We start from the raw sequence: 72089 nt of genomic DNA, 5'->3' as shown, positions 1-72089 counted from the left end.
CCCATCGGCCACCGTGAGCCTCACCTGTTTTCCCTGCGGTATGGTAGGCGTTAAACTTGCCTGTCCCACAGCCCTAAACAACTTTAACACTTTTAACTCCCTTCTCCGCCCCCCAGCACCTCCACCCTCTCCTCTCATCTCAGCTGAGGACTTCACCAAATACTTTATACAAAAGACCGTCAACATCAGAGAAAGCTTCAGTGCACAGTCCCCACAGACCCTCTACAGAACTGCTCGGTCCTCTTCTCCCAAAACCCATGTCTCCACCATTACAGAAGAAAAACTCTCCACTCCACTCTCTAGATCACATCTCACCACCTGTGCACTTGACCCAATCCCATCCCACCTCATTCCTAACCTTACCACAGTGTTTATTCCAGCTCTAACTCCTCCTTTCAACCTATCAATAACCTCTGGTGTCTTCCCCTCTGGTTTTAAACATGCTACCATTACACCCATCCTCAAAAAGCCTTCTCTAGACCCATCTTCTTTGTCCAGTTCTCGTCCCATATCATTTCTTCCATATGCCTCAAAGCTACTTGAACATTTCCATTCTGAACGGTGCTCTCACCTCTCCTCCTGCTTCCTCTTTGACCGGCTACAATCTGGCTTCCGACCCCACCACTTGACTGAAACTGCCCTTACCAAAGTCACCAATGACCTACTAACAGCCAAAACCAAAAAACATTACTCTGTCCTCCTCCTTGACCTGTCCTCTGTGTTTAACACTGTTGACTACTCCCTTCTGTTACAAACTGTCTTATCTCTTGGCAGCACGGACCTCCTCATCTCACTCCCTCTCTGTTGGTGTCCTGCAAGGCTCTGTCCTAGGACCCCTGCTCTTCTCTATCTACACCTTCGGCCTGGGACATCTCAGAGAGTCCCATGGCTTTCAGGGTCACTTTTATGCTGACAACACACAAATCTACCTCTCTGGTCCAGACATCACCACCTTACTATCCAGAAATCGCAGGCAGGGCTCTCTCTACTTCTGCACCAGTTTGTAACTCGTCATGTTCATGCTTATTGCAATTGTCTGTCTTATGTATGTGCACCGCTCCTCATATGTACAGCTCCATGGAATGAATGGCGCTATAATAACATAGTCACATAGTACATAAGGCCGAAAAAAGCCCTCTGTCCATCCAGTTCTGCCTGTCATCCTGCAAGTTGATCCAGAGAAAGGCAAAAAAAAACTGTGAGGTAGAAGCCAATTTTCCTCACTTTAGGGGAAAACAATTCCTTCCCGACTCCAATCAGACATCAGAATAACTCCCTGGATCAACGACCCCTCTCTAGTAGCTATAGCCTGTAATATTATTACACTCCAGAAATACATCCAGGCCTCTCCTGAACTCCTTTATTGTACTCACCATCACCACCTCCTCAGGCAGAGAGCTCCATAGTCTCACTGCTCTTACCGTAAAGAGTCCATAGTCTCACTGCTCTTACAGTAAAGAGTCCATAGTCTCACTGCTCTTACCGTAAAGAGCCCATAGTCTCACTGCTCTTACCGTAAAGAGTCCATAGTCTCACTGCTCTTACAGTAAACAGTCCATAGTCTCACTGCTCTTACAGTACAGAGTCCATAGTCTCACTGCTCTTACAGTAAGGAGTCCATAGTCTCACTGCTCTTACAGTAAAGAGTTCCATAGTCTCACTGCTCTTACAGTAAAGAGTCCATAGTCTCACTGCTCTTACAGTACAGAGTCCATAGTCTCACTGCTCTTACAGTACAGAGTCCATAGTCTCACTGCTCTTACCGTAAAAAGTCCATAGTCTCACTGCTCTTACAGTAAATAATCCATAGTCTCACTGCTCTTACAGTATAGAATTCATAGTCTCACTGCTCTTACAGTAAAGAGTCCATAGTCTCACTGTTCTTACAGTAAATAGTCCATAGTCTCACTGCTCTTACAGTAAAGAGTCCATAGTCTCACTGCTCTTACCGTAAATAGTCCATAGTCTCACTGCTCTTACAGTAAATAGTCCATAGTCTCACTGCTCTTACAGTAAAGAGTCCATAGTCTCACTGCTCTCACAGTAAAGAGTCCATAGTCTCACTGCTCTTACAGTATAGAGTCCATAGTCTCACTGCTCTTACAGTATAGAGTCCATAGTCTCACTGCTCTTACAGTAAAGAGTCCATAGTCTCACTGCTCTTACAGTAGAGTCCATAGTCTCACTGCTCTTACAGTAGAGTCCATAGTCTCACTGCTCTTACAGTAAAGAGTCCATAGTCTCACTGCTCTTACAGTAAAGAGTCCATAGTGTCACTGCTCTTACAGTAAAGAGTCCATAGTCTCACTGCTCTTACCGTAAAGAGTCCATAGTGTCACTGCTCTTACCGTAAAGAGTCCATAGTGTCACTGCTCTTACCGTAAAGAGTCCATAGTCTCACTGCTCTTACCGTAAAGAGTCCACAGTCTCACTACTCTTACAGTAAAGAGTCCATAGTCTCACTGCTCTTACAGTATAGAGTCCATAGTCTCACTGCTCTTACCGTAAAGAGTCCATAGTCTCACTGCTCTTACAGTAAAGAGTCCATAGTCTCACTGCTCTTACAGTAAAGAGTCCATAGTCTCACTGCTCTCACAGTAAAGAGTCCATAGTCTCACTGCTCTTACAGTAAAGAGTCCATAGTCTCACTGCTCTTACAGTATAGAGTCCATAGTCTCACTGCTCTTACAGTAAAGAGTCCATAGTCTCACTGCTCTTACAGTAAAGAGTCCATAGTCTCACTGCTCTTACAGTAAAGAGTCCATAGTCTCACTGCTCTTACAGTAAAGAGTCCATAGTCTCACTGCTCTTACCGTAAAGAGTCCATAGTCTCACTGCTCTTACAGTAAAGAGTCCATAGTCTCACTGCTCTTACAGTAAAGAGTCCATAGTCTCACTGCTCTTACCGTAAAGAGTCCATAGTGTCACTGCTCTTACCGTAAAGAGTCCATATTCTCACTGCTCTTACCGTAAAGAGTCCATAGTCTCACCGCTCTTACAGTAAAGAGTCCATAGTCTCACTGCTCTTACAGTAAAGAATCCTCTTCTATGTTTGTGTACAAACCTTCTTTCCTCCAGGCGCAGAGGATGTCCCCTCGTCACAGTCCTGGGGATAAATAGATGATGGGAGTGATCTCTGTACTGACCCCTGATATATTTATACATACAGTTGTGTCATCGCTAGCGCTGCTTTTTTTCGCATAACGTTACTACTGAAGCGTGAGTTCTCATCCTTCGCTATGAACGAAACCACTGTAACTGCAATACACAACAAAGCCAGTAGATGGCAGTGTTAACCTAAACTAGGTAATTACACTACACAATACACCATGCCTAATCCTCCTCTGCAACCTTACCGGCTACCCTCATCCCTGCACTTTCCCCTATAATTATTTTAAAGGAAAGGGGTGAAAGGGTTAATGTGCAGTCGGACTGGAGGTCGGGGTTAGGGCCTGTCAATAACTTTCCGCTGTAACAATTAACACTGTAAAGGTAATAATTCTCTGCTGTGGCAATTCCAGCAGCCTGCATCTATATACTGTATCTCCACTATACTGTGTGTCCATACATCTCCACTGTGACAGCAGCATACTGTATATGTTCACATCTCTGCTATAGCAGTTATGTCAGCATGTATTTATAAATCTCTGCACTTCAAGGGGTTAAAGAGCCATATACCTTTTTATTTATGCCTATTTTACACTTGAAATGAAATCTGGACCTTTTATCTGCTCATTGTAATTGGGATAATGAGGAATAACACACACCGGCCGTGGAACAGCTGAGAAGACAATTGTCCCATTACTTTGGGTCCCTTAACAAGTGGGAGGCACAGATGCAAACTGCTGTAATTCCTGCACCGTTCACCTGATGTGGATGTAAATACCTCAGATTACAGCTGACAGTCTGCAGGTAAAGCCAACAGTCTGCAGGTAAAGCCGACAGTCTGCAGGTAAGGCCAACAGTCTGCAGGTAAGGCCAACAGTCTGCAGGTAAAGCACATCTTGTTTGTTTCATTTCAAATCCATTGTGGTGGTGTATAGAGCCAAACATGTTAGAATTGTATCTATGTCCCAATATTTATGGACCTGACTGTATATATACACTACAGTGGACAGTATACTGTATATATACTACAGAGGACAGTATACTGTATATATACTACAGAGGACAGTATACTGTATATATACTACAGAGGACAGTATACTGTGTATATATACACTACAGAGGACAGTATACTGTATATATACTACACAGGACAGTACACTGTATATATACTACAGAGGACAGTACACTGTGTGTATATATATATATATATATACTACAGTGGACAGTATACTGTATATATATATGTACTACAGAGGCCAGTATACTGTATATATACTACAGAGGACAGTATACTGTATATACACTACAGAGGACAGTACACTGTATATATACTACAGAGGACAGTACACTGTGTATATACTACAGAGGACAGTACACTGTATATATACTACAGAGGACAGTATACTGTATATATATGTACTACAGAGGACAGTATACTGTATATATACTACAGAGGACAGTATATATATACACACTATACTGTCCTCTGTAGTATATGTATACATTATACTGTCCTCTGTAGTATATATACAGTGTACTGTCTTCTGTAGTATATACAGGGAGTGCAGAATTATTAGGCAAGTTGTATTTTTGAGGATTCATTTTATTATTGAACAACAACCATGTTCTCAATGAACCCAAAAAACTCATTAATATCAAAGCTGAATGTTTTTGGAAGTAGTTTTTAGTTTGTTTTTAGTTTTAGCTATTTTAGGGGGATATCTGTGTGTGCAGGTGACTATTACTGTGCATAATTATTAGGCAACTTAACAAAAAACAAATATATACCTATTTCAATTATTTATTTTTACCAGTGAAACCAATATAACATCTCAACATTCACAAATATACATTTCTGACATTCAAAAACAAAACAAAAACAAATCAGTGACCAATATAGCCACCTTTCTTTGCAAGGACACTCAAAAGCCTGCCATCCATGGATTCTGTCAGTGTTTTGATCTGTTCACCATCAACATTGCGTGCAGCAGCAACCACAGCCTCCCAGACACTGTTCAGAGAGGTGGACTGTTTTCCCTCCTTGTAAATCTCACATTTGATGATGGACCACAGGTTCTCAATGGGGTTCAGATCAGGTGAACAAGGAGGCCATGTCATTAGATTTTCTTCTTTTATACCCTTTCTTGCCAGCCACGCTGTGGAGTACTTGGACGCGTGTGATGGAGCATTGTCCTGCATGAAAATCATGTTTTTCTTACCTTGCAGACTTCTTCCTGTACCACTGCTTGAAGAAGGTGTCTTCCAGAAACTGGCAGTAGGACTGGGAGTTGAGCTTGACTCCATCCTCAACCCAAAAAGGCCCCACAAGCTCATCTTTGATGATACCAGCCCAAACCAGTACTCCACCTCCACCTTGCTGGCGTCTGAGTCGGACTGGAGCTCTCTGCCCTTTACCAATCCAGCCACGGGCCCATCCATCTGGCCCATCAAGACTCACTCTCATTTCATCAGTCCATAAAACCTTAGAAAAATCAGTCTTGAGATATTTCTTGGCCCAGTCTTGACGTTTCAGCTTGTGTGTCTTGTTCAGTGGTGGTCGTCTTTCAGCCTTTCTTACCTTGGCCATGTCTCTGAGTATTGCACACCTTGTGCTTTTGGGCACTCCAGTGATGTTGCAGCTCTGAAATGTGGCCAAACTGGTGGCAAGTGGCATCTTGGCAGCTGCACACTTGACTTTTCTCAGTTCATGGGCAGTTATTTTGCGCCTTGGTTTTTCCACACGCTTCTTGCGACCCTGTTGACTATTTTGAATGAAACGCTTGATTGTTCGATGATCACGCTTCAGAAGCTTTGCAATTTTAAGAGTGCTGCATCCCTCTGCAAGATATCTCACTATTTGTGACTTTTCTGAGCCTGTCAAGTCCTTCTTTTGACCCATTTTGCCAAAGGAAAGGAAGTTGCCTAATAATTATGCACACCTGATATAGGGTGTTGATGTCATTAGACCACACCCCTTCTCATTACAGAGATGCACATCACCTAATATGCTTAATTGGTAGTAGGCTTTCGAGCCTATACAGCTTGGAGTAAGACAACATGCATAAAGAGGATGATGTGGTCAAAATACTCATTTGCCTAATAATTCTGCACTCCCTGTACAGTATACTGTCCTCTGTAGTATATGTATACATTATATTGTCCTCTGTAGTATATATACAGTATACTGTCCTCTGTAGTATATATATATATATATATATATACAGTATACTGTCCTCTGTAGTATATATACAGTATACTGTCCTCTGTAGTATATGTATACATTATACTGTCCTCTGTAGTATATATATATATATATATATATATATACACAGTATACTGTCCTGTGTAGTATATATACAGTATACTGTCCTCTGTAGTATATGTACGGTATACTGTCCTCTGTAGTATATATATACAGTATACTGTCCTCTGTAGTATATATACGGTATACTGTCCTCTGTAGTATATATACAGTATACTGTCCTCTGTAGTATATATATTATAGATATATATATATATATATACACACAGTATACTGTCCTCTGTAGTATATATAAATACAGTATACTGTCCTCTGTAGTATATGTATACATTATACTGTCCTCTGTAGTATATATACAGTGTACTGTCTTCTGTAGTATATATATATATATATATACACAGTACACTGTCCTCTGTAGTATATATATATACAGTATACTGTCCTCTGTAGAATATATACAGTATACTGTCCTCTGTATTATATATATATACAGTATACTGTCCTCTGTAATATATATACAGTGTATTGTCCTCTGTAGTATATATACAGTATACTGTTCTCTGTAATATATATACAGTTTATTGTCCTCTGTAGTATATATACAGTATACTGTCCTCTGTAGTATATATATATATATATATATATATACAGTATACTGTCCTCTGTAGTATATATACAGTATACTGTCCTCTGTAGTATATATACAGTATACTGTCCTCTGCATTATATATATATAGTATACTGTCCTCTGTAATATATATACAGTGTATTGTCCTTTGTAGTATATATATATATACAGTGTACTGTCCTCTGTAGTATATATATACAGTATACTGTCCTCTGTATTATATATATACAGTATACTGTCCTCTGTATTATATATATATACAGTATACTGTCCTCTGTAGTAAATGTATACAGTATACTGTCCTCTGTAGTATATATATACAGTATACTGTCCTCTGTATTATATATATATACAGTATACTGTCCTCTGTATTATATATATACAGTATACTGTCCTCTGTATTATATATATATACAGTATACTGTCCTCTGTAGTATATGTATACAGTATACTGTCCTCTGTAGTATATATACAGTATACTGTCCTCTGTAGTATATATATACAGTATACTGTCCTCTGTAGTATATATATGTATACTGTCCTCTGTATTATATATATATACAGTATACTGTCCTCTGTAGTATATGTATACAGTATACTGTCCTCTGTAGTATATATACAGTATACTGTCCTCTGTATTATATATACAGTATACTGTCCTCTGTAGTATATGTATACAGTATACTGTCCTCTGTAGTATATATACAGTATACTATCCTCTGTAGTATATATACAGTATACTGTCCTCTGTAGTATATGTATACAGTATACTGTCCTCTGTAGTATATATACAGTATACTATCCTCTGTAGTATATATACAGTATACTGTCCTCTGTATTATATATACAGTATACTGTCCTCTGTAGTATATACACAGTATACTGTCCTCTGTAGTATATATACGTATACTGTCCTCTGTATTATATATATATACAGTATACTGTCCTCTGTAGTATATGTATACAGTATACTGTCCTCTGTAGTATATATACAGTATACTGTCCTCTGTATTATATATACAGTATACTGTCCTCTGTAGTATATGTATACAGTATACTATCCTCTGTAGTATATATACAGTATACTGTCCTCTGTATTATATATACAGTATACTGTCCTCTGTAGTATATACACAGTATACTGTCCTCTGTAGTATATATACGTATACTGTCCTCTGTATTATATATATACAGTATACTGTCCTCTGTAGTATATGTATACAGTATACTGTCCTCTGTAGTATATATACAGTATACTGTCCTCTGTATTATATATACAGTATACTGTCCTCTGTAGTATATGTATACAGTATACTATCCTCTGTAGTATATATACAGTATACTGTCCTCTGTAGTATATATACAGTATACTACCCTCTGTAGTATATATACAGTATACTGTCCTCTGTAGTATATGTATACAGTATACTGTCCTCTGTAGTATATATACAGTATACTATCCTCTGTAGTATATATATAGTATACTGTCCTCTGTATTATATATACAGTATACTGTCCTCTGTAGTATATACACAGTATACTGTCCTCTGTAGTATATATACGTATACTGTCCTCTGTATTATATATATATATACAGTATACTGTCCTCTGTAGTATATGTATACAATATACTGTCCTCTGTAGTATATATACAGTATACTGTCCTCTGTAGTGTGTATATATATATATATATATATATATATATACACAGTATACTGTCCTCTGTAGTATATATACGTATACTGTCCTCTGTAGTATATGTATACAGTATACTGTCCTCTGTAGTATATATATACAGTATACTGTCCTCTGTAGTATATGTATACAGTATACTGTCCTCTGTAGTATATATACAGTATACTGTCCTCTGTAGTGTGTATATATATATATATATATATATACACAGTATACTGTCCTCTGTAGTATATATACGTATACTGTCCTCTGTAGTATATGTATACAGTATACTGTCCTCTGTAGTATATATATACAGTATACTGTCCTCTGTAGTATATGTATACAGTATACTATCCTCTGTAGTATATATACAGTATACTGTCCTCTGTATTATATATACAGTATACTGTCCTCTGTAGTATATGTATACAGTATACTATCCTCTGTAGTATATATACAGTATACTGTCCTCTGTATTATATATACAGTATACTGTCCTCTGTAGTATATGTATACAGTATACTGTCCTCTGTACAGGGGCGTACACAGAAATCACTGCGCCCCATAGCAAGAGTCTGAATTGGGCCCCCAACCCCGCCTACTACCCACTCCTGGCCCATCCCACCTCCTGGCTCCTCCCCTGCCACACCCCCATTTGCCAATAAAAAAATGTATGCATGTTCTACTGAAACCGTTAGAAACCTTTAGGTCCCTTTCACACGAGCGAGTTTTCCGCGCGGGTGCAATGTGTGACGTGAACGCATAGCACCCGCACTGAATCCTGACCCATTCATTTCAATGGGGCTGTGTAAATGAGCGTTTTTTTTCACGCATCACTTCTGCAATGCTTTGGTCCCTTTCACACGAGCGTGATTTCCGCGCGGGTGCAATGCGTGACGTGAACGCATAGCACCCGCACTGAATCCTGACCTATTTATTTCAATGGGTCTGTGTACATGAGCGTTGTTTTTCACGCATCAGTTCTGCATTGTGTGAAAATCGCAGCATGTTCTATATTCAGCGTTTTTTACGCAGCCCTGGCCCCATAGAAGTGAATGGGACGGCGTGAAAAACGCATTGCATCCGCAAGCAAGTGCGGGTGCGATGCGTTTTTCACGGATGGTTGCTAGGAGACGTTGTTTGTAAACTTTCAGTTTTTTATCACGCGCGTGAAAAACGCATCAAAACGCATTTCACCCGCGCGGAAAAAACTGAACAACTGAACGCAATCGCAGACAAAACTGACTGAACTTTCTTGCAAAATAGTGCGAGTTTCACTGAACGCATCCTGAACGCATCCGGCCCAAATCCGCAACGCCCGTGTGAACTCAGCCTAAGGCCTCTTTCACACGACAGTATGTCCATTTCAGTGTTTTGCGGTCCGTTTTTCACGGATCCGTTGTTCCGTTTTTTGCTTCCGTTGTGGTTCCGTTTCCGTTCCGTTGTTCCGTTCCGTTTTTCCGTATGGCAAATACAGTATACAGTAATTTCATATTAAAAATTGGGCTGGGCATAACATTTTCAATAGATGGTTCCGCAAAAAACGGAACGGATACGGAAGACATACGGATGCATTTCCGTATGCATTCCGTTTTTTTGCGGACCCATAGACTTTAATGGAGCCACGGAACGTGATTTGCGGCCAAATATAGGACATGTTCTATCTTTAAACGGAACGGAAAAACGGAAATACGGAAACGGAATGCACACGGAGTACATTCCGTTTTTTTTGCGGAACCATTGAAATGAATGGTTCCGTATACGGACCGTATACGGACCGCAAAAAACGGCCCGCAAAACGGAAAAAAAAAACGGTCGTGTGAACTCAGCCTAAGAAATAGGTGCTGAATTCAGGTGCCTATAGCGCTTTATAATCCATACTCTCTCTGTATGGGAGTAAGGATCTCCCTGGGGTGCAGTGAGCCATGTACAGCACACAGCACTGCTCCTGCCTGTCTGCTTTGGTAAAGTCGGGCATAAATGGGCGATGTCAGGCTTTAGCAGAGTGGGCACAGGGCGCCATATGTATGCGAGCACAACTGAACGAGTGCAGGGCAGGAGCCCGCATATATATCACTCCTCCTGCCTGTGCCCACTGCGGTAAAGCCTGACACAGCCCATTCCCCACATCTTAACCCCTTTGTTACCAGCGCCATTTTTTCATCACTTCTCTCACCCCAAAAAATGTAATAAAATGTGATTTCAAAAGTAACACACACCCCAAAATGGTATCAATAAAAACTACAGTTCATCCCGCAAAACATTAGCCCCCACACAGCTCAGTAGATCATATAACTATAAAAAAGTTATGGGGGTCAGAATATGGTGATGTAAAAAAGTAATATTTTTTTTTTATCAAAGTGTTAATGTATTTTTACACTATTTAGACATAAAAAAAAAACTATATATATATGTGGTATCATTGTAATCGTACTGACCCAGAGAATGAAGGGCACAGGTCAGTTTTGCCACAAAGGGAAAGCTGTAGGAACAAAACCCATGAAAAGGTGGAAAAATTGTGGGGTTTTCACACAAAAAAAAGTTATGGCTCAAGGAAGATAGGGAAGGAAAAAAAAAAAGCAAAAATGAAAAAACCTCTGGTATCCTAAGGGCAATCCTGCCCCCCAAATTGCCCAGGCACCGCATACAGTTAATACTTATGCCCAATGGGGGGGCGCAGACAATAGCAGGCTGCGTCGGAAATGAGCCTCCCTAGCGTCACCCGCGATGCTAGGGAGGCTCGTTCCCATTGTGGCCTGTTATTGGCTGCTCCCCCCTATGTTGCTGGATGTATTAATCTGCGTGACGGGAGGGAGGCAGTGGCGGCTGTGTGGGCATCAGGAGCAATGCGGGTGCTGGGGAATGAGGTAAGTAAGGTGCCCGGCCCGAGCATTTTGGGGGGCATTATATGGGTTGGATAACCCCTTTAACTCATTGCTGCTGATGCTAAGTGTGCACATAGCCACCAATCATATTCTCCCCCCACCCCTGCAAGGTGACTGATGTGCTGGGGGATCATAGAGGACTCAGGAGGACAGTGTGCTTCCACCCTCTTCTCCCCGGGGAGTGAGGGGGGAGGGGGGGGGGAGTAGGAGGAAAGCACACTGTCCTCCGGAGTCCTCTATGATCCTACAGGGCCCCCTTCCCCCCAAACCCCACTGCTCGCTGGTGCCCTCCCCCCATCAAGAATACCCATATCCAACCAATACCATATATGAGCTTTATATGAAGTCTGCTGCTGTCCTCTTACTGTGGCACACTTTTGTGTTCACTGACCAGTCCTTCAGTATGGGCCAGGGGTGGGGGGCACTCACTGGCTGATGACTGTCTTGAGGGCGGGCGGCAGATGGCGGGCAGCACGTGAGCGCAGAGGATAACTCTGCCACGCCGGGTGCACTCCTGTATTAGGGTGACCAGACGTCCGGTTTTTAGACTCCTGGTCCTCTGTCCGGCACAAGGCCAGGACGGACGGCCAGAAGTCCTCCTTTTTTGTGGTCATCAGCGACTCTAGACTCGACGAGTACGGAGCACTTTAAGGATCACTCGCATCACAGCGTAGAGTGCACCGACATCAGTCGCACGTCCGGCAGCGCCTGCATCGCGCCAGTCAATTCAGGTTTGTGCAGGCGCGGCCACGCAGGGAGTGGAGGAACAGACTTTGAGGAGCGCAGCTGCGCTAAGGTACTCGCTGGTCTGTGCTGTGGGCCGTCGGGGATTGCTCAAAGGGGGGAAGGGCAGGCGCTGGTAATTTTGAAAGGGGTAATAATACCTACTGTGTGGGTCCTGGGAACAGCTGAAGGGGAAGAAATAAAGAAGTGTGAAGAGGGGACTGAAAGGGGTTAAATACTGTGAATGAGGGACTGCTGAAAAGGGTTTATGTCACGGGTGTCAAACACAAGGCCCGCGGGCCGAATCCGGCCCGCCAGACCTGGTCATGTGGCCCGCGTAGCCGCCGCCGGCCGCCTGCCTTCACCTTTTATTATCACTACTACAAGCGCTCGCCGAGAGGAGGGAGGAGGAAGGAGGCAGGCTGGGAGGACGGGCGCTGGCAGTGTGAGTCATACGTCACGCGCCTGCGCCGCCCACTTTATGAATGAAGCAGGCGGCGTGGGCCCATGATGTATGACTCACGCTTCCAGCGTAAGTACAATTATACAGTGAGCGGGGCCCGTGTAGTAGAATAGTCACTGCACGTGCCCCGCTGTCATTATAAAAGCAGATGCCGGGTCATTCACTACTACAGGGACACTTATGGAGGGGATCTGTGGATGACACATAGCATAAGATGCTATATATGTGTCATCCAGAGATTCCCCCCCATAACAGTGTCATCCAGAGATCCCCCATAAGAGCCACCCACAGATCCCCCATAAGTGTCACCCACAGATCCCCCATAAGTGTCACCCACAGATCCCCCATAAGTGTCACCCACAGATCCCCCATAAGTGTCACCCACAGATCCCCCATAAGTGTCACCCACAGATCCCCCATAAGTGTCACCCACAGATCCCCCATAAGTGTCACCCACAGATTCCCCAAAAGTGCTTCACCCACAGATCCCCCATAACAGTGTGTCACCCACAGATCCCCCATAACAGTGTGTCACCCACAGATCCCCCATAACAGTGTGTCACCCACAGATCCCCCATAACAGTGTGTCACCCACAGATCCCCCATAACAGTGTGTCATCCACAGGTCCCTCATAACAGTGCGTCACCCACAGATCCCCCATAACAGTGTGTCATCCACAGGTCCCTCATAACAGTGCGTCACCCACAGATCCCCATAACAGTGCGTCACCCACAGATCCCCCATAACAGTGCGTCACCCACAGATCCCCCATAACAGTGCGTCACCCACAGATCCCCCATAACAGTGCGTCACCCACAGATCCCCCATAACAGTGCGTCACCCACAGATCCCCCATAACAGTGCGTCACCCACAGATCCCCCATAACAGTGCGTCACCCACAGATCCCCCATAACAGTGCGTCACCCACAGATCCCCCATAACAGTGCGTCACCCACAGATCCCCCATAACAGTGCGTCACCCACAGATCCCCCATAACAGTGCGTCACCCACAGATCCCCCATAACAGTGCGTCACCCACAGACCCCCTCATAACAGTGCGTCACCCACAGATCCCCCATAACAGTGCGTCACCCACAGATCCCCCATAACAGTGCGTCACCCACAGATCCCCCATAACAGTGCGTCACCCACAGATCCCCCATAACAGTGCGTCACCCACAGATCCCCCATAACAGTGCGTCACCCACAGATCCCCCATAACAGTGCGTCACCCACAGACCCCCTCATAACAGTGCGTCACCCACAGATCCCCCATAACAGTGCGTCACCCACAGATCCCCCATAACAGTGCGTCACCCACAGATCCCCCATAACAGTGCGTCACCCACAGATCCCCCATAACAGTGCGTCACCCACAGATCCCCCATAACAGTGTGTCATCCACAGGTCCCTCATAACAGTGCGTCACCCACAGATCCCCCATAACAGTGCGTCACCCACAGATCCCCCATAACAGTGTGTCATCCACAGATCCCCCATAACAGTGTGTCATCCACAGATCCCCCATAACAATGTGTCATCCACAGATCCCCCATAACAGTGCGTCACCCACAGATCCCCCATAACAGTGTGTCATCCACAGATCCCCCATAACAGTGTGTCATCCACAGATCCCCCCATAACAGTGTGTCATCCACAGATCCCCCATAACAGTGCGTCACCCACAGATCCCCCATAACAGTGTGTCATCCACAGATCCCCCATAACAGTGCGTCACCCACAGATCCCCCATAACAGTGTGTCATCCACAGATCCCCCATAACAGTGCGTCACCCACAGATCCCCCATAACAGTGTCCATCATCCACAGATCCCCCATAACAGTGCGTCACCCACAGATCCCCCATAACAGTGCCACCCACAGACCACAATTAGTTCAAAACCCACCAAAAGCACACCTTTTGGTTCAAAATATTTTTTTTCTTATTTTCCTCCTCAAAAACCTAGGTGTGCCTTATGGGCCGGTGCGTCTTATAGGGCGAAAAATACGGTAACCCTTACAGTTCTGGAATGTGTTGGATAACACTGACAGCATTATGTTAGTGTTATCTAATACATTCCAGAACTGTAAGGGTTACATAGCATCATAAATCAGTATAATGCTATGTGACCCCAGTCAGCGCTTGCAGGTCAAGCTTTCAGAGCAAGTTATTACTTACATTATTACAAAAAACAGTAATAATTGAATGCAGTGACAATAATTTATGATAATAAAGAGTGGACACATAGTCCTACAGATACAACCGGCCCTTTGAGGGTGACCAAACTGCTGATGCGGCCCCCGATGAATTTGAGTTTGACACCCCTGGTTTATGTGAAGGCCCTTCACACTTTCACAGTATTTATTAACCCCTTTCAGCAGTTCCCCATTCACAGTATTTATTAAGCCCTCTCATCCGCCCGTTTCCCGGCAGGCGCTGGAGGGGCGTGGCTTTGTAGAGATGGGCGTGGTTTGTGCGTTTTGGGGGCGTGGTCGGCGAGGTCCATGAAGCCAGTGGCCACGCTAGTCTCTATGTGTGCCTGGCTGAGCTGCTCCTGCTGCCTGATACACTGGCCAATCAGCAGCAGCAGGATCCTTGCCTGGGAGGGAGATGCAGCCCGAACAATGGGTGGGGTTGGAGCCGGAGGGAGAAGTTCGAGAACGCCGCCTGAAACTATGAATAAACTGTCACTGTCTTGTGCAGAATAGGGAGCGGAGCCTTCCATGCGCTCCGGGCCCCCCTGTGCCGTGGGCCCCATAGCAACAGCGTGGTTTGCCTATATTGGCAGTACGCCACTGCCTCTGTAGTATATATACAGTATACTATCCTCTATAGTATATATATACAGCATACTGTCCTCTGTAGTGTATATATATATACAGTATACTGTCCTCTGTAGTATATATACAGTATACTGTCCTCTGTAGTATATATACAGTATACTGTCCTCTGTGGTATATATACAGCATACTGTCCTCTGTGGTATATATACAGTATACTGTCCTCTGTAGTATATATACAGTATACTGTCCTCTGTAGTATATATACAGTATACTGTCCTCTGTGGTATATATACAGCATACTGTCCTCTGTGGTATATATACAGTATACTGTCCTCTGTAGTATATATACAGTATACTGTCCTCTGTAGTATATATACAGCATACTGTCCTCTGTGGTATATATACAGTATACTGTCCTCTGTAGTATATGTACAGTATACTGTCCTCTGTAGTATATATACAGTATACTGTCCTCTGTGGTATATATACAGCATACTGTCCTCTGTGGTATATATACAGTATACTGTCCTCTGTAGTGTATATATACAGTATACTGTCCTCTGTAGTATATATATATATACACAGTATACTGTCTTCTGTAGTATATATATACAGTATACTGTCCTCTGTAGTATATATACAGTATACTGTCCTCTGTAGTGTATATACAGCATACTGTCCTCTGTAGTGTATATATACAGTATACTGTCCTCTGTAGTGTATATATACAGTATACTGTCCTCTGTAGTATATATATAGTATAATGTCCTCTGTAGTATATATATATACAGTGTACTGTCCTCTGTAGTATATATACAGTACACTGTCCTCTGTAGTATATATACAGTATACTGTCCTCTGTAGTATATATATAGTATAATGTCCTCTGTAGTATATATACAGTACACTGTCCTCTGTAGTATATATACGGTATACTGTCCTCTGTAGTATATATACAGTATACTGTCCTCTGTAGTATATATACAGTATATTGTCCTCTGTAGTATATATACAGTATACTGTCCTCTGTAGTATATATACAGTATACTGTCCTCTGTAGTATATATACAGTATATTGTCCTCTGTAGTATATATACAGTATACTGTCCTCTGTAGTATATATACAGTATACTGTGCTCTGTAGTATATATATATACAGTATACTGTCCTCTGTAGTATATATACAGTATATTGTCCTCTGTAGTATATATACAGTATACTGTCCTCTGTAGTATATATACAGTATACAGTCCTCTGTAGTATATATATATACAGTATACTGTCCTCATCAGTGTTAATTACTTTACACAGTTTAGTGTCATCTGCAAAAATTGATACTTTACTATGCAAGCCTTCTACAAGATCATTAATAAATATATTGAAGAGAATAGGGCCCAATACTGACCCCTGAGGTACCCCACTAGTGACAGTGACCCCTCCAGTATTGACCCCTGAGGTACCCCACTAGTGACAGTGACCCCGTCCAGTACTGACCCCTGAGGTACCCCACTAGTGACAGTGACCCCTCCAGTACTGACCCCTGAGGTACCCCACTAGTGACAGTGACCCCTCCACCACTGACCCCTGAGGTACCCCACTAGTGACTGTGACCCCTCCAGTACTGACCCCTGAGGTACCCCACTAGTGACAGTGAGTGACCCCTCCAGTACTGACCCCTGAGGTACCCCACTAGTGACAGTGAGTGACCCCTCCAGTACTGACCCCTGAGGTACCCCACTAGTGACAGTGACCCCTCCAGTACTGACCCCTGAGGTACCCCACTAGTGACAGTGACCCCTCCAGTACTGACCCCTGAGGTACCCCACTAGTGACAGTGACCCCTCCAGTACTGACCCCTGAGGTACCCCACTAGTGACAGTGACCCCTCCAGTACTGACCCCTGAGGTACCCCACTAGTGACAGTGACCCCTCCAGTACTGACCCCTGAGGTACCCCACTAGTGACAGTGACCCCTCCAGTACTGACCCCTGAGGTACCCCACTAGTGACAGTGACCCCTCCAGTACTGACCCCTGAGGTACCCCACTAGTGACAGTGACCCCTCCAGTACTGACCCCTGAGGTACCCCACTAGTGACATGTGACCCCTCCAGTACTGACCCCTGAGGTACCCCACTAGTGACAGGTGACCCCTCCAGTACTGACCCCTGAGGTACCCCACTAGTGACAGTGACCCCTCCAGTACTGACCCCTGAGGTACCCCACTAGTGACAGTGACCCCTCCAGTACTGACCCCTGAGGTACCCCACTAGTGACAGTGACCCCTCCAGTACTGACCCCTGAGGTACCCCACTAGTGACAGTGACCCTCCAGTACTGACCCCTGAGGTACCCCACTAGTGACAGTGACCCCTCCAGTACTGACCCCTGAGGTACCCCACTAGTGACAGTGACCCCTCCAGTACTGACCCCTGAGGTACCCCACTAGTGACAGTGACCCCTCCAGTACTGACCCCTGAGGTACCCCACTAGTGACAGTGACCCCTCCAGTACTGACACCCTGAGGTACCCCACTAGTGACAGTGACCCCTCCAGTACTGACCCCTGAGGTACCCCACTAGTGACATGTGACCCCTCCAGTACTGACCCCTGAGGTACCCCACTAGTGACAGTGACCCCTCCAGTACTGACCCCTGAGGTACCCCACTAGTGACAGTGACCCCTCCAGTACTGACCCCTGAGGTACCCCACTAGTGACAGTGACCCTCCAGTACTGACCCTGAGGTACCCCACTAGTGACAGTGGACCCCTCCAGTACTGACCCCTGAGGTACCCCACTAGTGACAGTGACCCCTCCAGTACTGACCCCTGAGGTACCCCACTAGTGACAGTGACCCCTCCAGTACTGACCCCTGAGGTACCCCACTAGTGACAGTGACCCCTGGGGTACTCCACTAGTGACAGTGACCCCTCCAGTACTGACCCCTGATGGTACCCCACTAGTGACAGTGACCCCTCCAGTACTGACCCCGAGGTACCCCCTAGTGACAGTGACCCCTCCAGTACTGACCCCTGAGGTACCCCACTAGTGACAGTGACCCCTCCAGTACTGACCCCTGAGGGTACCCCACTAGTGACAGTGACCCCTCCAGTACTGACCCTGAGGTACCGCACTAGTGACAGTGACCCCTCCAGTACTGACCCCTGAGGTACCCCACTAGTGACAGTGACCCCTCCAGTACTGACCCCTGAGGTACCCCACTAGTGACAGTGACCCCTCCAGTACTGACCCCTGAGGTACCCCACTAGTGACAGTGACCCCTCCAGTACTGACCCCTGAGGTACCCCACTAGTGACAGTGACCCCTCCAGTACTGACCCCTGAGGTACCCCACTAGTGACAGTGACCCCTCCAGTACTGACCCCTGTAGGTACCCCACTAGTGACAGTGACCCCTCCAGTACTGACCCCTGAGGTACCCACTAGTGACAGTGACCCCTCCAAGTACTGACCCCTGAGGTACCTCACTAGTGACAGTGACCCCTCCAGTACTGACCCCTGAGGTACCCAACTAGTGACAGTGACCCCTCCAGTACTGACCCCTGAGGTACCCCACTAGTGACAGTGACCCTCCAGTACTGACCCCTGTAGGTACTCCACTAGTGACAGTGACCCCTCCAGTACTGACCCCTGGGTACCCCACTAGTGACAGTGACCCCTCCAGTACTGACCCCTGATGGTACCCCACTAGTGACAGTGACCCTCCAGTACTGACCCCTGAGGTATCCCACTAGTGACAGTGACCCCTCCAGTACTGACCCCTGAGGTACCCCACTAGTGACAGTGACCCCTCCAGTACTGACCCCTGATGGTACCCCACTAGTGACAGTGACCCCTCCAGTACTGACCCCTGAGGGTACCCCACTAGTGACAGTGACCCCTCCAGTACTGACCCCTGAGGTACCCACTAGTGACAGTGACCCCTCCAGTACTGACCCCTGAGGTACCCCACTAGTGACAGTGACCCCTCCAGTACTGACCCCTGAGGTACCCCACTAGTGACAGTGACCCCTCCAGTACTGACCCCTGAGGTACTCCACTAGTGACAGTGACCCATCCAGTACTGACCCCTGAGGTACCCCACTAGTGACAGTGACCCCTCCAGTACTGACCCCTGAGGTACCTCACTAGTGACAGTGACCCCTCCAGTACTGACCTCCTGAGGTACCCACACTAGTGACGTGGACCCCTCCAGTAATGACTAAAAAAAAAAAAAAAAAAAAAAACTGACACCCTGAGGTACCCACTAGTGACAGTGACCCCTCCATACGACCCCTGAGGTACTCCACTTAGTGACAGTGACCCCTCCAGTACTGACCCCTGAGGTTACCCCACTAGTGACAGTGACCCTCCATACTGACCCCTGAGGTACCCACTAGTGACAGTGACCCCTCCATTACTGACCCCTGAGGGTACCCACTAGTGACAGTGGACCCCTCCCCATCTGACCCCCTGAGGTACCCACTAGTGACAGTGACCCCTCCAGTACTGACCCCTGAGGTACCCCACTAGTGACAGTGACCCCTCCAGTACTGACCCCTGAGGTAACCCCACTAGTGACAGTGACCCCTCCAGTACTGACACCCTGAGGTACCCCACTAGTGACAGTGACCCCTCTCAGTACTGACCCCTGAGGTACCCCACTAGTGACAGTGACCCCTCCAGTACTGACCCCTGTGGTACCCACTAGTGACAGTGACCCCTCCAGTACTGACCCCGTGAGTACCCCACTAGTGACAGTGGACCCCTCCAGTACTGCCCCCTGAGGTACCCACTAGTGACAGTGACCCCTCCAGTACTGACCCTGAGGTACCCCACTAGTGACAGTGAACCCTCCAGTACTGACCCCTGGGGTACCCCACTAGTGACAGTGACCCCTCCAGTACTGACCCCTGAGGTACCCCACTAGTGACGTGACCCTCCAGTACTGATCCACCTGAGGTACCCCACTAGTGACAGTGACCCCTCCAGTACTGACCCCTGAGGTACCCCACTAGTGACAGTGACCCTCCAGTACTGACCCTGTGGTACCCACTAGTGACAGTGACCCCTCCAGTACTGACCCCTGAGGTACCCCACTAGTGACAGTGACCCCTCCAGTACTGACCCCTGAGGTACCCCACTAGTGACAGTGACCCCTCCAGTACTGACCCCTGAGGTACCCCACTAGTGACAGTGACCCCTCCAGTACTGACCCCTGAGGTACCCCACTAGTGACAGTGACCCCTCCAGTACTGACCCCTGAGGTACCCCACTAGTGACAGTGACCCCTCCAGTACTGACCCCTGAGGTACCCCACTAGTGACAGTGACCCCTCCAGTACTGACCCCTGAGGTACCCCACTAGTGACAGTGACCCCTCCAGTACTGACCCCTGAGGTACCCCACTAGTGACAGTGACCCCTCCAGTACTGACCCCTGAGGTACCCCACTAGTGACAGTGACCCCTCCAGTACTGACCCCTGAGGTACCCCACTAGTGACAGTGACCCCTCCAGTACTGACCCCTGAGGTACCCCACTAGTGACAGTGACCCCTCCAGTACTGACCCCTGAGGTACTCCACTAGTGACAGTGACCCCTCCAGTACTGGACCCCTGTGGTACCCACTAGTGACAGTGACCCCTCCAGTACTCACCCCTGAGGTACCCACTAGTGACAGTGACCCCTCCAGTACTGACCCCTGAGGTACTCCACTAGTGACCCCTCCAGTACTGACCCCTGAGATACCCACTAGTGACAGTGACCCCTCCAGTACTGACCCCTGAGGTACCCCACTAGTGACAGTGACCCCTCTAGTAAGACCCCTGAGGTACCCCACTAGTGACAGTGACCCCTCAAGTACTCACCCCTGAGGTACTCCACTAGTGACAGTGACCCCTCCAGTACTGACCCCTGAGGAACCTCACTAGTGACAGTGACCCCTCCAGTACTGACCCCTGAGGTACCCTACTAGTGACAGTGACCCCTCCATACTGACCCCTGAGGTACCCCACTAGTGACAGTGACCCCTCCACCACTGACCCCTGGGGTACCCCATTAGTGACAGTGACCCCTCCAGTACTGACCCCTGGGGTACCCCACTAGTGACAGTGACCCCTCCAGTACTGACCCCTGAGGTACCCCACTAGTGACAGTGACCCTCCAGTACTGACCCCTGAGGTACCCCACTAGTGACAGTGACCCCTCCAGTACTGACCCCTGAGGTACCCCACTAGTGACAGTGACCCCTCCAGTACTGACCCCTGAGGTACCCCACTAGTGACAGTGACCCCTCCAGTACTGACCCCTGAGGTACCCCACTAGTGACAGTGACCCTCCAGTACTGACCCCTGAGGTACCCCACTAGTGACAGTGACCCCTCCAGTACTGACCCCTGAGGTACCCCACTAGTGACAGTGACCCCTCCAGTACTGACCCCTGAGGTACCCCACTAGTGACAGTGACCCCTCCAGTACTGACCCCTGAGGTACCCCACTAGTGACAGTGACCCCTCCAGTACTGACCCCTGAGGTACCCCACTAGTGACAGTGACCCCTCCAGTACTGACCCCTGAGGTACCCCACTAGTGACAGTGACCCCTCCAGTACTGACCCCGGAGGTACTCCACTAGTGACAGTGACCGACCTGGGTACGCCCATTTAGTGACAGTGACCCTCCAGTACTGACCCCTGGGGTACCCACTAGTGACAGTGACCCCTCCAGTACTGAACCCCTGAGGTACCCCACTAGTGACAGTGACCCCTCCAAGTACTGACCCCTGAGGTACTCACTAGTGACAGTGACCCCTCCAGTACTGAACCCCTGAGGATACCCCACTAGTGACAGGTGACCCCTCAGTAACTGACCCCTGAGGTAACCCCACTATGACAGTGACCCCTACAGTACTGACCCCTGAGGTACCCCACTCATTGACAGTGACCCCTCCAGTACTGACCCCTGAGGTACCTCACTAGTGACAGTGACCTCTCGCAGTACTGACACCTGAGGTACCCTACTAGTGACAGTGACCCCTCCAGTACTGACCCCTTGAGGTACCCACTAGTGACAGTGACCCCTCCAGTACTGACCCCTGAGGTACCCCACTAGTGCCAGTGACCCCTCCAGTACTGACCCCTGAGGTACCCCACTAGTGACAGTGACCCCTCCAGTACTGACCCCTGAGGTACCCTCACTAGTGACAGTGACCCCTCCAGTACTGACCCCTGAGGTACCCCACTAGTGACAGTGACCCCTCCAGTACGGACCCCTGAGGTACCCCACTAGTGACAGTGACCCCTCCAGTACTGACCCCTGAGGTACCCACTAGTGACAGTGACCCCTCCAGTACTGACCCCTGAGGTACCCCACTAGTGACAGTGACCCTCCAGTACTGACCCCTGAGGTACCCCACTAGTGACAGTGACCCCTCCAGTACTGACCCCTGAGGTACCCACATAGTGACAGTGACCCTCCAGTACTGACCCCTGAGGGTACCCCACTAGTGACAGTGACCCCTCCAGTACTGACCCCTGAGGTACCCACTAGTGACAGTGACCCTCCAGTACTGACCCCTGAGGTACCTCCACTAGTGACAGTGACCCCTCCAGTACTGACCCCTGAGGTACCCCACTAGTGACAGTGACCCCTCCAGTACTGACCCCTGAGGTACCCCACTAGTGACAGTGACCCCTCCAGTACTGACCCCTGAGGTACCCTACTAGTGACAGTGACCCCTCCAGTACTGACCCCTGAGGTACCCTCACTAGTGACAGTGACCCCTCCAGTACTGACCCCTGAGGTACCCCACTAGTGACAGTGACCCCTCCAGTACTGACCCCTGAGGTACCCCACTAGTGACAGTGACCCCTCCAGTACTGACCCCTGAGGTACCCACTAGTGACCGTGACCCCTCCAGTACTGACCCCTGAGGTACCCCACTAGTGACAGTGACCCCTCCAGTACGACCCCTGAGGTACCCACTAGTGACAGTGACCCCTCCCAGTACTGACCCCTGAGGTACCCTACTAGTGACAGTGGACCCCTCCAGTACTGACCCCTGAGGTACCCACTAGTGACAGGACCCCTCCATACTGACCCCTGAGGTACCCCACTAGTGACAGTGACCCCTCCTATACTGACCCCTGAGGTTACCCCACTAGTGACAGTGACCCCTCAGTACTGACCCCTGAGGTACCCTACTAGTGACAGTGACCCTCCATATGACCCCTGAGGTACCCCACTAGTGACAGTGACCCCTCCATACTGACCCCTGAGGTACCCCACTAGTGACAGTGACCCCTCTATACTGACCCCTGAGGTACCCCACTAGTGACAGTGACCCCTCCAGTACTGACCCCTGAGGTACCCTACTAGTGACAGTGACCCCTCCATACTGACCCCTGAGGTACCCCACTAGTGACAGTGACCCCTCCATACTGACCCCTGAGGTACCCCACTAGTGACAGTGACCCCTCTATACTGACCCCTGAGGTACCCCACTAGTGACAGTGACCCATCGTTCATCGTTCATCGTCCATCCTCAGAAGTTAAGTGTTCTGTTTGGTGTATTTTGTATTCCCCCCACCTTTGTTGTTTACTAGGCCTCAGTGAGACACTAGTTCCTTCACCAGGGAAGGAGCAGGTAGTCTCTGCCCTGTCATTAACATTAGGGCATCCGAAGGCCACCAGGGTTTTCTAGGTTCCTGTGTATGGGCATCTCTACCATCGAGAGGTGCCCATACGGATAGGAGTTAGGGCCAGGAGAAGGGTTTTATAGGTGGTGACCCTTTTCCTTCCCTAGCGGTGAGGCCTAGTGTCTTTTCCCTTCCTTCTTGTTGTCTTTTGGTGTTCTCCCCTACTACATCCGTGACATTGTCGCACGAAATTTTGTTGCACCAATGTCGTGCAACAATTTTTAAAATGGTAGTTTATGGTGCACTGCAACATGCGACATGCTGCGACTGCGACAGTTGCAAAAAATCCATTTGAGATGGATTTTTCTGCGACTGTCGTGTCGCAGTCGCAGCATGTCGCATGTTGCTGTGCGACACCATAGACTACCATCATAAAAATTATCGCGCGACATTGGTGCAACAAATGTTGCAGTGTAGCTCTGCCCGATCTGTCGCGCGACAAATGTCATCGTGTAGACCTAGCCTAATATTTTTTCTAACATTTTGTTATCCTCACAATTTTTCACAATTTTCCCGAACTATGGCTCATTTATTGTGTGACAAAATCGTAAAAAAGTCACAGCCCATGCCAGACAGCCCCCTGGTGTACGTTTACACATATCCGGGTTGTCCGAGTTATTTTTTTAGTTCTTTGTATGTTTGTAACTAATGAAATGTGAAGGGTTTACAATTCACTTCCTTCATCTGCAGTGGCTCCTTTCTCAGATTTCACTAAGGGTCACATGACCTGTGATGTCAGCTTCTCTCTTTGCTCTAATTAAGTTTTGTGCACAAACCGGAGGAGCAGGTCTGTGTCTGTGCACTATAGGCCTGCACGATATATCGCCAAAGCAATCGCATCGCGATAATCGATGATTGCCATATGGCGATTTGGCTGACCCAAAAATGCTGCGATTACCTACAATGATACACCCGCCGCACAGCGCGGTCGGCGGGTGTATCAACAGAGGGAGGAGGGGCTGGGGACCGGTGCAGTCCCTGTATTCTATCGCACCGACCCCGCTCACTGTTGTACAATCTTATCTCACCTGCATTGTTAAAATATAATAATCATGTGTAATCCAGCTCTATTACTTACAGCTAAGTTCCGTAGTAGAGAGGAGGCAGGCCGGGCAGCGCATCACTCACTACGTCATGCATCTGCGCCGCCCACTTTATGAATGAAGCAGGCGGTGCGGGCGCGTGACGTATTGAGCGCCCGCCCGGCCTGCCTCCCTCCTCTCTGCTACGGAACTTAGCTGTAAGTAATACAGATGGATTACAAATGATTATTATATTTTAATTAACAATGCAGGTTAGATAAGATTATACAACAGTGAATGGGGCCGATGCATTAGAATACAGGGACTGCACCGATCCCCGCTGTCATTCCTAATCCAGATGCCGTCCCCCAGCTCCTGTATTGGAGGTCATTAACACTGCAGGGACACTGTTATTGGGGATATCTGTGGATGGCACATAGCATAAGATGTGTCATCCACAGATCCCCCCCCATAGCAGTGTCATCCACAGATCTCCCCCATAACAGTCCCATCCACAGATCTCCCCCATAAAAGAGCCATCCACAGCTCCCCCCCATAAAAGTGCCATCCACAGCTCCCCCCCATAAAAGTGCCATCCACAGCTCCCCCCCATAAAAGTGCCATCCACAGATCCCCCCCCATAACAGTGCCATCCACAGATCCCCCACATAACAGTGCCATCCACAGATCCACCCCATAACAGTGCCATCCACAGATCCCCCCCATAACAGTGCCATCCACAGATCCCCCCCATAACAGTGCCATCCACAGATCCCCCCCATAACAGTGCCATCCACAGATCCCCCCCCATAACAGTGCCATCCACAGATCCCCCCCATAACAGTGCCATCCACAGATCCCCCCCATAACAGTGCCATCCACAGATCCCCCCCATAACAGTGCCATCCACAGATCCCCCCCATAACAGTGCCATCCACAGATCCCCCCCATAACAGTGCCATCCACAGATCCCCCCCATAACAGTGCCATCCACAGATCCCCCCCATAACAGTGCCATCCACAGATCCCCCCCATAACAGTGCCATCCACAGATCCCCCCCATAACAGTGCCATCCACAGATCCCCCCCATAACAGTGCCATCCACAGATCCCCCACATAACAGTGCCATCCACAGATCCACCCCATAACAGTGCCATCCACAGATCCCCCCCATAACAGTGTCATCCACAGATCCCCCCCATAACAGTGCATCCACAGATCCCCCCCATAACAGTGCATCCACAGATCCCCCCCATAACAGTGCCATCAACAGATCCCCCCATAACAGTGCCATCCACAGATCCCCCCCCCATAACAGTGCCATCCACAGATCCCCCCCCCATAACAGTGCATCCACAGATCCCTCCCATAACAGTGCCATCAACAGATCCCCCCCATAACAGTGCCATCCACAGATCCCCCCCCATAACAGTGCCATCCACAGATCCCCTCCCCCATAACAGTGCCATCCACAGATCCCCCCCCCCCATAACAGTGCCATCCACAGATCCCCCCCCATAACAGTGCATCCACAGATCCCTCCCATAACAGTGCCATCCACAGATCCCCCCCCATAACAGTGCATCCACAGATCCCTCCCATAACAGTGCCATCAACAGATCCCCCCCATAACAGTGCCATCCACAGATCCCCCCCCCATAACAGTGCCATCCACAGATCCCCCCCATAACAGTGCCATCCACAGATCCCCCCCCATAACAGTGCCATCAACAGATCCCCCCCCATAACAGTGCCATCAACAGATCCCCCCCATAACAGTGCCATCCACAGATCCCCCCCATAACAGTACCATCCACAGATCCCCCCCATAACAGTACCATCCACAGCAAATAGACCTTTAGCACAAATCCCTTAAAATGTTGCATCACATATTATTATTGCAATTTTTAGGGCCCTAATCGCAATCACACAAATTTCCCATATCGTGCAGCCCTAGTGCACATCCCTGTGCAGGTCACGCCCCTCTGCGCTGGCTGCTGCCGTCTGCCCTCTCCCTGGAGTTTTCAGTAAAATGAAACTCTTACCATCAAATCCTGCCGATGCCGGTAATTTCTTTCTGCCGGTATTATTAATTGCCGTTTTTTTTCCTATATGACCTGTTACTGATGAGCGCTTCCATTGTGGGGCGCTTATTATTACAGCCGTTACCACCTCCCTACTTGTGTTAAGTAGAAAAAAAATAAAGAACTCACCTCCTCCATTTGCTCGTGCCGTGGTTAACACACACGCTGCTGACTAGATGTGTAAGGACCTGCGAAACGTCATTACGCTGGAACGCAGGTCCTGAGCTTCCAGTCAGCAGCGAGTGTTCACAGCGGCGCCATCAAATGGAGGAGAGGAGTGCTTTTTTGTAGAGAAGAGAAGGGGGCACTAATGGGGGCATTATTAATTCTGTGGGGCATTACTGTTACTGTGGGCACTAATAGGGGCATTACTATTACTGGTGGGCACTAAAGGGGGCAGTATTATTTCTGGGGGGTGCTAATGGGGACATTATTATCATTGGGGGTCACTAATAGGGACACTACTATTTCTGGGGAGCACTAATGGGGCATTACTATTACTGGTGGGCACGCATAGGGGCACTAATGGGGGGGGGGGCACTCAGAGATTGCTGTTATTGCAGGTAAATAAAGGGACAGAAATAAACCAGGGAAATTAGGAAATCTACAGTGTATATATTTAATTTTTTGCCTACAATTTGCTTAGCTTATGTATATGTTGCTGACCTTCCGATTTACAGTGCTATATTTTTTTTTTTAACATAACTTGGACAACCCCTTTAAAACTGACATAAAACAACCTTAAAGGGGTTTTCCCATCTGAGACAATGGGGGAATATCACTAGGATATGCCTCAATTGTCTAATAGGTGCTGGTCCCACCTCTGGGACCCACACCCGCACCAAGAACGGAGCCCTGAAAGTGGTAGAGGGTGCGTGCCGAGCCTAATCTCATCGTATACCGCCGCCCCCACCCATTTATTCTTAACTGTAAAGTAAACCTGAAATCCTGGCTGAATTTTTTAAGCAAACAGCAGAGAGTGCACACGGCTACATGGGTGGTGGGTGCTGTGGCTTTAGTGGGGACACTGTAGGTGTTATTTTGGGCCACTGCATGTCATGGGGTGCTCTGGTTATTTTGGGAAGGTTGTAATAGGCTGAGTTACATGTGTGGCCCTTGATCCTATTAGAAGACCATACCTCCCAACCGTCCCGGATCCGGTGGGGCTGTCCCAGATTGCAGTGGCTCTCCTGCGGTCCCGATACTATGCCCCGCTCTCAGGCAGATGTCCCTGCTTCCATAGGAAGCAAAGACAGTTGCCTGTAATGATGAAGCAGAGAGCCGTCGCTGGCATCGTCTCCCTGCTTCATCGTTCATCCCACATGCCGGCTCTTCACACCTCTTGTCTGTGGCAGTCAGACTCATCTTCTCCTCCATATGCAATGCTCGTACGTGCGACTAGGGTCCTTTTAGGATGTGATAAATGTAATTTTTCATGACGCCAATTGCCTTTCAGCAACGAAGGACTAGGTCCTCCTATGTAGAAGGTGATGGTGGAACCCAGGAGTAGGAATGCCAAAGTGGTGTAAGGGTTGCCTATAGAGTCCCTTTAGGTATTGTGGCTGTGCACTTGTCACAGTGCTCCTACCTGGATATCCTGGAACCTCAGGCGTTGCCGGGTGAAGCAGAGCAAATAGGGTGAATAGGTGGTGGAGACGATGATGAAAGAGATTGAGTCCAGACTTTGCATATAGTTCAACTGCAGCTTTACTTTGAATAAACGTTTCTTCAAACGGTTTACATACTTGGTATTGGTCTCCGGCAAGCTTTAGCATGAAAATGGCAGGCATCACTCTTGGCTCTGCTACATCTGCTACTCTTTGGCTCTGCTGTGCTGACAGGATGAAATAGGAACTTTTCCTTATGCTTTCTGCTTCTCTTTGTCTGACTCTGTCAAGGCACAGGGCTAATGAGACTTCGAGAAGTGGTCTCTCTGCTCCAGCAGAACTGGAGGTGTTCTGGCTGGTGTGGACACGTCCAGGAGGGACGCAGCACTGCAGACCTGCTCCCTTAGCAGAGGGTCAGCTTGCACTTAACTAACTGGAACTAATTGGTCCCCACCATTCCTGCAGGACATGGGACTCGCCCACTCCTCCACAGGGGGGTTTAGAATGGATTGGAAGGTTCAATTCTATTCTATCTACTGCTCTGCCATATTTACTGCCACCTGCTGGTGAACCAGGCACATTACATTTGAACATAAACAGATTGCATAACAGGAAATGCACAATATATGGGACCTAGAATAAATGTAAAAAATGACATTGAGATTACATACCCAGATAAAAACAGGGGGTAGAAGTGGTAATGCCACTCGGGGCGTTACATTCCCCCTTACTTAAGAGGCAAGCCCTCGGCTTGTGCTTAGGGTAAGAATATGCTCCATGGGTACCAAATAAAGTTGAGGTGCTGCATTAAACTATGTACTCTTACTAATTGATAAAACAACGGCTACCAAAAGGTCTCTGTCCATATGAGTAGGGTATACATTCACTGTTTTTCCTCGGAATGCATATGGAGTACCTTCCATTGTTTTTGCGGAGCCACTGAAGTGAATAGTTCCGCATACGGACCGCAAATGGAATACAAAAAAAACTGAATGGAAACGGAAAAAAAATATGGTGTGCAAGAGGGCTAAGGTGGTGTACAAGACCTTAGGTCATAAATTACCTTGTCAAAGCACAAGGTACCAATTAGGAGGGTGAGATACTGGTTTTCTCCCAAAACTCCCTTGAGGGTAAATTACTCCCTCTAAACACACATATAAGCAGTGGGTTACCCTTGGCATTGTTAGACTTGCTTGTAACGTATATTAACATACTCAGAGGCAGTCCATAATAACTCAGCAATATAATGCTATCTGACAAACGGTATAAAGTCCATATAAAAAGTGCCTTAGAGGTCACATTGCGGCACCTGCAAAAGAAATACACACAATGGGCTAAAGTGCTTAAACATTGCTGAAAAGGTAAAAAGTTAGTGCAAAAATATGACAATAGAAATCACAAAGAACTCAGGTATACTGTATGTTTGAGTCTATTCTTTGGGTGCAGGCTTGTAATGTTGCAAAACTGAAACATACGGTATAACGCAAAAAGTTATTTGTAATCCACATGAGGTAGCCAAACTGGTATTTGTAATGCATATGAGGTATGGTGTCAAACTGCATAGGATGATGAATGGCGTCCATGAAGTCCAGGCACATAAGGGCGGATGAAAAAAGAACAGTCAAAATATAACCACAAAACAAGTGGAAAGTTCCTCAAGATGTGTCCATGGCTTGGCTCCTATAGTCTCGTTAGCTAAACGCTAGTTTCAAAGAATTCCCGATAACGGCAGGTGTTCATGATTAGGTTCCTGCAGGCATTTCTTGAGCCAGTTGCGGTGTAATGAGTACCTTTATCTCATAAACTTCCGATGAGGAGACAACCACTACAGTATATGGCTCGCGATCCCAGCGACTATCCAGCTTGCTTACTGGGTGATTGTTTCTGAGCCAGACCTTGTCTCCTGGTTGTAAGGGCTCAGCATGTGCATGTAGATCAAAGTCCTGTTTTTGTTTTTGCTGGGCCTTCTCTATTTTAGAGTCCACTATTTCTCTGGCCTCCTCTACGCGCTTCTGATGCTCTTTGACCCACTCAGATTGGTGAAGGAGTGGTTCAGAGTCCGGCACAGGGATGTCGAGGGTGAGGTCTGCAAGTAAACGGCCCTGTCTTCCAAACATGAGGTGGTAAGGGGTGTACCCGGTGGAGCAATGAGCAGTGTTATGGTGGCTTCCATTTTTGGGTTTCCAAAATGACCAGACCTGTTATGGTACATGTCCATTACCATCTTAGCATCTCTTCGGGGCACCACTTTCTGATGGAGGCGCTCACAGGTGACTGGATCAAGCATTCTCCTAAAGAGTAGCTCTCTCTGTAGAAAGAACATTTTCCGTTGTCGCCAGAGGCGGACTAATTCCGAATTGGCTCTCTGTTGCCGAATTCTCTCCGGTACACGCCCACTGGAAAAATAATCCAACAGTTATCCGATGACTCTACTCTCTGATGGTAGTTTGAGCCAAAGCTCTTTCTCAACTGGAGGTGAGGGACCACAGGTATTTGGAGAACTAGTGGCTTTGGAGATCCGATGCTTAGTGTGTCGAGCTTCCTGTTGGGCAAATCGGAAGTAAAACATTGGCATCTCCACATCTTCCCACTCATCATCTTTAGAAATTAGTTCCTTCTGTGCAGGTAGTCTGGACAAGGCGTCAGCATTGTCATTAGTTTTTCCAGTCCGGTACTTAATGGTAAAACTGAAGTTCGCCAGTCTAGAGGCCCATCTTTGCTCTAGAGCAACCAGGTGCACAGTGTTCAAGTGAGCGAGTGGATTATTATCGGTGTAGACAGCGAAGGGTATGGCCGCCAGATAATCCTTAAACTTCTCAGTTACAGCCCATACCAAAGGCTAGGAATTCCAATTTGAAAGAGCTATAATTCTGGTCATTTCGCTCTGGTTCTCGTAAAGACCTGCTAGCGTAGGGGATGACTCTTTCAGTTCTGGCTTGTGTCTGAGATAGTATGGCTCCTAAACCTTTCTTGCTTGCATCAGTATAGAGGCAGAATGGCAGGCTATAGTCAGGGTAGTGTAGCTGGTCAGCTAAGACCTGTCCTAAGTTGCTAATATAGCTTATATGTTTTACAGCTAGACCTGCCAATAACCTTAATACAGTTCCTATGTTTGTGTGTTAAAGACAAAAGAAGAGTTATTTACAGTGACTTCATGTTTGGATGTCATATAACTGTTATATATGCCTTTAAGATTCATTATATGGATGTGAGGTAAGCTCAATGACACAGCAGCATAGAGTTAAACTGTTGTTGCTGGGCATGAGTCTTGACCAATCAGTCAGCCTCACATACAGCAGGAGTTTTGACCAATCACAGCCAGCCTCACACACAGCCTGTGTGGGAAATACCCCTAGCAGGAGCTGCTGGAATCAATACACCAGAGGAGAGAAGCTGAAAAGACATTCATTCCACTAAGAGCTGTGTTTTATGGAAGCACAGAGGCCAAAATAGGTGTTTAAAAAAGTTATATAATGTTCCTACTGTTAGAATAGAGATTAGAACTGTATACTGAACCAGTTATATGTGTTTACTTACAGTTCCACCAATTGCAAACTACAAAGTTCACAATCCAAATTCAGATTCCATATTGCAATCCAAATTGCATACAACTATACCAGATCATACTCAACCAATCTGCAAATAGTTACTGCTAACTGCATACTGCAAATTGCGACCAAATTCAGCAAGTAAACTATTAGTTAGACCTCAGATATACCTCTCAGAGAGATCATAAAGTGCTTAAATAACTTAAAGTGAGAGTACAGATACTAAAGAGATGGAACAGTTGAACCACCATCTTATGCATACCGCCATTTTGTGATACTTTATTCAACACGTGTTTTGTACATGGACTATCTGCTGCGGAGGCTGCAGTGTTATATATGAAGAAAAGTTGAAGTTAATAAAGAAGTTATTTCAAGCATTTGGTCTGCTCTTTAAACCTACTGTTTCCTCAGAACGGCACTAGAGGAATTACAGAGTAATAGACAGTCTGGTTAGACTAAAAAGTCAGCGATATCAAAATGCTTCTAATGCCACAGCGCAAAAGGCACTTTTGGGATGACCCTTCAAAGGCTCCTGGATAGGCTCCGCAATTTGAGCGAAGTGTGGGATAAATCTCCCATAGTAACTTGTAAATCCAAGAAAGCTCTTGACTTCTTTGACTGTCTTAGGAGCGGGCTAGCTTTGCACTGCAGTTATCTTATCGGGGTCCGGTTTCACGCCCTCCGCACTCACATATTCGAGGTATTTCACTTGGGGCTTCAGTAAGTGGCACTATGAAGGCTTTACTTTCAATCCATACTGGGTCAGAGTCTGAAAACTTCTGCCAAGTGCTGTAAATGCTCTTCGTAGGTCTTTGAGTAGACGATCACATCATTCAAGTACAGCAATACGGTCTCAAAGTTTTTGTGTCCTAGACATCTCTCCATGAGTCTCTGAAGTGTCCCAGGGGCGTTGCACAGCCCGAATGGCAGCCTTGAACAGACCCATTTGGGTAGGGAAAGCTGTTTTCTCTTTATATTCTGGCGCCATGGGGACTTGCCAATAGCCACTAGTTAGATCTAGGGTTGAGAAATAATCAGCAGATCCCAGAGCTGCTAGAGAGTCCTCAATTCATGGCAGGGGGTATGCATCCTTGAGCGTTATGTTGTTGATCTTGCGATAGTTCACACAGAAACGGATGGTCCCATCCTTCTTTTTTACCAGGACCAAAGGGACAGCCCAGGGGCTTTGACTATCCTGTATAACATAAGCTGTCTTTATACCGTGAACCATTTTCTTCACCTGCTGGTATAGGGCAGGAGGCACTGGCCTATATTTCTCTTTGATGGGAGGATGAGTGCCGGTTGGAATAGTGCGCTTTATTAAGGTAGTTTGACCATAGTCCAGGGGGTGTTTGCTGAAGACTTGGTGTTGTTCCTTCGCTAAGTCCAGCACACCTTTGATCTGTTTGGCAGAGGTTGTGGCATCTCCAATATGTAGTTCGGCCCACCAGGGTTGCTCAGGCAGGTCTTGGCCTGCATCTGCTGTTTGTTGAGATTGTTGTGCAGTAGGGGGATCTAGGACATCTTGCAGAGGGACATGATACAGACTTGCCACTGGATAGTACTTTTTTAATTTTGCGACCATCACTTAGATTGACCAAGCGTATGGGTACATTTCTGAGCGACAGTGCCCAAGCTCCTAGCGACTAGGACAAAGGGATGATCTTGTAGCTGCAGGAGTTCCACGAGGGCCGGGTAATCCTGACCTTGGACATGGATGCAAGTCCTGCACCATTTCAGGGTCTATGTTCCAGTCTGGAGTCTAATAGGCTGAGCATCCTTGATGTGGACACGGCAGATTTCACCCTGTCAGTTGCTGAATTTTTGTCGGGCGGCTATCAGCTGGATAGTCAGATTTATGACGCATTGAGTCACACAGGGTGCACTGAGTAATTCCCTGAGTGAATGAGGTTCTCATGCATAACGTGGAAGCCAAGGTGCTCCAAAGTAGTACAGCATAGTGAGGCATGATGCAGGTGGCTGCAGCTGCTGCTGGGAGATGACTGCAGTCCAAGTGGTTTCTATCTTCCCTTCCGGCAGGACATGGGACTCGCCCACTTCTCCACAGGGGGGTTTAGAATGGACTGGAAGGTTCCATTCTATTCTATCTACTGCTCTGCCATATTCGCTGCCACCTGCTGGTGAACCAGGTACATTACATTTGAACATAAATGCACAATACAGGTGAAACTCGAAAAAATTTGAATATCGTGCAAAAGTCCATTTATTTCAGTAATGCAAATTAAAAGGAATTGCATTAATGCAGCTTAAAATTAGAGTTTTGTGAAAAGGTTCAATATTCTAGGCTCAAAGTGTCACCCTCTAGTCAGCTAATTAATCCATACCCCCTGAGCAAAGGGGACCTGAGATTGTGACTTTGGGGTTTTATAAACTGTAAGCCATAATCATCCAAATTATAACAAATAAAAGCTTGAAATATCTCGCTTTGCCTGTAATGAGTCTCATGTGTTAGTTTAAACTTTTAAGTTGAATTACTGAAATAAATGAACTTTGCACAATATTCAAATTTTTTTTTTGTTTCACTTGTAGAAGGGACCTGGAATAAATGTATAAAATGACATTGAGGTTGCATACCCAGATAAAAACAGGGGGTAGGTGCGGTAATGCCACCCGGGGCGTTACACATAGCTGCTGCTGGGAACAAGGTGCTTTGTGAGCCACTTTTGAAAGTTGGCGGGTAGGAAAGACCCCACTTGAGCAGCTGGAAACAGACACATGACAGAAAACTTGATTCAGCTTTGCTTCATTGTTTGGTGGATACCAACACAACACAGAAGTATCTCCCCCCCCCCCCCCCCCGTCCCTCCCCCGCCCACCACCTATATAATTATTCTCAAATATCTCACAAAACATAATTAATGTAATCCAGCCAAAATGCAAAAACAGCAATCAGGCCACTGTTAAAATCCAGCGTTTATTACTTCATCTTATAATCCATTAGCTGAACGGAGAGCGAATCGGTCTACGCGTTTCGATGTAAAGTCTTAATCATGACCATAGTATGTTTACAGACTGACTGGTTTAACCCCTACTCCACAATCACCCCGTCCCTCAACAAGTGTCGCTAATTAATCACAAGATGGGAGTGAGGATTGTGGAGGAGCGGGGACATAACTTTATTTTGTACATACGCTAAAATACATCAAATCAAACATAAGCCGGCGTTGCAGGAACTATATTCATATTCAAAAATGAAATCCTATCCGCTAATCGTACCATTAGGGACTCTGCTATTTAAAGAAAAAATCCAACACTTCTCCCTAATGAAAAGTGACCTGCTGGTATCACCCCCTCAAACTGGTTTTGGAATTTTCTCAATCCCCATGACATCCAGCTCAGTAACGTCCCCCTTGTCTGGATAACATGGAGATTTTTACCAATTTGGTATTTGAGACATCAGAGAGATGTTTCCTAAATCTCATCTTGAGGCTTTTAGAAGGTCACCCTACATACTGGAGATCACATCTGTTACATGTAGCTAAATAAATAATATTACTGGTATTACAATTCATGTAGGATTTTACCTTCTAGGTGTCACCTGTGGCGCTAATAGACAATGCCCACTCTTAAATGTACAAACCTTTCATTTATTATGTCCACATTTCAAACGACCTGTAAGGTCCAACCAAGTAGACTTAGTAGCAAACTGCCATCTTCATACAAGACAGGGAGACATCTTTTAATAATACCTTGCACTTTCTCAAATTGCCAACTATATGTTGTCACGACTCTTACTTGATTTTGTTTTATTATAATTTTTTTTATTATGTTTGACATTTTAATTATATTTAAAGCCCAAATATGTAATAGCCCAAATTCATATCATTCTTAGGGCCCTTGCACACAACCATATTCCCTCCGGCTCTGAGACATGCGGTACGTGAGCGGGCCATATGTCCCAGAGCGGCATTGATCGTGTGCAGGGGAGCGCACAGCATCATAGGTTACTGCGATACTATGTACGTGGGGTCACCCGCGGGACTATTGTCCTACACTCATATGACCTTATAAGTGCAGGACGATGGCACCAGGGGCGGCCCGACGATCAATGCGCAAGATCAATGCCGCTCCGGGACATATGGACCGCATGTCTCGGAGGGCATACGGTCGTGTGCAAGGGCTCTTAGGATGTGATTTTCTTTAGGCGGTGGTACACAATGGTCTGTTTGGTGAGAATGATATTTGTGCGGAGTCCCCCGACACCTCCAGCAGTTTCCCAGAAGGATTTGTTTCTGGCACGCGGTTGGGTAGCAGAAGCTTTCCCATACGGCCTGTTTGATTTTTGACGGTAACATAGTAATGAAGCTTTCCCATGCGTCATAAATATGATGTGTGGTGCATCCTTGTAGGAGCTATTATAGAATGTGCTGTGTGTCTGTTGTATAAGGTGTGGTTTCTGCTGGATTGAAGGGTCATTCACCAAATGGCCTACTGCTCTGAAGCCTCCGGTCTATCCCAGCAGGGTGGAGTCGGGCAGGCCGGGCCTCTGCCAGCTACAAGATGAGCCAATGGACAATTCTCCTCATCATCCCGTCGTATCTAACGCCTCTGGGTGCCAGGTACTAACCTGAAAGAAGCATCGGCTCCCCCCTGCTAAACTGGATACCGGGGGAAGTGGATTCATTTTGGAGGGAGATTTGAAAAACAAAGATTTCAATATTCAATGCCCCCTCATTAATTCCCCCCAATGGAAGAAGTGGGATTTGGTTAGTCAATGACTGGGCCGACCGGAAACTGGAAACCAGTCCTGGTTGTGGGAGTCACAGCCGAGCTGACGGGTAGCCATTTCCTTCCCTTCTACCGGGGCAGTAAGTTCTTGTGTACTGTTTTTCTCCCATTTATTTTACTTTTTTTTTTGTACGTTATTTGTATTTTGTCTCATTTTACATCTGTTTTTGTAAGAACTGCACTATTCTTTGTGTATAAAATATTCCCTTTATAAGTTCGCCTTGTTGCTCTAAACAATCCATAGCCTGAACCTGTGATTGTTTGGGAGCAGAACGTATATACCTGGATTTTGCAACGTTTCCGGCTTACATCAAAGTCGGTGGTGGCAACTGGTGTTTGGGGTGTTGGATCTGTGTTTGGGGATGATCTACACTCACTTTGCGGTTTGAGTGTGTGGGTGTGCGCGGAGTGAGAGATTGGAGGTAGTCGGGCCCCTGGCAGACCCATCCCTGTTCGTGAGACGCGGGTTCGTACGTGACTCAATTTTTTAAAGAATTGCTTTGTGTTTTGTTCTTTGTGCAGCATGCTTTCAGCCCAATCCATTTATAGAAGGAAGGACATTTTACCTAGAAATAGGCGAAGGGGGGTGGGTTCAGATGTGTGTCATATTGATTTTGTGGCCGCCATCACGATGATATGTAGTGATTTACTGCTGCCTGGGGTAAAGTTGTATTCGCCGGGGTCTAGATATCTGAAAATGCCCTATATCAGGTCTGATGGTACAGAGTTGGTTAAGTGTTAAATATTGAGTCTTTACCTAAACTTGATGGCTTTGTGAAGAAAAGTAAAAAATAAATAAAAATTTGACCAAAAGATTCAAAAACACCAAAGCAGCAAACTGAAAATGAAATTAAAAAAAAGTCAAAACTTTTAGCCATAACTGGATTAGTAGTCAGGCTGGTGGACTATACCCTGTTCCAGTCTACACAGCAAAGCTGGAAAGTCAGAGGCAGAAAATCAGTTGCAAAAACATTTATGTGCACTATCCTGAATACTGTGTAAGATTGCCTTATCCAGTGGCGTAGCTATTAGTGAAGGGGAAGCAGCTTTTTCGGGGCCAATCAGGGCCACCATCAGGGCAGTACAGCTAATGCTGCTATATGGGGCCCTAGATAATCCAAAAGGGGCCCAGCCATATCTTGAAAGTGTTACAAGGGTTGGGCAGATCCACTGTACAATCCTGCAGTTCTCGCCTAATAAAAATAATCTTCCCTGACTGCTCTAGCAGAGGAGAAAGCCGGATCAGAGGCCCCTACCACCGGTCAGCTTGCAATGTGCTGAGGACATGGCGGTCCTGCCTCCCCCTGCTCCTGAAGGCTGTCCAGACCCTGCAGCTTACTGCTCATCAGTGTGAACGAACAGGAGGGGGAGGCTCCTGACACTGAACTGAACTCCATCTGCCTCCAGAAAAGGTAAGTGGAAATATCATCTGTATGTTTGTGTGTTTATGCATATTGCTCCCAGCCTGACACACATACATACTGTGGCGATGTGTACAGTAAAAGTCCTGGAAGGGGTGTATATCTCACCCAGGTTCCTCAACTGGGTGAGATAAGTAAAATCCAGGAGTATGGCGCTGACTTCAGCAAACATAGTTGCTTGAGCTATTTGTTTTGTTGGGTACAAGGGCTGGATTTTATTTGGACTGGGAAGGTAGGTTTAGTAGTGGGACCTTCCCAGTCCACCCCCTATTCCACGGCAGGTTTTCCACTAGCCTGAGATCATCGCAGGTGAGGCCTACTGTAATCAAGGAGGCATAAAACCAACCCTCTGTGTCAGTCTGAGAAGAGGAAACTTGGAAACCGGATCTGCTAAGGCTTGGAGCCTGAGATACTGTGGATAACCTGTGACTAGAGGTGAGTCAGGGAAAACTACTATGTATTAGAGCCCAGACGGGCAGGTGTTTATTTCATTTTGATGCTTATGTTTGTGTGGGTGCTGAAGTGCCACAATAAAGCACCAGCTTGGACATTAAATCCGGTTGTCCGCAAAGAACTCTGTTACCACGATCACTTACAATTAGTGGAGGATGCGGGCAATGTCCATGCTAAAAGAACACAACTTTGTTGCTAGGGGCAACGAAAATATTTTTTGGGGGTCACTAGTTGCTACAGGACTGTGTTACCATGGGTCTCATGGAGGTATATGTCAGGCTGTTGTGGCGGATAAAACAGCAGGAAGAGATGCCCACGCTGATTCGTTACACCCAAAGGGAGTTAATGCAGTTGGATGTAGAGCGGGAGGCTTTGAAGGCACAACTGCAGATGTCCCTGAAGAGGGGGTCTTCGATGCTGAGGGGACACTTTGTGAAAGTCCAGGGTTTCGGTGATGCGGCTGGAGAATCCGATGAACAGTCTTCAGAGTGTGTGACTCGCAGTCCGGAAAAAGACGGGATTCAAGGCCAAGGCGTTTCCCATAGCAACCACTACCCTAAGGAGTCTGCATGTGATAGTGGCACCAGGAACCAAGGGCTGGAGGTTCCTAAGACCCAGGAGAAGGATGATGACCTCGGGGAAGGTGTACCTGGACCACCCTCATCTCCCGGGAGAGCCGAACCTGTGACGTCAGTGGGTAAGAGCGCTCTTGTTATTGCTTGTGTAGCAGACAAAGTGAGCAGGGCTCTAGAGGTTGGGCGTGGACAAAAGACTGAGTCCCACGGGCTGTCTGGTCACGGTGAGGTCTTCCCACCAAGAAGACCGGGGATGTTCTAGTGCTGGAGGTGCCGTGAGTGGGGACACATTGCTGCCTATTGCCCTCTTACCTCAGAAGCCGTGAACTGTGGTGTGAGCCGGCAGCAGTTGCTATCTGTCAAGCCGGTAGGTGTTAAGACACCGGGACTGTTAAGAAAATGTGTGACATTGTGGTGGATGGCAGTCTAGTCCAAGCGTTGTTGGACTCAGGGAGCCAGGTGAGCCTGCTACATGCCAGCTTGGTAGCCGGGGACTATGTGCTGGACAAAATGTTAAGTGTGATGGACATACCTGGGGATAGCAAGGACTATCCTGTGGCTCTAACTGACTCCAGTGGGAACTGAGACTTATGAACTTGGTGTTGCAAAAACGCTTATGTCTGGTGTAATGTTGGGCCGTGATTTCCCCTTGTTCTGGGAATTGTGGGGAAATGGAGACACTTCTGCGGCAAGTGATGAAACTTCTGCAGAACTTGGGCCTATTCCTTTAAATGAAGGTGTGAAGGAGATGGCCATTGAAAACATTGGTGCAGAGAAGGTGCAAAGTAAATTATCAGTTATAAGAGAGAACTTTGGGATGGCTAAACTCAGGGATCCTATGCTAACCCGCGTAAGAGGAAGCCGGATCGTGAAACCTGAGGCTGACAGAACTGATGTAAAATCTGAAGTAGATGCGGTTACTGAGAAAAGGCCTAATGAAAATGTGAAGTTATAGGAAATATGTGATGATGATGATGATGATGACGACGGGCTGTGATCGGAGAAGAAGCTCCCCCTGCTGGTAAAAATGTATGTGGTGACGATGCTGATTGATAATGTGGGTAGCACAGAGCTGAGGGAACCACGGTAATAAATGTGCAGGAAAGTGTGGCCGGGCTAGAGGGGTACCACACGTACAATTCAGCCACCATTCAATGGTATTGTGATCAAGCGTATGAGGAAAACGTTACTCACCTTCAGAAGTATCTTCAATATATTTGTAGCTTTATTCTTCTTGACAAAAGACATATAAGGCTCACAGGCACTTTGTTCGGAGGACGCTGAGCTGTACCACACTAGTTCCTGCGCGACGTTTCGGGGTCACGTCCTCTTACTCATGCGTGAGCATCAGGTGTAACTAGTAGGCTCAAATGCTCAATACAATGGGTGGGGTCTATTTTTATATTATACACCCTATTTCGAGAAAAAATAAAATGGTTACAAAATAATCGTCTCACAAAAACACCTTGAAATTACAGATGTCATTTTAATGTCTGCATTTTTGTTTCCCAACTAGTTTCATGTTGCAATAGGTTGTGTTTATTCTCCGTTGTTCCTGGTGTAACATATTCTAATACAACCCGTTTTATTTCATTCCATCTATGTTTCTTTTCCTGACACTTTTGCAACAATGTGGTTTCCTGGTATTTATTCTTTTCTTTCTCTAGTCTGCCGTCTGTCGCATCCATGCATCTCCTCATGTTAGATTTATGTTCATTTAGTCTCACTCGTATTTCCGTTAGTTTGTCTGATGTACCACATGCTGCAAGGACACCTCAATCCATACATGTGGCGTAATGATACTTGGTACATAGAAATTTCACATCCTTTTCTTGTATGGTTAATGTTCTGTCCTCTTAACATTTGGTTGCAGTTCATACAGGATTAACAGGGAAACCTACCCTTTCTTTTAGTGGCTAACAAAGTTTGTTGATCTTTTTTATGTATTTTTATGTCCCCCTTAGTCTGTTTCCAATTGTTCTTCCTTTACGATATGCAAACCGGGGGTTGTTTTTGAACAGTCTACCATACGTTTTATCATATTGTAATATGTCCCAATATTTATTGATGTTTTTTTTATTTATTAATATTGCATGAGGATCGTATGTCCCTTTATACAATAAATGATCTTTAGTATCCTTTTTAATCTTCCTTTTTAATAAAGACTCTCTGGGAATTTGTTCAACTTCCTTTTTTATATTATCCATCCTATTTTTTGGATAGCCTCGCTTAATAAATTTATGTTGTGTCAGTTTTTCCTGTTTTATATAATCAGTATTATTTTTAGCTATATGTTTTGCTCTTATCAACTGACCTTTAGGTATACCTTTAAAGGTATGTCGGGCGTGGTGACTAGTGTAGAGTATTATCTGTAGGCTTTGTATACAATGTAGTATCAAAACCTCCTTCACCATCCTTAGTGATTTCTACATCCAAGAATTGTATAGTCATAGAGCGATAGTGTAACTGGAATTTAATAGATTCATGACATGTGTTCAGATATTCAATAAACGCTAGAAGAGATTGTTCACCATCTTTCCATAATAGTAAAATATCGTTCACATAGCGTAGCCTTGTGGACGTACGTTTTAGTTTTCCAGGATTAAAGATCAAATTATTTTCAAACATAGCCATGAAAATACCCCATCGAAGTCCCCGCAGCTGCAAGTAATATGCATCCTCGAATGTAAAATAAATATAAATATTGGGACATATTACAATATGGTAGACTGTTCAAAAACAAACCCGGGTTTGCATATTGATAAAGAAGAACAATTGGAAACAGACTAATTAAGAGGGACATAAAAATACATAAAAAGATCGAAAAACTTTGTTAGCCACTAAAAGAAAGGGAAGGTTTCCCTGTTTATCCTGTATGAACTGTAACCAAATTTTAAGAGGACAGAACATTAACCATCCTAGAAAAGGATATGAAATTCCTATGTACCAAGTATCATTATGCCACATGTATGGATTGAGGTGCCCTTGCAGCATGTGGTACATAGGACAAACTAACGGGAATACGAGTGAGACTAAATGACCATAAATCTAACATGAGGAGATGCATGGATGCGACAGACGGCAGAATAGAAAAAGAAAAAAACAAATACCAGGAAACCACATTCTTGCAAAAGTGTCAGTAAAAGAAACATAGATGGAACGAAATAAAACGGGTTGCATTAGAATATGTTACACCAGGAACAACTCCAGATCAGAATAAATGCAAATTATTGGAACATGAAAATGGAGACATTAAAATCAAAAGGGTTAAATAACATTTGCAATTTCAAGGTGTTTTTGTGAGACGGTTATTTTGTAACTATTTTTATTTATTTTTTCTCAAAATTGGGCGTATAATAGAAAAATAGACCCCACCCATGGTATTGAGCATTTGAGCCTACTAGTTACACCTGAAGTTCATGCATGAGTAAGGGGACGTGACCCCGAAACGTCGCGCAGGAACTAGTGTGGTACAGCTCAGCGTCCTCCGAGCAAAGTGCCTGTGAGCCTTATTTGTCTTTTATCAAGAAGAATAAAGCTACAAATATATTGAAGATACTTCTGAAACGTGAGCAACGTTTGGGGGGAGATCTGGCACTGGGGGGAGATCTGGCACTGGGGGGAGATCTGGCACTGGGGGGAGATCTGGCACTGGGGGGAGATCTGGCACTATGGGGCAGCTGGCACTATAGGGGGAGCTGACACTATAGAGGGAGCTGGCACTATAGGGGGGCTGGCACTATGGGGGGGAGCTGGCACTATGGGGGGGAGCTGGCACTATGGGGGGAGATCTGGCACTATGGGGGAACTAGCACTATGGGGGGGCACTATAGGGACAGCTGGCACTATAGGGGGAGCTGACACTATAGGGGGGGCTGGCACTATGGGGGAGATCTGGCACTATGGGGGGGCTGGCACTATGGGGGAGATCTGGCACTATGGGGGGGCTGGCACTATGGGGGAACTAGCACTAGGGGGAGCTGGCACTATAGGGGGAGCTGGCACTATAGGGGGGCTGGCACTATGGGGGGGAGCTGGCACTATGGGGGCATTTCTTACTGGCACATTATGGGGGGGGCACCATGGGGGAGAGGAGCACTATGGGGGTATCTGGGGGCTCTAAAGGGGCTTTTTTTTAATTATTGGCACATTCTGGGGGGCACTTTAGGGGAGAGCAGCACTATGGGGCATCTGGTGTTACTATAGGGGCATTATTTGGGGGCACTATGGGGAAGTGGGGGCTCTAAAGTGGTCTTTTGTATTGGAACATTATGGGGGGCACTATGGCATTTGGTGGCACTAAGGGGGCATTTTTTACTGGCACATTATGGGAGGCACTATAGGGGAGAGCGGCACTATGGGGGAGTGGAGCACTATTGAGGCATATGGTGGCACTAAGAAGGGGCATTTTTTTACTGGCACATTGTGGGGGAGGAGCACTATAGGGGCATCTGCTGGGGGCACTAAGGGGCATTTTTTTACTGGCATATTATGGGGCACACTATGGGGAAGGGGGAGAGGAGCAGTATGAGGGCATTTACTGGGGCACTATATAGGGGTATTTTATACTGGCATACATTATGGGGACATTAGCTCAACTGCGGGCACTAAGCGGGGGTATTTCATGTACTGTCATATTATAGGGAAAATTAGTACTACTAGGGGGTATTATGGGGAGCTTTACTACTACTGGGGGCTATGAGGAACATGATTACTAGGGCACTATAGGGGCATTATTACTACTAAGTGTGCTCTGGCAGAGAATTATTTCTATTGGTGGGATTTTGGGTAGCACGGTTACTTTGGGGGCACACTGGCATAGTATCAGCTTAGAACAATTATTTTTGGGGGACATTATCTTTATACTATTAGTGTCTGGGCGCAGTTATTTTTATTTTTTAGAGCACTGTGTGCCAATAATTGTTTAAGGGGCACTATCTGTGTGGTAGCAGTATTCCCAGGGGTACTGTTTCTGCAGTATAGTATTGGGGGCACTATCTGTGTGGTAGTAGTATTTCCAGGGGGACTGTTTCTGCAGTATAGTATTGGGGGTGGCAGGAAACTAATGTCTGTTTCTCAATCTCTGCAGAGAAGGGAGATGGCAGAAAAATCATCATGGCGGTCTGGTCTGAATGGAGAAGATGAGGAAAGAGAACGTCTACATCAAAGGTGACATCACTGGATGTAAGAGGTATGTGGCGCTATGTAGGAGAGGAGATGCACCTTATGAACCACTGATCACCCCTGATCACCCCATATAGACTCCCTGATCACCCCCCTGTCATTGATCACCCCCCTGTAAGGCTCCATTCAGAGGTCCGTATGATTTTTACGGATCCACTGATACATGGATCGGATCCGCAAAACACATGCGGATGTCTGAATAGAGCCTTACAGGGGGGTGATCAATGACAGAGGGGTGATCACTCATATAGACTCACTGATCACCTCCGTCATTGATCACCCCCCTGTAAGGCTCCATTCAGACGTCCGTATGATTTTTACGGATCCACTGATACATCGATCGGATCCGCAAAACACATGCGGATGTCTGAATGTTTTGTAATAAATATTATTGAAAACATTGAAAAAAGTTTGTGCATGTTATCTTAACTTTCTTGGGGGGGGGGGGGGGGGGTGCCAAATAAAGGGTTCGCCCCGGGTGCCAAATGCTCTAGGTACGCCCCTGTGTGCAGTGTTGATGAAGATGTTGTAACGTACAACGCGAACCAGGCAAACGAAAGAGAGCCTGAGCGGGTTCAGGACATTAACCTGATTAAGTGGGGAGAAGTCAGTATAGTGTCTGAGAACTATACCCAGGCAGTGGAAGACTTCCTGGCCGGTCTGACCATCCTGAAGGAGCATGCAGAAGAACATGACCGCGCTGAAACAGAGGATCGTGAAAGTGAGACCAAAGCGCTCTCCATGGCACTTACCCTGGGTTCACACCTGAGCGTTTTACAGCGCGTTTTACAGCGCGTTCAAACGCGCTGTAAAACGCTCAAGACATGAAATCCAATGCTTCCCTATGGGAATGGTTCACACCTGGGCGTTTTACAGCGCGTACGAACGCGCTGTAAAACGCCTGACGCTCAAACAAGTACTTGAGCTTCTTTGGGGTGTTTTGACGCGCGTTTGTGGCCATAGGACACTGCAGTCAATGACACAAACGCGCGTCAAACGCGCGTTTACTATTACAAAAAACGCGCATAAAAACGCTCAGGTGTGAACCCAGGGTTAAAGTAAAGACAGAGTTAGAAAGGCTGAACAAACAGATGCGCACTGAAATGGAAGATGAAAAGAAGCAACGTTAATTGGCTGTAGCAGCTAGAAAGAAGCTCGAGATGGATCTAAAAGACTTAGGGGGACAAATTAACTCTGCAAACCAAAATAGAGAAGAAGCCATTAAACAACTGTGTAAGTTGCAGGCGCAAATGAAGGATTGCCAGAGAGAGTTGGAAGACACTAGATTGTCCAGGGATGATATTTTAAGTCAGTCTAAAAAAATTAAAATATAAACTTAAAAGTCTGGAGGCGGAAATGATCCATATGCAGGAGGAGCTTGCTACGGCAGAGCGGAACAAAAGGCAAGCCCAACAGGGTTATACTGAACTGGCCAACGACAGACTGAGAGGCTATTTTCCAGATTGACCAAATGAATGCTGATCTGAAGGCTGACGTAGTAATGCTCAGAAGAATGAAAATGCCCGTCAGCAACTGGAGCGACAAAACAAGGAAGAATTAAGAGTGCAGGTATATGATGCCATGTCTGAGAAGGATGAGAAGGTTATCAAAGAGAATGGAGACTCCAAAGAGACAAAGGCTGAAGAAGCTAAGGCCGATGAGTTGGAGTGGGAGGAATCCTCAGATGCTGTAGAGCCCAAAGAAGAGGCTGAAGGAGAGTTGGCCGAAGTGGAAAAAGCCACTGAAGAGGCAGAGGACTCTGAAACTGGCACCAAATCTGAGAAAACCACTGCTGAAGAGAAGGAAGAGCATGGAAATGGAACTTCTGATCGTTCTAGAACTAGCAAATCTGAAAGCAGAGATGCTGAAAGAACTGTCATCATGGATAAATTAAAGGTAGAGCCTGTTGTTGGTATCAGAAGCCAAGATTGAAACGCTGAGAGTAAAGAAAAAAGAAAGATGCAATCTTTTGAGGAAATAGAGAGACAAAGAGAGAGAGAGATCAAAAAGTGCGAGAGTGCAGCATCGTCACTCTTGAAAGAGTAGAGAGAGAGTGTCTGGCCATTAGATGGGCACCAGAGGCCTTTAGGTATTATCTACTAGGTAGAAAGTGGGTGTTTGGGACAAACCGAGCTCTGCTGGCCTGGGTGTGGCAGAATAAAGGAAAAAATGTGACACTGACCACATCTTCCAGAGGGCATGGTATGATGTGGAGAAATGCCCAGACCTCCAGTCTGGAGAAGAGGTGGGGGGGGGGGGGGAGGAATATGTGGCTATGTGTACAGTAAAAGTCCTGGAAGGGGTGTATATCTCACCCAGGTTCCTCAAGGTTTTGAGGTAAAAGTCCTGGAAGGGGTGTATATCTCACCCAGGTTCCCCAGGTTTTGTTGGGTTAGGTACAAGAGCTGGATTTTATTTGGACTGGGTAGGTAGGTTTGGTAGTGGGACCTTCCCAGTCCACCCCCATTTCACAGCAGGTTTTCCCTAGCCTGAGGTCATCGCAGGTGAGGCCTGCTGTAATCAAGGAGGCATACAACCAACCCCCTATGTGTCAGTCTGAGAAGAGGAAACTTGGAAACAGAGGCCTAGTGAGGCTCTGGGTGGTCTCAGCCAGGAGGGCTGAGGGGCCATGAGGCTACGTGTAGCCGAACCTCTTCCCCGTATGGACTTGTGTTTGATAACCGGATCTGCTAAGGCTTGGAGCCTGAGATACTGTGTATAACCTGTACCTAGAGGTGATTCAGGGAAAACTACTGTGTATTAGTTAGAGCCCAGACGGGCAGGTGTTTATTTAATTTTGATGCTTATGTTTGTGTGGGTGCTGAAGTGCCACAATAAAGCACCAGTTTGGACATTAAGGCCTCCTACACACATATGGCTTATTCAGTGTTTTGCGGTCCGTTTTTTACGGATCCGTTCCGTTTATTGTTTCTGTTGTGTTTCCGTTTCTGTTCTTTTTTTCCATATGGCATATACATTATACAGTAATTACATCGAAAAAATTGGGCTGGGCATAACATTTTCAATAGATGGTTCCGCAAAAAACGCACTTTTATAATATGTTAATTACCTGGCTACCAGCAAGTAGGGCGGTTACTTGCTGGTAGCCGCCGCATCCTCCTTTCAAAAAAACGCCCCCTCCTCCTGTTGATTGACAGGGCCAGCGAGCGCTCTCCTCCTTTGGCTGGCCCTGTCTGCGTTCTAAATCTCGCGACTGCGCCGTACCGGTCTTCAGTCGGCGCAGGCGCACTGAGAGGAGGACCTCGCTCGGCCGCTCCTTCCTCAGTGCGCCTGCGCTGATGACGTCACATCTACACCCGGTGCAGGCGCACTGAGGAAGGAGCGGCCGAGCGAGCGTCCTCCTCTCAGTGCGCCAGCGCCGACTGAAGACCGGTACGGCGCAGGCGCAAGATTTTGAAATCAACAGGAGGAGGGGGCATTTTTTTTTTTAAAGGAGGATGCGGCGGCTACCGGCAAGTAACCGCCCTACTTGCTGGTAGCCAGGTAATTAACATATTATAAAAGTGCATTTTTTTAAAGAAACTAAGCCACAGAAAAATGTAAGAGCATTATATATTGAATAATCGCACTATATTTTAATTAGCTCAAAAATGAAAAATGACTTTTGGGCGGTGACAGAAGCCCTTTAACAAAGCTTGACAAAGGCTCCATTGAGAGAGCTGATATGCTGCATTGTTGTTGGGTGTAATTACACATTTATTTTGAGCCACACATTTTTTACAATAAAAAAAAAAAATATATATAAATTTAATCTCTATTTCTGAAATGTTTCTGCCAGGATTTGAATTCGCACCATTCTCCATTAGAGCCAAGAACCTTAACCACTACGCTATAGAGCTGCATGTTAACCTGCAGTTAAATATAAAATAATACTTCTCTTGTATAGGAATACTTACTACACGAGAAACTACTATGAGGTTTTTCTGACATAGTTTATCATTCAGCTTTATAGCTGAATGGTTAAAGTTCTTGCCTCTAATGTAGAAGGTTGTGAGTTCAAATCCCAGCAGAAACTTTTCAGAAATAAAGGCTAAATTAGATTTAAATACACTGACTCGAGCACATGTGGTGTAAAATGGTGCTCGATAAACACTACTCCTGACCCTTATTTTACCTTGAAATTATTTGCTTATCCTAAAGGCTCACATACTTTTACTGCTCACAGACATTTGATATTGGATAATTTTCCTCAGTAAATAAATGACCAAGTCTAATATTTTGACTCATTAGTGAAATTTGGTTATCGTTATCTACTTTAGGACTTCTGATGTAGTCTTAGGTTGAGTTTAAGCAGAAATATAGAAAAATCTGAAGGGTTCACAAACCTTCAAGCATCACGGCATTCATTTTGTTTCGATTGCTACTTTTTTATGTATAAACCCATTTTAAGGATGTGATCACACAATGGATCATCCATGGCTAACCTGCAGTAGATTCCATAGGAAAACCGCATCAAGAAGAGTCACTCCTTGAGGCAGATTTCAAGACATACAAACGGCAAAGTGGAATCCACTTGAAAGGACATGGACCAGAGGTGTAACTTGAAGCTTCAGCCACGAGCTCCCTATTGTGAAAGCCACAGCTGCACCCATGACCAAGAAATAACTCCTGACTCACATATTTTCCTTTAGATATCACCTATTATTCAACTGTATAGTCAAAAACATAAAAAAAGAATGTTGATTTTGTAACACGCCCGTCACACAAAGTGTCCACCCAAACGTGATATACTGCTTTTACATTTTCAGTACGTAGTCTATGAACATATGAGATGTTTTCCATGAAAGACCTTATAGGAAAAGTCTGTGCAAAACCGATACATTGTGTTTCTGTTTGGTGAGTGGGCGGAGTATGACACAGGGATTCCAGGAACAACATAGGGAGAATCTGTGTCATGCTCCACCCCCTCAAGCCCTAGGTATAACACAATGTATCAGTTTTTTCCATAGTGTTCTTTTAATGGTAAATCAATCAGACGTCTTGTTGAACCCTCCTCTATTAGATTTTAAAGGTCCAGGAGCATCCATGAAAGGTCTGTTGATTACAGCTGATAGCGAGTGGACAACTCCTTTAATTAATATAAGTATTCTTCAGAGTTAAGAGTTTATAATCTGAGGAAACATCATGACGAGCACTGTTTTTGATAAACCGTTATAGGTTGTTTGGGATTGGTCCTTACGATAGGTCGTCAATGTCATATGGTGGGGGGACGAATCCTCACCAATCAGCTGTTTCCTTAAATACTAGCTGTGCTGTAGTACCAATTATCTGATATAAATGACCTATCTAATATAACAGTCCTGGAAAACCCCTTTAATGTATTATCAAGGGGCTCTGACCCTCTAGACTGTGGATACCAACCCGCGGCCCTCCAGCTGTTGCAGAGCTACAACTCCCAGCACGCCTGGACAGCTGACAGCTATTAGGGCATGCTGGGAGTTGTAGTTTTGCAACAGCTGGAGGGCTGTAGGTTGAGCATCCCAGCTCTAAATGATAATCTGGATGAGGAAGCCATGGCTTGCATAGGACTCTGCTACAAGATCAGGCATTGGAACATTAGTTCTAATGGTCACAAAGGTCCCAAGGGTGAGGTGGGACCCCAACTCACTGATTCCATATGGACAGACTAACTATTTGTGATTAAGATATATCAACCTTTTATCTTAAAAAGACTGGTATTCCTGGTCTATATTTTATATGGTTGCAGAACTTGTCCTTGACATGGTGATATTAAGTATTATATGAAATATTAGCTAAAAAGGTCATAAAAACATTTCCAAAAAGTGACCTTGCTCCATTGTGCCTCGCTCCATATCATGACTTCAATATTTGCCTTCTGGTATGACCTCCCTGTACGGCTCCAGCGCAGAACATTTACATTCCACCTCGCCCTTTATATTTAAAGACCCACACACATTTTTCAACCTTTAAACTCGGCCGCACCTTTCCCTGAGATTAAAACATATTCTCTGTATAATTGTTCCACAGAATCCAGAGAGCGGGCACCTGGAAGCATCTCCCCTAACGTGGTCTTCAGCCATGAAGTTCTTCCTGTTAATCCTCGTCCTTCTCTCCACAATGATGTCCACAGGTAAGAATGGGATCTTCTCTATTATCTGATCATCCTATTTAAAGCATTTAGGGGGCATTTATCTAATCTGCGAAACCAGTTTTTTTAGTGTAAAGAAAATGTTTCAAGTGTCATTTGTTGAGCTTCACCACTTTCAAAAGTTCAGAGAAAAGTTGTTTGGAATTACAGATTAGAAGAACGATGTGTGCAAAAAAAATCGCATCTCCACCTCAGGTGACTCCCTGGAGAACTGTCACTGACAGCGGCTAAACCACATTCATTATTACTGTGCGCCATTTCATAAATTAGCGGACCGGCAAAAACCAAACATAGACACAAAACTGTCACAAAAAGCTCTTTCACCTCCAGAGGTTATTTTAATTTTATTTTTTTGCGTTTTCGTTTTGCGCTCCCTGCCTTCCCAGAGCCAAAACTTTTTTATTTGTCTGTTCCCATAGCCATATGAGGGCTTGTTTTTTGCGGGACAAGTTGTACTTTCCAACACCACCATTCAATATTGAATATGATGTAGTGGGAAGCGGGAAAAAATTCCAAATGGGGTGAAATTGCAAAAAAACTATTCCACCACAGTTTTCCGTGATTTTTTAATTTACGACGTTTAGTGTGCGATAAAACTGACCAGTTACTTTTATTCTACAGGTCAGTATGAATCCGGCGATACCTTATATGAAAAGTGGGAAAAAATCTGTTTTATTTTTTTTCGCCCTATTTTTTTCCCCCCTAACTTTTTTGTAATTATGTGTGCAAAGCTATATTGGGGCTCATTTTCTGCGGGGCGATCTGAACTTTTAATTGATACCATTCTGGGGTGTGTATGACTTTTTGATTACTTTTTATTTTTTTAGAAAATTAAGCAACCAAAAACTGCCAACTGTTTTGCTGTTTGCCATATGTGCAATATATTTTTATACTATGGGAATCTTCGCACATCGCAATAATGTGTATTTTTTTGTTTTTTAGTTCTTTGATTTTTATTTTGGGAAAAGGGGGTTGATTAGAATTTTTAGGTTTTTTATATTTATCTATTTTTTACACTTTTTATTTTTTTTACACTTTTTTATAGCTCCCATAGGGAACAATAACAATCAATTATCTGATTGCTATTATCATAGACTCCAATGCACTTGCATTGGAGTCTGAGGATTTTACTAGTTTCCTATGGAGCCCTATTACAGGCAAGGGCTCCATAGGAAATACTTAGGCCTATTGCACACGACCGTATGGCTTTTTCAGTGTTTTGCGGTCCGTTTTTCATGGATCCGCTGTTCCGTTTTTTGTTTCCGTTGTGTTTCCGTTTTTCCGTATGGCATATACAGTATACAGTAATTACATAGATAAAATTGGGCTGGCCATAACATTTTCAATAGATGGTTCAGGAAAAAACGGAACGGAAACGGAAGACATACGGATGCATTTCCGTATGTGTTCCGTTTTTTTTTGCGGATCCATTGACTTGAATGGAGCCACGGACCGTGATTTGCGGGCAATAATAGGACATGTTCTATGTTAAAACGGAACGGAAAAACGGAAATACAGAAACGGAATGCATACGGAGTACATTCCGTTTTTTTTTTGCGGAACCATCGAAATGAATGGTTACGTATACGGAAAGCAAAAAACGGCCAGTAAACGGGAAAGAAAAACGGTCGTGTGCAATAGGCCTTATACGTATCCTACAAAATGTTCTCAATCCCGTCCATCTGTTCATCAATTAAGAGGTTAAAAAGAATTGTACCTAAAGCTGGCTTAAACTTTAGATGGATATCGGTTGGACTTGAGGACAGAGGAGTCTGGGGTGGACAAATTAGTTTGGAGGGAATAGAGGAGTCTGGAGGAGGACAGAGGGATTTGGAGGTAACATAGGGGTGGGGGGAACAGAGGAGTCTGGGGGGGGAACAGAGGAGTCTGGGGGGGACAGGAGTCTGGGGGGGGACAGGAGTCTGGGGGGGGACAGGAGTCTGGGGGAGGACAGGAGTCTGGGAGGAGGACAGGGGAGTCTGGGAGGAGGACAGAGGAGTCTGGGAGGAGGACAGAGGAGTCTGGGAGGAGGACAGAGGAGTCTGGGAGGGGGACAGAGGAGTCTGGGGGGGAACAGAGGAGTCTGGGGGGGAACAGAGGAGTCTGGGGGGGGAACAGAGGAGTCTGGTAGGGGGGACAGGAGTCTGGAGGAGGACAGAGGGATCTGGAGGTAACATAGGGGTGGGGGGAACAGAGGAGTCTGGGGGGGGAACAGAGGAGTCTGGGGGGGGAACAGAGGAGTCTGGGCTGGGGGGGGACAGGAGTCTGGGCTGGGGGGGGAACAGAGGAGTCTGGGGGGAAAGAGGAGTCTGGGGGGAACAGAGGAGTCTGGTAGGGGGGACAGAGGAGTCTGGAGGAGGACAGAGGGATCTGGAGGTAACATAGGGGTGGGGGGAACAGAGGAGTCTGGGGGGGGGGACAGAGGAGTCTGGGGGGGGACAGAGGAGTCTGGGGGGGGGGACAGAGGAGTCTGGGGGGGGGACAGAGGAGTCTGGGGGGGGGGACAGAGGAGTCTGGGGGGGGACAGAGGAGTCGGGGGGGGGGGACAGAGGAGTCGGGGGGGGGGGGACAGAGGAGTCGGGGGGGGGGGGGACAGAGGAGTCTGGAGCCAATAGGGAAATTAGGAGAAGACAGAGGTGACTGGCAGCAGCTTACTTTTTTTGGCATACTTGGCCGAGATGAGTGTCCATGTTTATGGAGGGGTGGCACAGATAACTGAATGTGAGCAGCCTAACACAAATCTTTGTGGTCCACAATGCTAGAGACTGGATAACATTTACCAAAGGTTTTGCGCCACTATTGCAGCATAAAAAGTCACATTACGGATCACGCCATACTTGCGCAATAATTTGCAACTTTTTGAGCTTCCTGGTTCTTTTCTAAAGTGCTGAGAAAAGGGGGCGAGGACAGGGCTTTGTTCACAGAAAGTGGCATACATTATAGTCGAAGTGTACCCTAGCCTGTAGCTGGTGTAGGCTTCAGTATCTGGCGCATGGCAGGGCCTCTTAATAAATTAGGCGCATCTCATGCCAGTGCAAAGAGATCAAAACTGGCGCGACCCTAAGCCAGTTTTGATAAATGTCAATTGGGGTGTATGGAGATGTCAGATCTATTGACCTTACACACGTAAGTTATCCTGGGTTATACCAGGTACGTGGCACTGCCCCTTCACTGTTGGCAAGAAAGGCTGGTATCCGGAGGCTGGGGAGCTGTACATTGAATCTAATTATACTTACATGTATTTAATGCCACTCATGTCTATACAGCTGGGCACGTCAGAAATGAAATTGTTTCATTTTTGGATTTTTCCTTAAACACAACACAAATGACGTAAGAATGAGATAAAATAAACGTCATGGTTTGTGCGGGAAATGTGTAATAACCTGCGACCCTAAAGAGCCAGAAAATAACGCTGGGAGGCAAGAAATGGGCAGGATACATCGGGGGAGAGAAGAAATAATAAAATACAAAAAGCATACCAAATATAAAGATGAAAATAACTAAAATAATCAATATCCCCAACTAAATGTAGGAAACATCTGAGGTTTCCGTGAGTAACTAAAAAAAAAAAGGTTCTCTTAGGCCTCTTTCACACGGCCGTTGCGGAAACATGTGCGGGTGCGTTGCCGGAACACCCGCAATTTTTCCGCGTGAGTGCAAAACATTGTCATGCGTTTTGCACTCACGTGAGAAAAATCGTGCATGTTTGGTAATCGCGCATGCTTGCGATTTTCACGCAGCCCCATTCACTTCTATGGGGCCTGCGTTACGTGAAAAACACACAATATAGAGCATGCTGCGATTTTCACGCAACGCACAAGTGATGCATGAAAATCACTGCTCATGTGAACAGCCCTATAGAAATGAATGGGTCGGTATTCAGTGCGGGTGCAATGCGTTCAACTCACGCATCGCATCCGCTCGGAATACTCGCCCGTGTGAAAGGGGCCTTAAAGGGGTTGTCTCATCATGGACAATGGGGGCCTATCGTTAGGTTATGCCCCCATTGTTTTATAGGTGCGGGACCCACACCTATATCGACAACGGAGCCCCGCAAGGTGGTGGAAGGTCTCCCCATAGAAGTGAATGGGAGCGTACTGCGCATGTGCAGCACCCCCCCGCTCCCATATATTTCTATGGGGTCGACGGAAATAGTCGAGCCAGTGCTCGCCTATTTTCGCTGGCCCCATAGAAAATGAATGGAGGGCGGCTGCGCCCGATAACTGAAAATATATAGATGTTGTGGTGGTTAAAAAGTGGTCTGATAAAAACAACCCCCTTCCATATGGCCCATTAGGATATATGGATGGAGGAGGTGCCCTGGTTGGGACCACCCTCTTGAGCTAAAATTAAAGTCTCTCCTTAAGAGAAGCTCTGGTAACCACGTCATGGGGTGTGTATAGAGCGTTACAGCTTATCCTTGTAATAATAATCACTTGGCTACAGAGGAGAAGGAGCTCAAACAGCGCCACCCCTGTCCATGGGTCACATCTGGTATTGTAGCTCAGCTCCAATGAGGTGAACGAGTCTGAGCTGCAATACCACCCACAACCTGGAGGGGCGCTGTTTTTGGAAGCAAACGGTCTTGTATTTTTATTCCTGTAGAGCCCCATTAATGCTTACAGTACCCCACATTAGGCAGTGTAGAGCCTCTATAAAGGGCAACCTGGTTTGTCCATGGATTACACAGAGGTAGGAGGAGGCTCATTTCAGGTTGCTTAGTGGTCACTATGCCCAGTGGTCACAGGTTACAATGAACATGTCCTAGACAGTAGCTACATCCTGCCACTAGGGGTTTTGTCATCAGATGGGAGGACCTGTCCTGAGAGGACCACCCATCATCCCTACCCAGGAGTCCAGGACCCAAACCTCCACTTCCGGTGCCTTATTGACACATCACGTAGAATTCAATATCACTGAGTTATTGGGAAATAATCTGAGTTGGGGAATATGATGAAGTATTCTACTGAAAATATCTCCAAGATGTCCAGGAAATGTTCATTTTTTGCATGTGACTCATTGTGCGACGCCCTTATGATAACGGTCTAACCCCCCGAAACTGTGAGGTAAATATAAGGTCTAAAACTATAGGCAAAGAATGACATTGTCCTGTGTGACCCGAAAATTGCCTCCTACAAGAGCTGTAATCTCATCAGCGCAGGATACAATGAGACGTTTGTCACTTTGTGGTGTCAGACGGCAGCTCTGCTACATTTATAAAAAAGAAAGCCATATGCACACAGCATCTATAGGCAGCACACCTGTACATAGTATTTCAGAACCTGTCTAATGATTTGGATCGGGATCAGGAAAAAAATAGAAGGTATAGGAGACAAACCTGCAAGTGGGCTAAACCTTACCACCTGCCCCTCACTGAATGCGTTCCCTATTTTCTCTCTTGGTATTGCTGCTTTTACATAATCCAATGTATAAGTGCTGATACTGTAATATTACCTGCTGCCACTAGATGTCACTGTTGCAGAAGAAACAAGGATTAGCTTAGAAGAGGAGCTGCTGTCAGGAAGTGGGAGTAGTGTGTCGCTGAAGCCACGTGTAGCACCTGGGAACCTGTTTAAGTATTTAGGTTGTAGACCTCGGTGAACAAACTGAAGTATTTCCAATCAGAGTCTGCTGAAAGTGACTTGTCACCAGAGAGAGGGGCGTAGGAATGGTGCACGTGAGGTACCTGGAAAACCTGCGACTTCCTTAAGTACCTGTTAGGCCTGGACTTGTCCATCAAAAGTCTGGAGGCTGGGAAAAGAGACACGAGCCTGTGGAAACAGTGTGTAGTGTGTCACCTTCCCTGCTTTTGCTGGACTCATGATGTCCCCTAGCGAGGCCCAGAGAATGTCACCAAGATGCTGGAGGAACGTGGCTGAGGTTGTTTTGTAGAGTTGTCTGTAAGTTGTCACTGAAGCGTTGTGGGCGGAGTGTATTGATAGCTCTGGGAGGAGCCAGCTCTACTGTGGGTAGTAAGTGACATCAGCAAAGAGGGAAGCCAATATGGTTTGGGCTAAGGGAAGTCTCAACCCTGGATGGGTGTTGATGAGGTTTTGTGGGATGACAGACTATGGAGAACTGGTGGCCAAAGTGCGGCTAAAGACCAGATGCCCGGAGGCCTGTAATGTGCCCTAGAAGTACCAGACATAGACATTGACTACAGTGCTGATGGTGAACGATAAGTCCAGCAGTGTAATGCAGGTAAGAGGAGGTGCTTAAAAGTTGTTTTTTTTAAACCAAATTTGCTTTGTTACATACACTCACCTAAAGAATTATTAGGAACACCATACTAATACGGTGCTGGACCCCCTTTTGCCTTCAGAACTGCCTTAATTCTACGTGGCATTGATCCCACAAGGTGCTGATAGCATCTTTAGAAATGTTGGCCCATATTGATAGGATAGCATCTTGCAGTTGATGGAGATTTGAGGGATGCACATCCAGGGCACGAAGCTCCCGTTCCACCACATCCCAAAGATGCTCTATTGGGTTGAGATCTGGTGACTGTGGGGCCATTTTAGTACAGTGAACTCATTGTCATGTTCAAGAAACCATTTTTCCAGTCTTCAACCGTCCAATTTTGGTGAGCTTGTGCAAATTGTAGCCTCTATTTGTAGTGGAGATGAGTGGTACCCGGTGGGGTCTTCTGCTGTTGTAGCCCATCCCCCTCAAGGTTGTGCATGTTGTGGCTTCACAAATGCTTTGCTGCAGACCTCGGGTGTAACGAGTGGTTATTTCAGTCAACGTTGCTCTTCTATCAGCTTGAATCAGTCGGCCCATTCTCCTCTGACCTCCAGCATCAACAAGGCATTTTCGCCCACAGGACTGCCGCATACTGGATGTTTTTCCCTTTTCACACCATTCTTTGTAAACTCTAGAAATGGTTGTGCGTGAAAATCCCAGTAACTGAGCAGATTGTGAAATACTCAGACCGGCCCGTCTGGCACCAACAACCATGCCACGCTCAAAATTGCTTAAATCACCTTTCTTTCCCATTCTGACCTTCAGTTTGGAGTTCAGGAGATTGTCTTGACCAGGACCACAGCCCTACATGCATCGAAGCAACTGCCATGTGATTGGTTGACTAGATAATCGCATTAATGAGAAATAGAACAGGTGTTCCTCATAATTCTTTAGGTGAGTGTATAGATACAGTATGTTTTAGCAAAGAAACATTTTTGCAATTTTTATTCCATCTTTATTTTTCCTTTTTTAATATCTTACATTTTAGAACATTTTTAAGACCAAAGAAACAATATAGTTCAGCTTTATACAACCTTTGTACAGCACCTATAGAGTTCCGTGGGGCCACCCTGCCCCTGAATTCACAGGGGGTCGGGAAGCATAGTGGCCTCTGTTTACATACTTTATGCTGGGAGTTGTAGTTCTTAGGCTTCATTCTTAGACTATCCCTGCATTGTCACTGTGCTTGTGTCTCGCAGGTCTTGCTCTCATGTGTATAAGCTGCACCAGTACAACTCGAGCTCCATGCACTGGATCTGCGGTCACGTGTGCCTCCACTGAAGACGTCTGCACCTACATCTTCACCGAAACCAAAAGTAACTGTCCTGCTTTCTGTGCTGCTTCGTATGTATGAAATGGATATGATGGGTCACATGGCCTACTACTACTCCTAGTGGGGCAATTATGTGAGACAATCACTCTCACTCTTGCTCCTACTCCTGTACGTTTCATTCTTTTTCTCTTTTCCCTCTCTTTCCATTTCATCCTCTAACCTCTTCCCCTCTTTCTTCCCTACCTTTCTCTCTCCTCTTCCCCTCTGTCCTCCCTTTCTTTCTTCCCCGGCCCTCTCTACATCTTTCTTTCCTACTCTCTTCCCTTTTTGTCTACTCTTCTTTCCACGTTTGCACAGTGCATCCGTTCCTTCACAACCCCCTGCTCCCTCTCTCTCACTTTTTAGTTTCTCTCTTTCCATTCTGATCTCATCAGGGGCAGGCTAAAAAAAAGGCAGGGCCCCATAGCAAAGTTCTCAATGGGGCCCCCTGTGAGCAACTTCCCTGCAACCATCCATGCTTGCCATACAACCGGCCACCCGTTCACCGCTCAGTCATGTTTACATTACAGTATGCCCCCTTAGTGCCCCCACTCAGTAGTTATTCCCCCTAAGTGCCCTATTCAGTAGTTATAGCTCCTTCAGGCACCCACACGGTAGTTATGCCCCCTAAGTGCCCCATTCAGTAGTTATGCCCCCTAAGTGCCCCATTCAGTAGTTATGCCCCCTTAGTGCCCTCACACAGTAGCTATACCCCCTTAGTGCCCCACACAGTAGCTATACCCCCTTAGTGCCCCACACAGTAGCTATACTCCCTTAGTGCCCCACACAGTAGCTATACCCCCTTAGTGCCCCACACAGTAGTTATGCCCCCTTAGTGCCCTCACATAGTAGTTATGCCCTCTTATTGCCCCACACAGTAGCTATACCCCCTTAGTGACCCCACACAGTACCTATGCCCCCTTAGTGCCCTACACAATAGTTATGCCTGCTTATTGCCCCACACAGTATCTATACCCCCTTAGTGCCCCCACACAGTATCTATACCCCCTTAGTGCCCCCACACAGTACCTATGCCCCCTTAGTGCCCCACACAGTAGTTATTCCCCTTAGTGCCCCCACACAGTACCTATGCCCCCTTAGTGCCCCACACAGTAGTTATTCCTTTTAGTGCCCCCACTCAGTAGTTATTCCCCTTAGTGCCCCACACAGTAGTTATTCCCCTTAGTGCCCCACACAGTAGTTATTCCCCTTAGTGCCCCACACAGTAGTTATTCCCCTTAGTGCCCCACTCAGTAGTTATTCCCCTTAGTGCCCTCACAGTTGTCATGCCCCCTTTTTGTTCCCACACAGTAGTTATATACTCTTAGTGCCCTCATTCAATAGTTATGCCCCTTAGCCCCCCTAACAGTAATTATGTCATATTACATTAGTGCTGCTCCTCAGTGCCTCTTACATTAGTAAAGACCATGTGGTGTTAATAAAATAAAAAACAGTAATCCTCACCTAGTCCCGTCCCACCAAAGAACAGAACACTTCCTGCTCTCCTCAGCAGCAGGTGCAATTCAGTGACGTCACCGTGGCTGCTGGGCTGATTAGGAGAGCGCACAGGTCGGGTCCATAATGGATGATGGATAGAGATGTAGCGAACATAAAATTTTCCGTTCGCGAACGCCGAATGCGAATTTCAGCGAATGTTCGCGAACCTCCATAGACTTCAATAGGCAGGCGAATTTTAAAACCCACAGGGACTCTTTCTGCCCACAATTGTGATGGAAAAGTTGTTTCAAGGGGACTAACACCTGGACTGTGGCATGCCGGAGGGGGATCCATGGCAAAACTCCCATGGAAAATTACGTAGTTGACGCAGAGTCGGGTTTTAATCCATAAAGGACATAAATCCCCTAACATTCCTAAATTGTTTGGAATAACGTGCTTTAAAACATCAGGTATTATGTTGCATCGATCAGGTAGTGTAAGGGCTATGCCCGCTTTACAGTGACAGACCAAACTCCCCATCTAACGCGCTGCAAACAATCCATTTTCACAACCGCAAACTCCCCATTTGCACAAGGTTGGATACCGTTCCTTGTCCTCACTGACGTCAGTTGACCACAACTCTTCCTCTTCATGCTCATCTACGGCCTGATCCAGCACTCTTCGCAGGGCACGCTCCAGAAAAAAGGAATATGGGATGAGGTCGATGATGTTGCCTTGGGTTTGACTGACCAGGTTTGTCATCTCCGCAAAAGGACGCATGAGTCTACAGCCATTGTGCATGAGCAGTCAGTAACATGGCCAAAAAATACCCAGCTCCGCAGAGGCTGTCCTCTTTTTTTTTTAAATTAATTTTTTTTTGTTCTTAACAGTTTAATCTCTGTTTTGTCCCCTATCAGGGGCCGGTGTGGTGTATGGAATAGAATTTAGGAACAGGGAGATGGAAAAAGATGCTTGGTCGGTCGGTCTGCAGTGTGGGCCCATTTTTGGCCTAGTAGGCTTTAATGATGACCTTAGATTATCACAAAGAAAATTAATGTTTTTCTATGCAAAATTATCCAGCCGATCGCTTTTGGTCTGTTCACAATGAAGCAACGACCTTATCATCTGGGGTGTGCCAACATTGCCATTGCCAACACACTCATAGAGGTGGTCGCTTCATTGTGATACGCAAGCCCCTTCACCACAACAAGGTAACGATCACGAAGGGGAATTGACACATGTATGTGCCTTTTTTTTTGTTTTGTTTTTGCAGCCACAGTGCAGCACCAGAGGCCAGAAAAAATAGGCATGTACACATGCCTGAAAAATTAGGTATTGTTGCAGCCGCTGCTATAGCAGGGCCAGAAAAATGTATGTTTTCCAGGCAGAAAGTGCACTAAAACATTGCGGCTTGAACCCGAGTTGGTGGCGGATAAGTCACGCAAGTCATCCGGCATGCAGAGATTAAATACAGCAGCGTGTGGACCATTTTTAGCCCAAGGCAGCTCATCTCATCACCAGGCCTTTTTTAGTCAAATGTATCGCCCACTGTCAGTCCCTTCAGGATCCATCCCTCATTCATCTTAATAAAGGTGAGGTAATCTAGACTTTTTTGACCTAGGCGACTTCTCTTCTCAGTGATAATACCTCCTGCTGCACTGCAAAAGGTCCTTTTCCTGACAGAACACTTGAAGCGGGGCAGGCCATAAGTTCTGGGATAGCTCAGGCCACAGGTCAAGCCTGCACACTCAGTAGTCAAGGGGTTCATCGCTCCTCAGAGTGTCGATCTTCACTTAAGGCGAGGTAGTCTGCTACCTGTCGGTCGAGCCGTTCTCTGAGGGTGGACCCCGAAGGGCTGTGGCGATGCATAGGACTTAAAAAGCTTTGCATGTCCTCCATCAACAACACGTCTGTAAAGCGTCCTGTCCTTGCCGGCGTGGTCGTTCTCCTTCAGCCTTTTTATACGACAGCCATGAAAGACCCCATTAGCACAAGGTTAGATGCCGAGCTACTCATGTCCCGTTCCTCGTCCTTAGTGATCTCACTGAAAGTCTGTTCTCCCCCCCCAGCCACGTACAACACCACAGGTACCAGATAGGTGACAACGAGCACCCTGGGATGCCTGCTATGGTTGGTCTTCCTCCTCAAAGCCAAATTTCTCCTCTGACTCCTTTTCCTCACACTTCTCTTCCAGCGTTGCCGCAGGTCCAGCAAGCGATGCTGATAAGGCTGTTTCTGGTGGTGATGGTGACCACAACTCTTCCTCTCCCTCTTCACGCTCATCTACGGCCTGATCCAGCACTCTTCGCAGGGCACGCTCCAGGAAGAACACAAATTGGATGATGGTGTCTTCGGTGCGACTGACTAGGTTTGTCACCTCCTCAAAAGGACGCATGAGCCTACAGGCATTGCGCATGAGCGTCCAGTAAGGTGGCAAAAAAATTCCCAGCTCCGCAGAGGCTGTCCTAGCACCCGGTCATACAAATACTCGTTGATGGCTTTTTCTTGTTGGAGCAGGCGGTCAAATATTAGGAGTGTTGAATTCCAACGTGTCGGGCTGTCGCAAATCAAGCGCCTCACTGGCATGTTTCGCCGCTGAATATCTGAAAAGTGCATGTAGGAACGCCTGAAATGGCCACACACCTTCCTGGCCTGCTTGAGGGTGTCCTGTAAGCCTGGGTACTTATGCACAAAGCGTTGTATGATCATATTACACACATGTGCCATGCACGGCACATGTGTCAACTTGCCCAAATTCAATGCCGCCAACAAATTGCTTCCATTGTCACACACCACTTTGCCGATCTCCAGTTGGTGCGTGGTCAGCCACTGATCCACCTGTGCGTTTAGGGCGGACAGGAGTGCTGGTCCGGTGTGACTCTCTGCTTTCAGGCAAGTAAACCCCAAGACGGCGTGACACTGTCGTATCCGGGATGTGGAATAGCCCCTGGGGAGCTGGGGGGGTGCCGTTGATGTGGAGCAAGACGAGGCAGCAGAAGAGGACTCAGCCGAGGAGGTTATGGAAGAGGATGGAGTAGTATGAGTAGAGGAGGTGGCAGCAGGCCTGCCTGCAAGTCGTGGCGGTGTCACCAACTCCTCTGCAGAGCCACGCATTCCATGCTTGGCAGCCGTCAGCAGGTTTACCCAGTGCGCAGTTTAGGTGATATACCTGCCCTGACCGTGCTTTGCAGAGCAGGTATCAGTGGTCAGATGGACCCTTGCCCCAACACTGTGTGCCAGACATACCATGACTTCCTTTTGCACAATAGAGTACAGGTTGGGGATTGCCTTTTGTGCAAAGAAATTTCGTCCGGGTACCTTCCACTGCGGTGTCCCAATAGCTACAAATTTTTTGAAGGCCTCAGACTCCACCAGCTTGTATGGTAAAAGCTGGCGGGCTAAGAGTTCCAACAAGCCAACTGTCAGATACCGGGCAAGGGGGTGACTCTGTCACATTGGCTTTTTACGCTCAAACATGTCCTTGACAGACACCTGACTGTGGGCAGATGAGCAGGAACTGCTCAAGGCGAGAGACGGAGTGGCGGGTGGTTGAGAGGGGGCAAGGAGGACAGCAGTGGTTGACGTGGCTGAAGATGCTGGACCAGGAGGAGGATGGTGGCTTTGAGTTTGTGTGCTGCTTGTACTCATGTGTTGATCCCATAGGCGTTGTGATTTGAGATCATGTGCCTTCGCAAAGCAGTTGTACCGAGGTAGGTGTTGGACTTCCCGCGATTCCTTTTTTATTTGGCACAGGTGGCAAATGGCATCGCTGTTGTCAGAGGCAGACACACCAAAAAAAATGCCACACTGTTGATCTCTGCAATGACGTCATTCTGGTGGTGGCAACAGCATGCGTTGATTGGCGTGCTGTCTGGCTGACCCCGGGTGCCGATACATGCTGTCTGACTGTGCCACTAACTGCTTGCAACGACCTCCCCCTGCTTCCAACTCGTCTCCCCATCTGAACTTTTCCCCTGTTCTTCTTCTCTTCGAGCAGGCACCCACGTGGCATCCACGGACACATCGTCATCAACCGCTTCACTTGTATCTGACAACTCAGCAAAGGAAGCAGCAGCGGGTACAACATCATCATCATCATCACACTGTACGTCCATGTGTGTAATGCTGCCTGACTGAGACATATCCCTGTTATCTACATCCTCTGGCAATAATGGTTGCGCATCACTAATTTCTTCCAACTGATGTGTAAATAACTCCTCTGACAGATCAAGTGAAGCGGCTGTGGTGCTAGTGTTGGTGGTGGCGGCGGGCGGGCGAGTGGTAACTTGAGAGGTGCGGAAGCTGAGCTGGAGGAGGATGGTGCGTCAAGGTTCCGAGCGGAAGCTGTAGAAGATTGGGTGTTCTGTGTTAGCCGGTCAACTATGTCCTCAGAACTTTTCGAGTTCAGGTTACGTGGCCTCTGAACACTGGGCATTAGTCTAGTACCAAAGGGAATCACAGCACCACGACGGCCCCTGCGGGGTGGCCTGCCTCTGCCTGTCATTTTTTTTAGATTAGTTTAGTTGTACTATGCGTGCAAGCTACTGTGACACCAGATATGAGTGGCACTGGTGACACTATGCACTTGCATGGCCTGAAACACACACGCGTGCAGGCAACTGTTATTTCAGTCAAAAACGTTTTTTTTTTTTATGTAATCTACTGTGACACCACATATGAGTGGTGGCACTGGGCAAGTGGGCACAGTATACGCTGTGGGCCTGACACACACGCTGGCAGGCAACTGCAACTAGATTACACAAGGGAAAAAAAAAGCAGACTGATGTACTAGCCTTAAAAGGGCTTTTTGGGGTGCTGTCAGGACGCTGTCCTTACAGCAGATCAGATGAGTCCTTCAGGACTGCAGTGGACACAGAACACTGCCCTAGCTAATGCTTTCCCTATTGAATCATCAGCAGCTGCACTGTCCCTCCTCTCACTATGAATGCAGCTTCCAAATGAATCTAAAATGGCTGCTGTCCAGGAGGTGGGAGGGTCTGGGAGGGAGGGTCTGCTGCTGATTGGCTGGAATGTGTCTGCTGACTGTGAGGTACAGGGTCAAAGTTTACTCAATGATGATGTATAGGGGGCGGACCAAACATCGCATATGTTCACCCGCAGCGGCGAACGAGAACAAGCTATGTTCGCCGGGAACTGTTCGCTGGCAAATAGTTCGGGACCTCTATAATGATGGATAGCTACAATATTACGGCCAGTGCCCTTCGCTACTTACGGCCCCTGTCTATGGCGGTAGTTCCTCCACAGTGTTTCATCTCTTCTCCTCTTCCCTTCTGTCTCTTCCTTTTCCTCTATACTCTCATTCTCTTTTCCTTTTTCTCTCTTCTGCATTTCCTTTTCTTTTTCACTTTTCTCTCTTGCCCCTCTCTCCTCTTTCGTCCCCTCCTTTCTTCACTTTCATTTTTAGCTCTTCTTTCTTCTCCTTCCTTTTCTCTCTCTCTCTCTCTGTTCGCCTTTCTTTTCTCGCGTCTTCTCTCTCTTTTACTTCCTTCTGTCTTCTTCTCTTGATCTCACTCTCCTCCTTCCCTCTCATCATTAATTTTCTCTTTCTTTACCTTCTTTATCTCTCTCTCTCTCTCTCTCTCTCTCCTCCTTCCTTTTCGCTAGACCGCACTGTTGTTAACCCTTTATGTGTTGATGATGTAGTCAGAGCGTACGGACTAACGACTAACTCCGTTGTGCGAGGATGTGGACAGTCGTCTGAATGCAATAATCGGAAGAGTCTCAGCAATCAGTTCATGACGGTAGAAATAAACACCGCCTGCTGCAAGGCTGATAAATGCTCTCCAGTAGCACCAATAGGTATTTGACTTTCTCCTAAGATTTTAAAGTTTTAGTTCTCATAATGTATTATGTTTTTTTTTCTATTATTGAAGTGACCCCATTGACTGACTTGTATATTTCTTGATTTTTCTGATTTCAGTATCAACTGGAAATGCGAATAAAAATGGTCTGATCTGCCCTTCTTGTTTCTCGCTAACATCTTCCACATGTGTGCCGGATACCGAAATCCAGTGCACGGGACAGCAAACCCGATGTTCTACATACTCAATGAGTACCACCACAAGTAAGTACAAAGAGAAAGGAGAGGGGTGGCTTCAGTTCACAGCACACCAAGTGGCCACATGTGGTATTACAACCACCACAAGTAAATACCAAAAGAAAGGAGTGTGTTTTGTAAACAGCACACCAAGAGGTCACATATGGTATTACAACCACCACAAGTAAATACCAAGAGAAAGGAGTGTGTTCTGTAAACAGCACACCAAGAGATCACATGTGGTATTACAACCACCTCAAGTAAGATAAATTATAGGTGTGTGTTCTCTAAGCAGCTCACTATGTGATCACATAAATTCGATGTCTATCACAGTGGTGCATAGCATTATTTAATAAGAAGTGACTCCCCCTGGTTTGGGAGCTCTTATGGTGCCCATATACCTTGATTTTTTTTATTTATTTATAAAAATGGGTCTTCCAAATTACATAACCAATCAACCTGCATACCCAAATCATCAATGACTCGATCATGCAGGAGAGGTGCTAGTGCCTCTTCCTTGGCCTTTACCCATGGGAGCTCATGAATCATATCAGGGCAACCTTCATGAATTACATTTCTGACTAATACTAAGTCTATGAGATGATGCTTTTTTTTTTTCTTCCCTAGATCCCCCGAATCCAGTGCTGTCCATGGCAGGATGTGCCACTGAGAACATGTGCTCCAACTATACGGGCACTGCCACCTCCAGCGCCACTGGGCAAATAAATGTAAGCATCAGATGCAGCAATGCCGAAGTTGGTCCTAGTTAGACCTTCTAGTAGGCCGGCATCAGTCAGCACCAGTCGTCCAGCACCCATTACTACTGGCACCAGAACCACAATCCATGCCCTGATCCAGAGCTATTATTTTACCACCGATATCGCCAATTCCTACCCAAGCAGCGAGAGTTCAGCTGTGTATTACACGACCTGCGTTACCTTCACACCGACCGCCTCTCACATACGTGAAATTGTCACCAGTACTTGTGTGTGTAATGGAGCTGCCAATCACTGCTTTTGTCTTGCTCTTATTATGACCTTCACATTCTCGGTGGTAAAAATGTTTTTAAAAATAAAGACAACGTGCAAATTTTACCATTTTCTATAATGCTAAAGTTTCTGAAGAATGTTGGGGCAGATCATACTGGTCAACTCTTAAAAACACTGATGCAGGAGGCAAGAGGTTGTGTTAGGCACAAAGCCATGGCCCCTTCACGCCTCTTTACAGAATACACGTCACTCCAACTTTCGCTATAGGGCCCACTCCATTCCTGCTGCACCGCTCCCCCACCCCGTCATTGTGTTTTTGGACGTAGGACTACATTCCATGATGTAAGTTTTGCCACTACACAAAATTAGGGCAACTCTCCAGGAAGCTTTCCCAGCACCTGGGGGATTTGTCAACTGTTCCGGGGTCTTTGGAAGAGTCTAGACATCAGGGGCATTGCCAGGTCAAAACATTCGGGGCTTGAGCCTTGGATGTTTTGTCCAGGGTCCTGAATGTTTTGGCAGCTGCAGGGCACAGTGTGATACAGTAATACTTTGCAGAGAGGAGACAAAGCAGTGCTCCTCTGTCTCTTCTGCAATACCTACGCTGATCGGTGGAGGAGCAGTCCGCAGGCTGCTCTCAGTGCTGCTTGTCCACCAATCAGAGCCTTCTCCTGCACGCTGACAGAGCGCGCGGGAAGCTGAGGGTGGATGAGGGCACAGGCATCAGGATGGCTACTGCACATTCCAGGGGGAAGGTTGTGGACACAATGCAGGCTACATGGTGGGATAGGTGGGGAGAGTGATCCCTACAGGCAAATGTCATCTGCTCCACCTTTCCCCTATACTAGATGGAAATGATCTTGGAATTTCAGTATCTGGGATCAAAAAGTAGCCTTACATTATATTTCTATTAGGTCTAATACGTACTGTATATACTGATTTGTGGTCCCCGATAATTCCAGGATCACTCCAATAAATTATGGAAGGGGCCCGGAGTAAATGACTCTGCCCGTGGCGCCCTTTATCTACAAGCATACCCCCAAATAACGATCCACCCTAAAGCCTCCAAATGAATCACCCCATCTAAGACCCCAAATGACAGCCAACAGATGCTAGCCATTAACCCCATAAAGGCTATATGACGGAGTCGTACATCATAAGCGTTAAGGGGTTGTATGTGAACACATTTGTGCGGTTAAACAGAGGATGGGGGCTCCCTCTGCCCCCCCCCTCCCCCATCAGTGCCCTGTGATGTGACTTAATTAGCCATTTTATTCAATAAATGTCTTATTTATAATGCACGGCGAATGCCAGAAAGGGTCACATCCCATCTGTCCCCACCAAAAACACTGAAAAAGTGATCAAAAAGTTGTAGGTACCTCAGAATGAAAACAGCAGCTAATAACGCAAAAAATAAGCTTCACACAGCTCCGTCAACAGAAAAAATAAAAACATTTAGAATCTTTGAATCTTTTTTAGGGCTCATGCACACGACCGTATGTATTTTGCGGAACGGAACAGCTGGACCCTAACAGAACAGTCCTATCCTTGTCTGTAATGTGGACAATAATAGGACATGTTCTATATTTTTGCCGAACGGAAATACGGACATGCAGAAACAGAATGCACACGGAGTAACTTACGTTTTTTTTGTGGACCCATTGAAATGAATGGTTCCCCATACGGTCCGCAAAAAAAAAACGAAACTGATACGGAAAGAAAATACGTTTGTGTGCAAGAGGCCTTAAAAAAAAGAAGCACGTAGAAAGGTTGGGTGTGCGGAGTCGTCGTGGATGCGGCACTGGATTTATTTAATTGCTATCCTCCAAAAACCCATTAACGCTCGGCTGGTATGTATGTGTATGGGGGAGTTGAAGGAGACCGCTATCTAAGGCGGGGGGACTCCACCTTTCATTTTCCGTTCTTCTGATCCATTTCCATTGGAGATCAGCTTTTTTTTTTCCTGCATGCAGTACTTTTTTTCTGTAAAAAAAAAAAAAAAAAACGGATCTCAGACGGAATATCTGTTTCTAGTGCTAAGGCGCGTGTATGTGTGGGGAGGGGACAGGGAGGACAAGAATATGGCACCATGGCCACCACTGGGTGCGGAGGACAGCTGATCGTCAGCGGCGGTACCAGGTGTCGGACCCCTGGCCATCTGATATTGATGAGCTATCCTAAGGACAGGTCGTCAGTACCTAGACCCGGGACCACCCCTGTAAGACATTTGTACAATCTTACATATATAAAAAGTTCATGTGATTTGTCTGTTTGTTTGTTTTTCTTATTTTTTTATAAAGTTAATTAAACCAAATATGGAGTTCAAGCAGGGTCCCTTTCAATTAACTTAATTCATACAAAAAATTACAACCTTTTTGTTTCAAACACCGGTATACAAGGTCCATCAGCCTTCATTTGTACACTTTGATCTGTTTGTCCATACGGATCTGCAGGATTTTGATCGTGCTGAGATTTCTGTGTAGTTTATGTATAAAAATGATGGTTTTATGGCTGGATTTTGATTTATTTATGTCAATAAAATAAAAAATTGAATATCTTATGGGAAAAGGAGGTTTTGAAGTGTTTTTCTAAAAATTTTCATACTTGCTAACCTCTGAAGCCTGAATGACAGGACATTTGTAGACCATTCCCCGTTAGGGTCGGATTGGACCACCAGAGTACCAGAGGATCCCCAAATAATGGACCCCTAATAAAACAGGGCCCTTAAAGTCCTATACACACAGAAGGTGGGTCCTCAGAATCATCTCTAGTGGGACCAAGGAACTCCAGCTCGATGTTGCTCCCTGTTACAAATCTGTCACAAAGACCGGGATCGCCGAACAGTGTGTTGTCTTCCTGGCGCTAGAGTTCGACACATGGCGGATCGGGGTGACAGATTACTAGGGGGGGGGGGGGGGCTGGAGAAGACCCAGTGGTCATGGTCCATATCGGAACCAATAAAAAAGTTAGAGGTAGGTGGAGAGTCCTTAAAAATGATTTTAGGGATTTAGGTCACAAGCTGAGGGCAAGGACCTCAAAGGTAGTGTTTTCCAAAATACTGCCTGTACCACAGGCCACACAAGAAAGGCAGAACTGGTGTAGGAAGGAGGGGTTTGGGTTCCTGGAGAACTGGGCGACTTCTCTATCGGCTACAGGCTCTATCGTAGGGACGGGCTGCACCTCAATGGGGAAGGGGCAGCTGTAGGGTGACCACGTGTCCCGGATCGCCCGGGACAGTCCCGCATTTGGAGAGTCTGTCCCGGGTCCCGGTCACCCTCATTCCGGGACAATGCAGTGTCCCGGAATGACCTGAGCCGCCGACCGCTGCTGTTGTGACAGTCAGGGCTGGCGCTTCCATAGAGGCAAGGTGCCGGAGATGAGCGCTTCCATTGTGGAAGCGCTCATCTCCAGTCATCTGTATCGCCGTCCTCAGGACAGCGATACAGATGGCTGTGGAGCAGGGGAGGGAAAGGTGTGTCTCTTCCCCTTCTTCTGATAGGCTATCGGCCTAGTGCCTGCAGCCTATCAGAGGCCAGCGCAGGTGTCGCGATGACGTCATCGCGTTGCCTGAGCCCTGGGCCGTACAGCGCGGGACACAGGCCAGAAGCGGCCTGCATCACATAGCTGCCAAGGAGGTAAGTATAAGTGTTTTTTTGTTTTGTTAATACTGGTGGCTACTGGCACATGATGGGGGGGGGGGGGGCTATGGCTACTGGCACATTATAGGGGGGTCTATGGCTACTGGCACATGATAGGGGGGCCTATGGCTATTGGCACATGTTGATGGGGGGGGGCTCAGGCTACTGGCACATTATAGGGGGGTCTATGGCTACTGGCACATTATAGGGGGGGCTATGGCTACTGGCACATAATGGTGGGGGGGCTCTGGCTACTGGCACATTATTGGGGGACATCTATGGGGGCACTTCTTACTGGCACATTATTGGTGGGCACTATAGGGGCATCTATTGAGGCCACAAAGAACGGTTATTTATATGGGGGCTCTGTATAGGGGCATTTTATACTGGGACACGTTATGGTGGGTACTATGGGGAAGGTGGGAGAGGAGTACTATGGGGTCATCTATGGGGGCACTGAGAAGGGGTATTTTATACTTACAAATTATGGGGGACACTGAGGGCATCTACTGGGGCACTATATATGGGGCATTTTATACTGGTACATTGTGGGGGGCACTAGGAGGGAGGGGGAGAGGAGCACTATGGGGGCATTTACTGGGGGCACTATATAGGGGTATTTTATACTGGCACATTATGGGGACATTAGCTCAACTGGGGGCATTTTCTGCACTGTCACATTATAAGAAGAATTATTTCTACTGGGGGGCATTATGGTGGGCTTTATTACTCCACCATGGTATGACCCCCTAGTAGCAGCACCAGCCTCTCCCTGCTCTGCTATCCCTCTGCCCCTTCTACAAATCCTTATTATGAAATCTTTCTCATTAGGATAAAATACATCAGCTCCGCCGAGCCCCCGGCCAAAGTGTGGAAGTGGCGACCGAGATCCCCAAGGGCCAAGCCAAGTAACTGTAAGTTTTCATATGAAATATGTTTGTTATACACATATAGCCTACACTGTGCCCCACAATATACAGTTTCTTCTGTAAAAGTCAAGTGTCATGGGGGGGGCCCTTATTGGTTTTCGCCCCAGGGCCCCTTTTCACCTAGAACCGGCCCTGGTGACAGTCACTTCTTTATACTATGCGATCGCCAAATCAGATAGGACAGTACTATGCGATGCCGATGTGTGTGAGGCTCCTCCACTGCCTTGCTGCGCGGCCGAGTAGCGTGACCGCGACCGTGTGATCTTAGGCCTCGTTCACACTTCAGTGTTTGGTCAGTGATTTCCATCAGTGATTTGTGAGCCAAAACCAGAAGTGGAGCCTCCACAGACATGAGGTAGAAGGGAAAGATCTGCTCCTGTTCTGTGTTTAGAGTTGCACCTGGTTTTGGCTCACAAATCACTGATGGAAATCACTGACCAAACACTGAAGTGTGAACGAGGCCTTAGACTCACGTGACGTCGGCCTG

General features: G+C 46.6%; 1 protein-coding gene across 1 annotated transcript; it reads left to right on the top strand.

Moving 5' to 3' along the window:
• The first annotated feature begins 50831 nt into the window (after nucleotides 1-50831).
• LOC122927136 (phospholipase A2 inhibitor gamma subunit B-like) lies at nucleotides 50832-67140 on the top strand. The gene is made up of 5 exons (XM_044278727.1): nucleotides 50832-50978; nucleotides 58439-58555; nucleotides 65653-65808; nucleotides 65930-66073; nucleotides 66674-67140. Exons 1-5 carry the CDS (start codon nucleotides 50927-50929, stop codon nucleotides 66814-66816), a joined length of 612 nt encoding a protein of 203 aa, XP_044134662.1. The 5' UTR covers nucleotides 50832-50926; the 3' UTR covers nucleotides 66817-67140.
• Nucleotides 67141-72089: the final 4949 nt, after the last annotated feature.

This window comes from Bufo gargarizans, chromosome 2 (assembly GCF_014858855.1).
Source record: "Bufo gargarizans isolate SCDJY-AF-19 chromosome 2, ASM1485885v1, whole genome shotgun sequence".
NCBI lineage: Eukaryota > Metazoa > Chordata > Amphibia > Anura > Bufonidae > Bufo > Bufo gargarizans.
Note: the sequence above shows the minus strand (reverse complement) of the source record. Positions and strands in the feature narration are given on the sequence as shown.

Bases quoted from the DNA above. Each gene is read 5' to 3' on its own strand.
- LOC122927136 (XM_044278727.1), top strand. From the start codon at position 50,927: ATGAAGTTCTTCCTGTTAATCCTCGTCCTTCTCTCCACAATGATGTCC. The intron at 50,979-58,438 runs GTAAGAATGGGA...TGTGTCTCGCAG, and splicing joins CTCCACAATGATGTCCACAG to GTCTTGCTCTCATGTGTATA. The intron at 65,809-65,929 runs GTATTTGACTTT...TTCTGATTTCAG, and splicing joins CTCTCCAGTAGCACCAATAG to TATCAACTGGAAATGCGAAT.